The 72089-nt window shown below is 46.0% G+C and overlaps 2 pseudogenes; both read right to left on the bottom strand.

Annotated features, from left to right (window-relative positions):
* Positions 1-45931: 45931 nt before the first annotated feature.
* On the bottom strand, positions 45932-47941 carry LOC146857755 (28S ribosomal RNA; annotated as a pseudogene).
* A 1024-nt stretch (positions 47942-48965) lies between these two features.
* LOC146857754 (18S ribosomal RNA) lies at positions 48966-50375 on the bottom strand (annotated as a pseudogene).
* Between the last annotated feature and the right edge of the window lie 21714 nt (positions 50376-72089).

The raw sequence follows: 72089 nt of genomic DNA, 5'->3' as shown, positions 1-72089 counted from the left end.
GTAATTCCCATGTGCCGCCACCACTTTGGCCAAGAAAGGCAACTGGGAAATTGGTCGAAAATTGCCCGGTTCAGCAGCATCCAAAGAAGGTTTTTTTAACAAAGGGATGACTTTCGTGTGTTTCTACGCCCGTGGTACTGACGCAGTCAGCAAAGACAGTTTAGCCAGATCTAAACTCACATCCGAGATCAGAGGATAAAACTGGCGGAAGTGAGTGGGGGTCACTGGGTCAGCCGGGGAGCCCGATTTGATTTTTAGGCACAACGCCTCAAACTCCAAGCAGAGGCGTAGCTAGAGCTTGTGGCACCCCAGGCTATCCCTCAGATTGCTGCCCCTGAGGGGTGGGGGGGGTTGCTGGGGAAAAAGGATGGCAAGCACTTGAAAGAGGACCAAGAGACACGTAGTATTGCCGCTAATAGTCACCTCGATCATGCAAGTTATATGCACATACATGACACGGTCCAAGGCTACACAGTTGAATACACCAGTGACTGGCAGTACAAAAGAGAACACACAGACTGCATGATCTATCTGGGGACTCGCATGTGACATCCATCAGAGAGCTGCGTGAACAATTACCTGGTAATCCCCTCAGCACAATGCAAACATGCACATACATGACACTGTTCAGGGATCCATCATCTACAGCTGACATTAAATGACCATTCATTATGGTCCCCCCATTAAAGCAGTGCACTTTGTGATCTGCATGGTACATGTTCTTTGCAGCAGGCACATTAACCCTCTGTGCTACCTTTTCAGGAGTCAACCCTTCCACTAGACAAAACCCGGATCTCTCTCTAGGAAGAACATTAATCACCGAAGTTATCATGACATTTTTATTGTTTCTGAAAATTGCTGGAGGCCAGGAAGGAGGCAGCAAGTTTTTTTAAAACCATAATATACTTGCAAACACTATGCACCCACCCGAAATAGGTACCCAGTGCAGTCACACCGTTCGCACCGCCCTAACCTGCTCAAGGTTCATGTGACCTCAGTGACAGAGTCACAGTGACTGGATCACTGTTGCTCTAGGGTGTGCTGCTTCGTAGGCCTGCCCGCAAGACTGGAGATGAACTTCAGTATGGATTGTGGTGGACAGGCCTTTAAGGTTAACTCACAATTGACACCACTAGGGTACACCTGCTTGTACTAAGACATCAAGCCTCCTAAGGTCTAGTGGGGCCTTGTAAGGTCTAGCATGGGAATATGCTCCCTCAGTAGAGTGGTCTGGTGGACTGGTCATGAAGGCTGAACCCAGTTCCCCAGTTCCAAATTCAACAGCTCTGGCCATAGTGTCACATCCTCTCCCCCACTGAACACCATACTGCCCCACTGAGAGAAACTCTCACTGCCTTCAGCTACAACCTAATTGTGCCCGCTATAAACACTTTGATGTGGCTCAATTCAAATTATGCACTTGATAAGAGTAATATGCTGCCTAAACAAAAAAGTAAAAGCAGACACTCATAGGGAATGCAAGATTAAGTAAAGCATGTGAAATGTAAGCAGAAACAACATGGTTACCTTAACGATCTCTCACTCACTATTCAGAAATCGGCGAGTGGTTTTACCTGAAAAGTTAAGGACATGACTACAGGGCCCTGAAGGGAAACGTTTCAATGTCCATTGCTTATATCCCTAATAAACGTAAACAGTATTGTTTAAAAAGACCACATCCATAAAAAGAGCCATGGTACGCATTTTGTTTTCCAATCCACCCATCAACCAGGTATTGCAGTACCTCCAGGAATGGTGCACTTCCCCACCTGGGGACAACAATGCTGTTCAAAGAAAGACGAGAAAACAAAAGTAGAGCTTCACTACAAAGTCTGTAAAGTGAGGCTGATGTGTTTGGATGTGAATAAAACCAATCTGGCCACTTTGCAACCACTCTGTCTTGCTTTATTTAGTTATGTATTTATTTTTAATATTTAAACCCTTCTATTTCTCTCCATCCCGCTGCACTTTGGAATAGAAAAATGTCAGAAAAAGGGCTCTTCCCGCAAGAGTGGTTTTCTTTTTTGGATCCATTTCACAGGGAAGCAATTAAATGAAAGAAGGAAAGAGGTTGTGAACCGTTTCTTCAAGTTACGGTTTTCAGTAAGTGAGGAGCAAGACAGAAAGAGAGGGAATAATAGGAAGAGAGGGGGGGACAGCTGCCAGCACAAAAAAGAAGAGGACATTGCCTGAGTCCTATTCCTTCTCTGCCCGTCCACGAAAGCAAGCCGAGCCTTATCTGAATGCCCCCACCGCCCCCCCCACTACGCGCCACTGACTCCAAGGGCGTTAAGAGAGGAAGTGATACCAGGTTGTTACCCCCCAAAGCGTCGCCCCCTCTCAGGACCCCCTCCTCCATCAAGAGAGCTGCCTTTGGGAGAGCCAGATAAATCCGCTCCACCTTGTTGACAAAATACTGAGCTAGTTCATCACACTGATGGTTGGAGGCAATAGGAGAAGCCCTAATGGCTCCTACGCTCTTCATGCCATCCAACAAGGATGGTCTTGGCAGGATTAGAACTGCCCAGAATTTTGCTGGCCACAAACTCCGCCCGTGCTCTCCGAATGCCCTTATGATATTGCTTGAGGGCCATCCGATATTCAAGCTTTGCTGCTGCATCATACGAGCGTCTCCACACACGTTCCAGCTGCTTACAGCCCTTCTTATCTAAAGAAAGGGCATCATTAAACCATGGGTTTGATGGCCCACGTCCTTTCCTTCTCCATTTAGCTGGAATACAGTTATCCAGGCCAGCCGTCAGCCATTCATGGAAACACAAGTTAGCCACGTCCACATCTGAGAATAGCTGAGGCATATGCCCGGATAGCCAGGCAGAGAAAAGGTCTTGGTCCAACCTGTGCCATGGGCATTTAAAAACTTGAGCTGTGCAAGTTGGGTATGTCTTGTTCTGCAATTGCAAAGAGAAAGAGACCAGGAAGTGGTCAGTCCAAGCCTGTGGAATCGGGGGTCCATTTTTATCAGATAAAGATTAGAAAAAACGGGATCCAGCAAATGGCCGGCCGCATGGGTACCCTCGAGCACGTGTTGCTTCAGCTGGAAGGCCTCTAGATCTGCCAGGAAGCTGACGATCTCAGTTCTCTCACCGTTCTCTAAGTGGAGATTAAGATCCCCTAAGATAAAAACATTTGCTGCCTTACTGGCGAAGTGTCCCACTTTGCTCAAGAGGTCTTTCTTAAAACCGCTTGCCGGCCCGGGGGGCCTATAAATTAGACGGCCGGATAATGTAAAGTTGTGGGTTAGCCTGATTTTAAAGGAAGCGCATTCGCAACCCACTATGTTCTCCCTATCCAGGCTGACCATATGAGCCTCCTTAACTACCACTGCAACCCGCCTCCTCTACCCCCCTCACGATTCATAGTTTTCAACACGTAGCCTGACGGAATTGCCAACCAAGGCACTGGGAGCACTATATGAGGAGGAGTTACCTGAGAAGTCTCACCCCAAAGATTTCTGTGCCCCACTTACTACCTACCTGCTGTCTCGTCCAAACCTGCTGTAAATTTGTGGAAATGTCGCACTTTTCTCTTTTTTGCTATATCACCTATACTTCTGTGGGGAACTTTCCAACTACCTAAGTCACTGTTGTTACATAAATGTCCGCTGATGCCCCATTGGCGCCCGCTATCTATTAGTATGAGTGGATTTAATGGAGGAATTTGTCAGCTGCCATCATTACTACTGTTTTGTATATGCCTGTCTATTGCTACATCAGTTTTCTTTGAATGCACTATAATAATAACCTCGTTCTGCCTGAGGGGGGGTGTGTGGGGCGGGGGGGTGGAGGGTTCTTGTTCAATATCATTTGTATATATCAAATCTGCCTCTTTTCGATGTCATTGTAGTTGCTGAAACTAGCAAATACAGTTTAAAAAAAAAAATAAAGTCTTCGCAGAGAGCTCACTTCTTCCATACAAACAAGCCCCCTTAGTTGGTCAAGCCCCTACTCCAGACACTTAAGCTGCATTAGGTGGTCAAGTCCATACTACGCACAGCCTTTGCCTTGTGGACAGCACTTCAGAGACATCCAACTCCTTCCAGACATACAAGCCACATTAGGTGCTCCAGTTCCAACTTCGGAGAGCCTTCGCCCTGTGCATAGCGGATGAATAACATACTGTAATTTAAAACAATACTGATTCACAAAAATATTGGTAAAAAATATAGTTTACAAAAATATCGGCATCCTATACTTAATTAACAACAACACAAGTATCAATGACCAAAATAGCGGCATTAAAAATATCAGGTTCTACTAATATTGAGTTACAAATATAAATGAAAATATTGTTACCTATAAATATATAAAAATTCAAAAATATCAAAACACACACTATAAACTACCAAAATATCACCAAAAATAAAGCCAAATATTACAAACTAATATAAATCTCTTTTACTTCAAACATCAGATCTGATTAAACTCTACATAAATAACTAAATCATCTAACTACATTATTTAAAATGTATAATAATATAAACTTTAAACACAATTAAAATACATTTTGAACCATCAAATAATCAAGAAACAAAAAATACTTTTTACGGTTAATGTATTATGAGAAACCTTAATAAATAGAATTAAACATAAAAAATAAATCCAAAATAATGCAAAAAACTGAAATATATATTTTACATTAAAACTGAAACACTAATTAACTTTCACCATAAAAGGGGATTTTTTTTTAAAATAAACAAACACTAACCACAAAATTGACATTAATTAAAAATAAAGTGTAAAAAGAGTAAGACATTTCAACACTTAGCACACCAAAAACACTAAAGCTGCAAGACAACAGCACTCTGACGGATTGCCAACAGAATAGCAAAGAAAAAAAAAACAAGTATTAGCAAAGGCAATTGGTCTCACCTATGCAAGAGCTATTGGCTTTTCCAAAATGTTTTAGCCATGTTGAACAGCGTGGCTGCTGTTCAGCATGGCTAAAACTTAGTGGGGTAAAGGAGAGTGGCGTGGAGTGTTTTAGAGTGGAATAGAGTGGAGTGTTATGGAGCGGTGTAGATAGTCGTGAAGTGGCATATGGTTGAGTGGCGGGTAGTGTCATGGAGTGGCATAGAGTGGAATGGGGTAGAGTGGCGTAAAGTTGTAGAATGGAGTGGCATAGAGTGTTGTGGAATGGTGTAGAACAGAGTGGCGTGGCGCAGAGTGGAGTAGATTGTTGTAGAGTGGAATGGCATGGATTGGAGTAGAGTGTTGTACAGTGGAGTTGCCTAGAGTGGAGTGACATTGAAAGGAGTAGTGGAGTGCAGCAGAGTGGAGTAGTGTGTCGTAGAATAATGCGGATTAAGGTGACATGGAGTGGCATATAGGGAGTTGTGTAGAGTGGAGTAGTGTCATAGAGTAGCACAGAGTGGAGTAGAGAGTTGTAGGGTGAAGTGCATAGAGTGGAGTAGAGTTTAATGGAATAGAGCATCAAAATGTAGTTTTGTAGAGTTGAGTAGAGTGGCCTCGATTGAAGTGGCATAAGGTACAGTGTAGATCAGTGTAGAGTGCAGTGGCTTAGAGTGCATTGGTTTTGAGTAAAGAGGTGTAGAGGGCAATGGCGTAAAGTGCTGTGATGTAGAGTGGAATAGAGTGCAGAAGAGTAAAGGGGTGCAGAGTAGATTACAGTGGCGTAGAGTACAATGGCTTACAGTGGAGTAGGGCAGAGTAGAGTAGTGTAGGAGTATATTGTTTGAGTAGAGTGAAGTGGCGTAGAGTAGAGTGGTGAAAGGTAGAGTGGAGAAGCATAGAGTAGTGTGGCATAGAGTGCAGTGCCTGTTACAACGCGGGCCGTTGTCCGGCCACGACGCCTCCACCTACACACCGCAGGTCAGCCCATAGAGACTTTCACCTCCTGTCGGGCACACAGCAGTTCCTTGCGGCGGCCCACTGTTGTTTTTAGAGCAACCAGGGAGCCTCTTACGATGCTCACCTCTACACTGCCACGTGCCTAGGTTCAGCCCTATGTGCCTCCTATCGCACCTTGGGTATGCCACGGATCTATGCGGCTGCCCACTATCGTCTCTGCAGCGTCTCAGGTACACAGCGGTTCCAGTTTTGGAACCGCAGCTCCCTGCACGATGCTTTATGTTGACCTCACGTCTGGGTGGCAATCATTTCCATACAGATCTTCTTCCCATGATTCTGCAGCCGTTCCCAGAATGCCTTGGGAAAGGTTTTCTTGCACCTTTCTAAGATGGTGACTTTTCCTATCTTTTTCATTACTACTTCCCCATCCAAGATGGTGGTAGTTCATTTCTTATCGCATCACTTCCTGCCTCTGGGTATATAGGGTCCTGAATCTATCTTGTTCTTGCTTTGCAAAACTCCTCGCTCCTGCTGATGTGTCTCCTCAGTCCTGTTGGTGTATCTTCGCTCCTGTTGGCGCTTCCTGTTCCTGTTTGGATTTCCATTAGTTCCTTTTTTCCTGCTTGGACTTTCCAGTTTCTGGATTCGATTCCTCCTCGCTGGTTTATTTCCCTTCCTGGCTCCTGTTGTGTTCTTGTCATTCCTGGAGTCTCCTTTTTCTGCCAGAGGTTTTTCCCCTTCAGTGGTTTTCCTCTTGGGTACTTCTTCTGGAGGGCACTGTCTTCTCTGGCATTACATTGTTGGAAGCACCATGGGTAGCGGAAAGGGCTGCCCCTACCTCGGACAAACCAGAACCTTCAAGAACCGGAACCGGGAAACATCCTTGTGCAGTAGAGTTGGTAAGAAACGTTCCGAACCTGACAGTGGCGCGGAGTGCAGTGGTGCAGAATAGATTAGAATGGGGTAGGTAGCTGTTGTGCAGAGTAGAGTGGTGTTGAGTTCAGTGGTAGAGAGTGCAGTCTTGCAGAGTAGTGTGTTGTAAATTGTAGTGTTGTAGAGTACAGTGGAGAAGAGTAGACTGGTGCCGAGTAGAGTGCTGCCGAGAACAGGGGTGTAGAGTACAGTGGTGCAGAGTAGAATAGAGTGGCGTAAAGTGCAAGGACGTAGATTCTCAATTGTTTAAATTGGTGTAGCATGCAGTAGTGCAGAGAGTTGTAGAGTATAGTTGCGTAGAGTGCAGTGATGAAGAGTAGATTGGTGTAGAGCAGAGGTCTTCAAACTTTTGGAGGTTGAGCCCCCACATCTGAAGTTTTTTAAATGTCGGGCCCCCCCACCACCTGACAGAAATTTCTGGAATCTGGTACACCACATATTCGACCACCACCCGCATATCCCGGTCCACATACGGCAAATAATCTTCAACACAATAAGAGTGTTTAGTTAACTGCAGGTTTGTGAGTGGGTGTGGTTAAATGACAGAGGCTTATTACACAGCTCAAAACAAAATGTTCCAAGAGAAAATGTCCGCAAATTGCTTTTACTAGGATGCTTTGTTTTACACGCCATAGAATAATAACACCACCACCAACATTTATGTGACTGGTGTGCCTGTTTTTCACCACAGAGACGCTCAATCTGTGGATGGATTTTTGCTACTGCCATCCTCAGGTTGTGCTCCACATCCAGTCTGGAATTCTTTAATACTGCAAGGTAAGATTTTAGGGTGGAGTGCACACCCCCCTAAGATTGTGTTGCACCCCACATATTGAAGAACCCTGCCATAAGTGGAGGGCCACATGTAATCGGGGCAGTCGCTATGGGAGGGAACAAACCACCACAAGGCGGGACAAATAAAACAGATGTACCTATCACAAGCACTGATTAATGCACGGCAGGAAATGGAACCAATCAAAAGTGATGGACATGGTTGAAGGCATGCGCTGCCTAGGTTCGACCTAAAAAGGTATAACTTAACCGTGCAACCCATCCATCCTAAAACAAATTACTTACAATTGTGGTTTCATGTCCATAACTGATAGTCAGAAAAGACTACATTAACAGTCTCTAGTAGAAATAATAGTAAGTAATACTGACAATGATGAAAACGTGTTATCTTAAATCGTGCTAAAACTGTCTGAAGTAGAATGACCATGTAGATCAATGCCAGCTAATGGCATGCCATTAACAACCCCAGATGCTAAATGCTGGTGGTGGAGTGGAGACAGAATGCTGGTGGTGACAATAGAAAAGTGGCTCAGTCATTGCCAGTAAAAAAAAAACACCAAGCACTTAGCTGTAAGGCTCATCAATAGAAGAAGGGCAAGCGTTATCCCAGAGAAAGCAAGGTACCTGCTCTAGGCTACATCCTGGCACAAAGCAAGGAGAAGAATCCTCTGAATTGTGCACTGCATGAGAAACACACCAGGAGCAGGGCACGAGTGGGGGTACACACGGGTGGACGGTGTCCACCCACTATTTTCACAGGGTGAACACCGTCCACCCTGCCAAAGATTTGGCCCCGCTGAATAATGTGCTGAACTCGTTCCGGTGTAATTTCCAAACACCGGGACACTTTCAGCCGCGCCTGCACGTTGTCTGCTTTCCATCTGCAACAAGCAACAAAGTGCAGGTGGGGACGGGGCTTTGTTTTTAAGACTCCTGCTGGGCATATAATAAAGGCCGAATTAGAGGGGTCCCCAGGCCTTTTTTTGTGAGTCTCTTGGCTGGGAGCAGTCAGGAGCCTCACACCTAGATGCAAATGAAGCGGAGGGCAAACAAAGGTTAACACTTCACACATACACAGCTTTTCACTTTGTTCAGTCCATGTTAAGGAGATATGCATGCACTGTAAGAATGTCAGATGTGTTGGTCTTTCCCAGTATTTACACACAGCAAATTGCATTTATATAGAGCTTACTGCACCTGAGAAGGCGTTGAAATAATTTATGTACCACTATTTTTTCCAGTATCACCCTACTCATCCCAATGCAGAGAGTCAGAGAGCTTTACATCTACACGCGCATATTACATGTACAATACATTATATATGTTTGTAAATGAATGTACAGGATATGTTATATAAAACTGAGGAATTGCAAGGTGTAGAAGTCACATATCATCTTCCATAGCTCACTGTGCGATTATCCTCGCAATGCGCTAAAACGTACACAGGATAGACCTGCTAAACATATACGTAAGGACTTTAGATCTAATGTCACTTCTTGTGATGCCACTTCCTGTAAAGTCGTGGCTTGTGATGCCACATTCTATGATACCAATTCCTGTGATGCCATGCATGATATCACGCGCCGTGATGTCACTCGCATACTGCCTAACAAGGTTATTACCCCCACTTCTTTTTTAGGACTTGTGCCCTGACCAGATGCATTCAATATGTTACTTGGATACGAATGTACTCCTGTGTTGCTCGGATGCCACAAGTTTCCATTTTCCTCCTTACTTGAGGTTTCCTACACTGAAAGGACACTGATCCTCTCCTAACTGAATAACCGTGTCAGCTGGGTGTTGTGGGGGGGGGTTGTCACACCTTGGTGGAGGAACATGCATTACATCAGTTTGCAAGCTCACTGTATGACACTTTAATCTCAGGCCGGAACATGCTTAGATCATGAATGCAGGGGTGCAAAGAATGCAGAGTGCAGTATTCTCACTGTCACAGACCTCACTCTGTTAGACAAGTATTTTCTGAGGCACGCAACTCTTCCACTAAAATTCAAACTCTGTGAGACATAAGTTCCTGTTGCCCGCAGGCCGTAGCTTTTGAGGCTTCCATGTTTCTGGCACAGTCATTTGAAACACTTTCAAAGTTCCTCCATTCTATTTTCAACACTTTCAAAGTCTTCACAGTCACTGATGGAGGTGGCAGTTATGTTGCTACCCATGTTAGAAGTTCTTGCTATTGCAAATAACAATGGCGGTATTTGCACCAGCGCTATTCACACTGCTGCAGTGGTGTCCTTTTTTTATACAATAGTTTTGCTGTTTCTGTAATGTAATTGACAGACCATCGGTAAAATTCAAATAGCCCAAGTCGCAAATAACATCTGCCTCATTCCTAGTAAGAACAATTCTTAAAACTCGGCCTGCCTAGGAGCATGATAAAGGTATGAGTCAGTCATTATTCAGGAAAACACTAGATGGCAGCATTCCGCACTTTAATGTTAACTGAACTTGCACTGCTTTTCGTAGAAAGGAGACAAAAATTAAAAAGAGACAAAAATTATCATTAAATAATAAGAGTATGCACGTCGTGCCCCATCGTTTTCCCCTCCATCCCCTTCCAAACCCAACGAACTTCGAGAAATGGGCTACACTAAATGTATGCTCAAAGGCTGTAAATAACAGGGCAACATTCTTGTAAAAAAGCCCTTTTCACTTACCTGTTGACGATGTATAATGTTCCTGGCATCAACGATGCTGTCCCTCTCATCGGTGGAACGTTAGTGGTGATGTCCCTGTGTGCTCTTTGGATGCTGTGCTCCAATGGAAAAGCCCCATTTAAAAATGAAGAAGAAATGCAGGAAGAAAACGTACCTGTGACGTGGGAGTAGACAACAATGAAAGTGAGGTTTTATGGTGGAGTGCGCGCCCCACAGATTGAAGAACCCTGGTGTAGAGTGTAGTGGCCTTGAGTAAAGTGGTTTTGAGTGCATTGGCATAGAGTGCAGTATTGAAGAGTATAGTCGCAGAGAGTGGAGTGTTGTAGAGGGGATTTGTGCAGAGTAGAGTGGAGTAACCTAGACTGGAGTGGTGTAGAGTGCAGTGGCAAAGAGTGCTGTGGTGCATATTCAAGTGGATTAGTGTGCACTGGCATGGAGTAGAGTATTGCAGAGGAGAGTAGAGAGGCGTAAAGTGAAGTGGTGTAGAGTACAGTGTTATAGAGTGCAGTGGTGCACAGTAGACTAGAGTGGTGTAGAGTGGATTGGCATAGAGTGTAGTGAGTTTTAGTGCTTTGGTGTTGAGTGCAATAGAGTTGTGTAGAGCAGAGTGGTGCAGAGTAGAGTGCAGTGGTGCAGAGTAGAGTAGAATAACATAGATTTCAGTGGCAGAGGGTGCAGTGTTGCAGAGTAGAGTGCCGTAGAGTGCAGTGGTGGAGATTAGAGTAGCATTGTGTGCATTGGTGTAAAGTGCAGTGGCATAGAGTGGGGCAGAGTAAAGTGACATAGAGTGCAATGGCATAGAGTGTTGCAGAACAGAGTATAGCATAGTGGCTTAGAGTGCAGTGTGAAGATTAGATTGCTGTAGAGTGCAGTGACGTAGAGTGCATTGGTTCTGAGTAAAGTGGTGGAGTGCATTGGCTTCGAATTCAGTGGCTTAGAGTGCAGATGCGTAGAATACAGTGGCATAGAGTGGGGTTGCGTCGGGTAGATTGCTGTGGCATAGAGTGGAATAGAGTGGCGTAGAGTGCAGCGTAGATTAGAGTGAATTGGTGTGTAGACAGCAGTGGCGTAGAGTGGGGCGTTGCATAGTAGAGTGACGTAGAGTGCAGTGGCGAAGAATTCAATGGTGCCTAGTAGAGTAGTGTGGCGTAGAGTGCATTGGCGTAGAATAGAGAGGGGTAGAGTGAAGTAGATTAGAGTGGAGTGGTGCAGAGTAGAGTGCCGTCATGCAGTGTGGAGTGGCATAGTGTGGAGTGGTACAGAATAGAGTGCAGTGGTGTGGAGTGGTGCAGAGTAGGGTAGGGTAAAGTGGAGTATGCATGGTGTGGTAGCGTACTGCCTTTACAGACAACACATCTTCAATTGAAATTACCATTGCATTTGCAAAGACATACAGTTTAACTGATAAAAGTATACACCGCACAAACAATAATGAGTGGAAATGTAATTACCTAGTGTGCTGATTTGTTTTGTTAGTTTTGAAATATTTGGATCCACCAGACGTCAAAATTACCAGAAAATGTGCTTCATTTGTGCAACCTAAATCTGACATATTTTGAAATATCTGCACAGTTCATTTACATCCTTAAACTGAAATGAAATGAGGGATTTTAAAGCGCGACATAACCCGGAGGTATCTAGGCGCTGGATACACCAGAAGACAGTTATTTCCAGAACGATGTCACTAGTACAGCCAAGTCTTTAAGCACTTCCTAAATTGAAGCAGTTTATGTTAGTTTTTCAAGCAACTGGGCAAGGAGTTCCAAAGTTTATCAGTGGTATAGGAAAAATGTTTGCCTCCCCGTTTTACTTTTGAAATCTTGGGGATAGAAAGATTGCCACTGTTAGATGATCTCAGTGATCTGCCTGGGATGTAAGGTCTGAAGAGTTGTGACATTTTTCACGGTCCCTTGTCATGTGTGGCCTTAAATGCAATACACAAGGCCTTAAACTGGACGCGCTTAATGACGGGCAGCCAGTGTAGCTCTGCAAGAGCCTTGGAGGCTGAGTCGAAGCGAGTAAGCTCAAGCAGAACTCCGGCAGCGGCATTTTGCGTAGTGTGCAGTTTTTGTAGACTACGCTTGCTTGCACTGGTAAGAAGGGCGTTGCAGTGGTCCAGTCTTGAACCAATCAAGGCTGTGACCACTCAATCAATCAATCAATCAAACATTTGTAGAGCGCACTACATACCCGTGAGGGTCTCAAGGCGCTGGGGGCTGGGGGGGCCTACTGATTGAACAGCCAGGTCTAGAGTAGCCTTCTGAAGGTCAGCAGGTCTTGGGTCTGTCGTAGGCTCAGTGGGAGGGTGTTCCAGGTCTTGGCGGCGAGGTGGGAGAAGGACCTCCCACCGGTGGTTGTTCTTCGGATGCACGGGACGTGGCGAGTGCGAGGTCGGCGGAGCGGAGCTGGCGGTTGGGGATGTGAGGTAGGCTGGGCCGGTCTTGTGGAGTGCCTTGTGTGCGTGGATGAGGAGCTTGAAGGATATCCTCTTGTTGACGGGCAGCCAGTGCAGGTTTCTCAGGTGGGGGGTGATGTGGCCGTGGCGTGGTACGTTGAGGATCAGTCGTTCCGAGGCGTTTTGGATGCGTGGCAGTCGTTTGATGAGCTTGGTCGGGGCTCCCGCGTAGAGGGCATTTCCGTAGTCGAGTCTGCTGCTGCCGAGTGCCTGGGTGACTGTTCTTCTTGTATCTGTCGGGATCCACCTGTGGACCTTGCGGAGCAGGAGGAGGGTGTTGAAGCAGGAGGAGGAGACGGCGTTGACTTGCTTGGTCATGGAGAGCGTTGAGTCGAGGATGATTCCCAGATTGCGTCTGTGGTTGGTGGGTGTCGGGGCTGCCCCCAGTGCCATCGGCCACCAGGAGTCGTCCCAGGCTGAAGGGTTGGAGCCGAGGATAAGGACCTCCGTTTTGTTCATGTTCAGCTTCAGTCGGCTGGTCTTCATCCAGTCGGCGACGGCCTTCATTCCTTTGTGGAGGTTGGCTTTGGCGGTGATGGGGTCCTTGGTGAGGGAGAGGATCAGTTGAGTGTCGTCGGCGTAGGAGAATATGTTGAGGCCGTGCTGTCAGGCGACGTGTGCGAGCGGGGCCAAGTAAATGTTGAACAGTGTCGGTCTGAGGGAGGAACCCTGGGGTACGCCGCAGATGATCTCGGAGGCTTCGGATCGGAATGGGGGAGGCGGATGCTCTGGGTTCTGCCGGAGAGGAAGGAGGTGGTCCATTCCAGGGATTTGTCTCGGATCCCTACGGCGTGGAGGCGTGCGCGTAGTGTGTGGTGGCAGACGGTGTCGAAGGCGGCGGAGAGGTCCAGGAGGATGAGGGCTGCGGTCTCACCGTTGTCCAGCAGTGTCCTGATGTTGTCGGTGGTGGAGATGAGGGCGGTCTCGGTGCAGTGGTTGCTGCGGAACCCTGACTGGGAAGGGTCCAGGATTCTGTTTTCATCGAGGCATCGGGTTAGCTGTCTGTTGACGATCTTCTCGATGACCTTGGCCAGGAATGGGAGCAGCGAGATGGGCCAGAAGTTCTTGAGGTCTCTAGGGTCTGCCTTGGGTTTTTTGAGTAGAGCGTTGATCTCGGCGTGCTTCCAGCTCTCTGGGAAAGTCACGGTCTCGAGGGAGAGATTGATGACGTTGCGCAGGTGGGGTGCGATGGAGCTGCTGGCTTTGTTGAAGATGTGGTGCGGGAATGGGTTTGACGGGGAGCCGGAGTGGATTGTGCTCATGGTCTTGATGGTGTCTTCGATGCTCACGCTGGTCCAGGCTAGCAGGGGGTCGTGGTCGATGGTGTGCGGGGAGTCTGTTGTGTTGCTGTCTGTAGGGGCTGTCTGGGTGTTGAAGCGGTCGTGGATGTCTGCTATCTTGCGGTGGAAGAAAGTGGCGAGGGAGTCGCACAGGGCTTGCGACGGCGGAATGTTGTTAGTGTTGGAGCTGGGGTTGGAGAGTTCCTTTACAATGTTGAAGAGCTCCTTGCTATTGTGTGCGATGTTGTCGAGGCGGTCTTTGAAGGAGGTCCTCTTGGCAGTCCTGATGAGGTGATGATGGTTGCGGGTGGCGTCCTTGTGGGCTGCGTGGCTGTCCAGAGTTTGTTTGCTGTGCCATTTCTTCTCTAGTTTCCGGCAGGCTCGCTTGGAGGCTAGGAGTTCTGGGGTGAACCAGCTGGCCCTCTTGCTGGTGTCTCTGTGGGGGGTTTCTTCAGCGGTGCGAGGGGGTTGGTGCAGTCGTCGATCCTGCGTCTGAGGCTGTGTGCAGCGTCGTCGGAGTTGGAGGGATCAGTGGGTGGGCTGAGAGCGAGGTTTACGTGTAGTTTGTCTTCGGTGATTTTTCTCCAGCAGCAGTGAGGGATCTGTTGGGTGCAGTGGTGTGTGGTGGGTTTCTGGAAGGAGAAGTGGATGCAGCGGTGGTCGCTCCAGAGGAGTTCAGTGGTGTGGCTGAAGGCGACGTGGGGGCTTGTGGCCAGCGGAGTGGGTAGGCGTTGTGACGAGTTGCCTCAGTCCGAGGTTGGCGAGGTTATCGATTAGGGTTGCCGAGTTGCTGTCGTTGTTGTTCTCCAGGTGAAAGTTCAGGTCTCCGAGGATGATGTAGTCGGTGGAGGTCAAGGCGCGCGTGCTGATGAAGTCGGCGATGGAGTCGCTGAACTGGGGTCGGGGTCCTGGGGGTCTGTAGATGAGGGTGCCTCTGAGGGTGGAGTTGGGGTCTGTGTGGATCTGGAAATGCACTTGTTCGGCGGTGCTGAGGGTGTCGTCGGTGCTGGTCAAGACCCTGATGCTGTTCTTGTGGACAATGGCGATTCCTCCTCCGACTCCGTTGGTGCGGTCTCTGCGGGTGATCTTGTAGCCGTCTGGGATGGCTATGGCGATGTCGGGTGCGGAGGAGTCGTTCATCCAGGTCTCTGTCAGGAAGGCGACGTCCGGGGATGATGTGTCGAGCAGGTCCTAGAGCTTGACGGCGTGTTTCCGTGCGGAGCGGGTGTTCAGTAGGATGCCTCAGAGGTGGTTGAGGTCTTTCTTGGCGGAATGTTAGGCGGCTCTGAGGCTGGTGTAGCTGCAGTTCCGGCAGGTGAAGGGACCGTGTGTGTGTTTCGGGGCGGCATTGAAGCAGGTGTAGGTCCGTCCGGGGTTGAGAGCGTGGAGTGTTCTGGCATCGTAGCGGTGGTGGTCGTTGTGGCGGCTGCGGGGACCAGGGGTTCTGGCACTGGGCACGGACGGGCGCAGACGGGCTTGCCTTAGGTGCGCCTTAGGCGTGCTAGCGGCGCGGCCACGCAGCGGCCGCCATATATGGGGATGTGGGAGGGAGGAGCAGCTGGGAGGCGGGAGGCAGGGGCAGTGAATGGGCAGTGAGGGGGAAACAAAAGGTAAGAGGGCACAGAATGAAGGGGCAGCGAGGGGGAAACAGAAGGCAAAACAGCACAATCAGGGCACAAATTGGGGCACAAATCAGGGGCAGCGATGGGGAAACAGAGGCAAAACGAGCACAATCAGGGGCAGCGAGGGGGAAACAGAAGGCAAGCAAAACGGGCACAGATAAGAATGCAGGCAGTACAGGGAAGACAGACAGCAACAGAGATACAAACCTAAGGCCTAAGACTGGCCACCAGGGATGAGGCGCAGGTGGTAGCCTGCGGATGGAGGAGGGCCTCAACTTCTACAGCAGCGGCAGCGTCGGGACACACAGGCAGAGCTGTGTGGTGGGGGAGCCACCTACCAGCAAGGTCAAACAACTGTTTGCCTGAGCTCTAATGGGATGAACGGAAGTATTTTTTTCAGGATTTTAAGGATGAAAAAACAAGTTGCTGTGGTATGATTGATCTGGGATTCGAAGGAGAGCCTGGAGTTAAACAGAACTCCAAGGTTCTTAACCTTGTCAGCTGGTGTTGGGGGAAGGCCCATGTGACTTGGCCACCAGCAGTCTGACCATTCAATAGGTGTGTTGCCAAAAAGCCCAACTTCTGTTTTTGAAGTGTTAAGTTTTAGACAGTTTGTCTGCATCTACTTCCCTATGTGGCTCATACAGCTTTTGAACCGGGACGCAGTGTCTGTGGACGAGCTGTTAATTGACACTATGATTTGTGTGTGGGCCGCATAAGACACCAGTGTGAATCCAAAGGTTCCTATCAGTTTGGCCAGTGGGGTGACATAAAGATTAAAAAGAGTGGGGCTCAGCGACGAGCCCTGAGGCACTCCACAAGGGAGTGAGAAGTCTGGGTAGACAAATGGGTCAAGTGACACTGATTGTGTCCTGTTTGACAGGAAGGATCTGAGTAGGAGGAGTGCTTTGTCCCCGATTCCCAGCGAGGCAAGACATGCAACCAAAACATCGTGGTTGACAGTGTCGAATGATGCTGAGAGATCTAAAAGGATAAGGGCAGCGCTCTAACCTTAATCAAGGGTTAGCCTAAGTTCCTCCGTAGCTGTAATTAGGGCCAGTTTAGTATTGAGGTGGGCCCGAAAGCCAAATTGCGAGTGATCTAGGATATCAGTTTCCACGAGGAAGGCGGTCAATTCCTTATTTAGATATTTTTCTATAATTTTAGCCGGAAATGGTATCCTGGAGATCGGTCCTTCCTCAAGCCAGCAGTAGCCAGCATGATTGTCACATAAATCCTCTCACTTTGAAGTCATAGAAAGAAAAGTTAAAACGAAGCTCCCTGGAAGACAGGGCCTGCCATTTGACTGCACAGCACATGTGACAAGATTAGAACAAGATTTAAAGGCCTGTTTACAGAAATTCAATACTGATGGAAGAATGCAGTAAATAGACCTTGGGCAAGGCAAAGGATGAAATCAAGCTGGACAGCTTAAAACAAATAAAGCCAGCAAATAGAAAGCAAGCAAATGTGAGTTAAAAACCACAAAGCCAATGGTAGGCAATAGGCGAATGCATTCCCAGGGAAGCTTCCCAAATGTCCCCAAAATGTCATGAGATGGTAGACTTTGACCTTAAAACTACCTATAGAAGTAAGGTATAGTTTCTTACCAGTCTTGAACAGTCCCGCCCATCAGCAGGGACACCAGAGCACTTTTTCTAATATATCTTCTCAAGTGTAGAAGTTCGCCTTTCTTCAAGAAGGCCTTAAATAGTCACTTAAGAAAGTCATTATGCAGCCTATAGGTAACAGGATAACTCTTTCACAAACCCTTTTTTATTTGAGAGAAGGATGAAGAAGTGTAGGGCAGTGTACCTCATAGGCTGCCATTAACAGGGAAGAAAAAGGAGACTGTGCCTCTAAGAACTGTGTGACCTCCAATATCCCATCATCTCAGCCAGAGGCAGTTACCTCCGTTCTTTTTATAGGCTGTACAAGCTGAATAATAGCAGAGCATGAAAGTGTCTGTCTAATCCACTGGGGAAGAGTTGCTTATGACTATCATGGAAATACCCCCATGAAAGAACAGGAGTTACAGGTAAGAAATTATACCTTCTCTCGTAGGGGATTTCCATGTATAGTCATAAGCACTGACTAGAGTAGCAAGCCCATCCCCCCTGAAGCAGTGGAGTAGAAAGAAACAATAGCCAGATAGATAGCTAAGCAAAGAGATTTCTGAGGGAAACCTTGTCCCACTTGAGCACCCGTTCTAGCATCAAGACAGTAGTGCCTAATGAATGTATGGACTGACATCCAGGTAGCAGCTTTGCAAATATCTGCCAGGGGAATATTTCTCATCAAGGCAGTAGAGGCTGCCTTGCCCCTAGTGAAGTGTGCTTTGGGTTTGCCAGCAAGAGTCTTATTAGCTAGCTGATGGCAAAATAGGATGCAAGATACAATCTACCTGGAAACCGACTGTTTGGGGGTAGCCAGACCTGTTCGAATTGATAAACAGTTGTTATGATTTGCGAATAGATTTGGTTTTATCTTGTTAAAACTCTCTTTACAGTTATCGAGTGAAGGGATCTCTGCTGGAGTAGATGGCTTTTGAAAGAAAGTGGGTAAAGATATAGTCTGGTTTACGTGAAAATCAGAGATAACTTTAGGGAGGAACTCGAGATGGGTCCTCATCACTACTTTGGAAGAGTGGAAGACTGTGTATGGCTCATGAGCACAAAGGGCCTGTATCTCACAAACTCTACGATCAGATGTTATTGCCACAAGGAAAGCAGTTTTCCAAGTGAGATTTTAGGGAGATGCTTAATGTATGGGCCCAAAGGGTGGTAGTATCAGACGTGAAAAAAACACGTTGAGTTCCCATGGAGGAGAGGCGCGCCTAACAGGAGGAAAGACCATCATTAATCCCTCCAGGAAATCTTTGATGACAGGAGTCCTAAAGAAAGAGGTTTGTGAAGGCCCTGTTCCGTATGCCATGAGAGCAGCAAGGTGAACTTTGATGGAGGAGAATTGCAGGCCAGATTTAGCAAGGTGCAAAGGATATGGGAGCATAACATCCTCCTGGTAAGATGCAAGGTCCATCTGTCTGGATGAACACCAGATGCAAAATCTTCATCATTTGAAGGCATATGCAGACCGTGTGGATGGCCTTTTTGCCTCTTCAGAATCTCCATACATCCCTGAGGTAGTTTCTGGTACTATTTCGGGAGCCATGAAACCAAATTCAAGGAAGAGAGGTTGAGGTGTAACCAATGTTCCCTCTAATTTTTCTCCTCTGTGTGCAGCAGTGTAAGGTCTCTGTGCACTGCAGCCAAGGCTATGTGTGCCAGGAACCCAACCGCGCATGTGGGTGCAGCAACAAATATCAGTGCAGATTGTGTGAATATTTATGTTAATCGCAGCGCCAGTCATGCGCTGCAATTAACATGAATACTTTTTCAATGGCACACAATATGCCCCGCAAAGGGCCGGTCTTAGTTCTGGTGGTGCCCTATGTGACAATGTTTGTTGGCGCCCCCTAAAGGCTACATCCCCAAGTGATTCCCTCACTATTACCCTTTAACAGTGCCCCTCAAGTCTCCATTACCACTCTCTCTGAGATGCATTTAATTTGTTTTATAGCGCCACTCATACCAGTGTAGGGTGTACTTTACATTGCACACACATTAAACAGAGACAATCAGTCATAATTATGTAAATCAGAGTATAAGAAATGTTACATATGACAGAGAACTGCAAGGTGTAGAAGTGACTTGTCATTCATACTGGTAGGCAGTATAGTTTAAGTGTGCTTTGTCTGGAGAAGCACGCACTCTGAATTTAAAATGTAACACCATGGTTAGGGGTTTTCTTTAATAAGAGTCCCTTTTTACCCAAATGAACCCTTTTTGCAACATTAGGATAATGAATGGCTGGGGAAAAAATCATAACGCTCTAATCTATACCTTGCAGTAGACATGATGTTCTTTGGCAACAGGTAATAGTTTACTGTTTAATATTAGGATTTTAACTTATAAACTGCAAGTAACAAAATGACCTCTCTGACAAAAGTAGTAACCTGCTAACCAATTTGGGATCTGTATGGTACACATTCTTTGCAGCAGGCATATTAACCCTTTGCGCTACCTTAAAACTTCCACTAGAGAAAATTCCAATCTCTCTCCAGGAAGAACATTAATCACCAGAGTTATCTTGACATATTTATTATTTTCTGAAAACTTCTGGAGGCAAGGAACTTTACAACTGCTCCTTTTAAAACAGTAATCCACCTGCAAACGTTGCGCCCCATCAGAAGCTTTTTGCTGACAAATGCAAGTTTTACATTTTGGATAAATACATTCAAATCACATATAAGCTTCTCATTTTGAGGAATAATACATTATTTATGCCTCTTTTTTCCTCAAGTGCTCACATGTATATTAGCTTTAGTCTTGTAATGAATTGACTACTCCAATTTGCTCACATGTATAATTGCCTCACATGGACAGATTCTACCTGACATGGCTATGTGCAACCATCTCTGGCAGGGAAGGCCGCCATAATTGCACAAATGTCAGCAAAATGCAAAGGTCAGCCACCATTATTTCAGGGCCACCGTTAATCTGGTGGCTAACAACATAACTCCTATGATTTCAACAATATTTTAAGGATGACTATCATTATGCCAGGGAAAGCCATAATTCGGCCAACTATGCCACCCGCATGCAAAGAGTGACCATCCCCATGCCAGGCTAACACCTTAATGCGAAAGAGGCACACTATATCAAGGACAGTCATCATTATACCATAAGTGGGCGCTATTGTGCTATGCAAGAGGTGCCGTAGGTTAACCTAAATTCCAAGTCTTACAAGTTCCCAGTCTTCTCCTGAGAATGGGAGGTTGGGGGGCAGCCAAGCACAGCGAGGTCTGCCCCCCGGGCAGATTGGAAAGGGGGGTGGGGGGGAGTGGCCGGCGCGGCCATTTTGCATGATTTGGGCTACATTGGGAATAGCCCAAATGTAGCCCAATTTTGTAGATTATAGCCCAAGGGTTATTTAACGGTATTTCGCGCCTCCCCAGCCACCATTTTAGGTTTGGTGACCTGGTGGCTGGGAGCGCTTTGTAGGGCAGGTTTTGTGTCCCCACCCGCCCTCCCTAGTTTCTGGGGTTGAAGGGGGCGTTTTTTTGCTGTTTTAGCCTCTTTGGCTTTGGGAATTTTTTGGCAGGCGGCATTTGTTGGAACAGGTACATAGGGGGTAATTTGGTGTATTGTCGCTTGGAACAGGTGCAGGCGGGGTGGTTGACAGTTGGCCGGGATTGGCTGGAGTTTGTTGTTATATGTTTGGTAGTTTGTGAGCAGGAGCAGGGAAAGGGTAACCAGGTAGGATAAGTTTAGATTAGAGGTTGGTTAGTTACAGTAGCACAAAGGCAGTTAGGGATTACGGTCAGGGGAGTTTAGGATTTGGAAAGGCTAGATTGTGTAGGATTGGGTTATATTATGGTTATGGAATGTTATGTTGTATTTTGTGGGATGGGGGACCTGATGTGGGGATCGTAGGGGTGGGGGGAGGAACAAGGGGTCAGGAAATTCTTGTATAGTGAGGTGTTTAGTTTTGTAAGGCAGTGGCCAAGGGATGAAATTGTGATATGCACCTGTTTCAATAAAGCGGACTTTTTCACACATAATAAACTGGTCTCGTGTCAGCTCGCCCCCCCCCCCCCACCCCCCTTTATCTCCCAAGTAAAGCCACAGACGAAGGGGCACCCGGCAGAGCCAGACATTAGCCCTTACACATGAGTGTCGGCACTTGCTGGCACAAAGTGCACATGATCTGACCCGCTCACCAGAAGTAAAGGACATACACCACTGGTTAATATTATGTTAAATCGAGACTGAGCAACCCGGGAACAGTTCTGAATTCTTGTTCATAAATGTAGTTTTGTTACAAAATGTTTACTAAACAGCATTTTGCTGAAAGGAGTATTTTAAGTAAAATAAGTTATCATTGTTTATACAAATAATGAAAGCCCAGAATATAGGACTCTCTGCTTGCAAGAGTGTCTGCTTTCGTAGTACGGGAACGGTTGCTGGTGCAATCATTAACGAAAGACACCAATTCAAAATGGCGTTTAAATTTAAGAGATGAAAAGCAGGCAATCAAATGAAGCAGTTCTCATGTAGGTGCTTCATTGCACCAAGTGATCAAAGCGGCATGGTGCACTATTTGAGCATAGGTGCATCAAAGACCCAAATTCCTCTCTGTTTTATTTACAATGCATTTTGACATAGTGATGCTAGCGCACCACAAAAAAACAAAAAAAACCAAGCAGTTTTGGTAAATATAATTAGAGGTACCTGGTGTGCATTCAAGTTTGTACAATGTGCCGGCCTGAAGCTAGGGGCCTATTTGCACTCTTAAAACCCACATAAATAAATACACAGTGCATTAATCAGCCTGGTTGACTTCTTGAAGAGATTGGGCTGATTTCAAAATAATTCCAACTATTTTCCACTCGAAATCTATACAAATGCAACCAGGACTTGCAGTATTGATTTTTGGTTAATGTTGGAAATCTTGAAGATGGTGGCAAAATCAGTTACGTGCCCAGTGAGAACCGTTGGCCGAAACTGAGTAGGGCGGCCCTTACATCCTCCGCGCTGTTTCTGTGTTTTTCTAATTTAAGAGTAGCCAGCAGTCGGGTTGTTGGTCAGCTCATGCGTATGAATCCTGGGAATAATTGATGCCCGTGCGCTCTTCGCTATGCTGTCTAGCTGTAACATGCTAAATCTTCATATAGGTTTGGGCAGGGCTTTAAGTGGAATTAAACAACTGGAAGATCATTCAAAAGTGCGTGGCCTATGTAATAAAGGGTGCGGCTTAAAAACACATAAGCTAAAAAAATCTGTGCTTAGCATAGTGTTCATACCGACTGGTATTTTGCTGCTTCTGCCATTGCATCCAGATATATAATACAACAAGTAACATTACACCTACGACAAGCCAGGACTGTTGGATTTGTCAATGGTTCTTAGTTGCATATGATAAATAAGCACCAACTATGCCTTTGTTGTATAGAATGTTGCAAATGCTTCAGCTCTGACATGATGAGACTGAAAGAACTATAACAAGTCTCTTTGAAGTTACATCCAAGGCAGTGAAGGGTAGCACTGCCGCAGAGTCAAGATTTTTTTTTTCACTCTGAGAATGAGGGAAAAAATGGAGAGCCCGTAGGGACCCGTCTCTACACCTGCTGAGCACAGGCAGAACCCGGTCCACTTAAAGCCCTGAGTTTCGGGTCACTTTCTGTGTCTGTCCGCTCTCCCTCACAGCGAGTCACAGGAGTGAAAAAGTCAGTTGATAGCACAGGATGGCACATCAAAGCATGTTATGCTTGTAGTCAGGGCTTTAAGTGGGATGAAAAAACTAGGCGGGGGGGTCTCTCGTAGGGGCGTGGCCGATGTAATTAAGGGAGTGGCTTAAAACACTTAAGATAAAAATCTGTACTTGGAATAGTATGCTGCCCCTCTGGTATGTTGCTGCTTCTGTCCATTCGTCCAGATATATAACACAACAAGTAACATTACACCTAAACAAGCCAGGGCTACTGGCTTTGTCAATGATTGCAATTGCATAAGATAAATAAGCAACAACTATGACTTTGTTTTATATAATATTGAAAATGCTTCCATTCTTGTGGGTGAGGTTGTGGCTAAGGCTAGAGCTGCCAAACTTTCAGCTGAGAAAGCAGCTTCTGGCCTAACGTCGGCTCAACATCCTGTGATTCAAAACATGAATATTTCCTTGTGTAATGTAACTGGTGCTCATGCTTGCTCCAAGTTTGCGCTATATAAAAGTGAAAAATTAGTCTTTTGAAGTTACATCAAAAGCAGTGAGAGATGCAAAGTTAAGCTTTTTTTTCCTCCACCCTGAAGGTAAAAATGGAGACCCCGATGACCCGTCTCTGAACCTGCTTAAAGCCCTGCTTGTAGTCTTACTGGATTTCTTTTGTTAATAGAGTGCAGCACACAATCTGCCCCGCTCTATTAACAAAAGGAATACAGCAAGTCTACAAGTACGATGTGTGCTTTCAGGTGATTCTGAAAGCACACGTCATGCTTGTAGACTAGCTGCATTTCTTTTGTTAATAGAGATTGTGTGCTGCACTATCTGCGCCTCCCTATTATCAAAAGAAATGCAGCAAGTCTACAAGCCCAACGTGTGCTTTTAGAATCACCTGAAAGTACATGTTGTGCTTGTAGACTTGGTGCATTTCTTTTGTTAACAGGGAACAGCTGTGGGCAGATTTTGTGTCTTTGTGAAAGTAATCATGTTAAATGCAGCGCAGGACGTGCGCTGCGATTAACATGAATACTTTCACAAAGTCATACAATCTGCCCTGTAGCCGTGCTCTTTTAACAAAAGATATGCAGCAAGTGCAGGAGGCACTTGCTGCTGAACTTACCTGCCCCTGTGCGTGCTTCACACACTACACTGCGCGCTTGAGGTGAGATAGGTGCACGCGCACACCTTACAGGGAATAGTGGGTGTAACATTTGTCCTATGAATTTCGTCAAGAGGTCTGGGCTTCATGGTAGCCTGAGATGTGGATGGAGCGAATGGTGAAGAAGGTCTGGAAACCACAATTGTCTCGGCCACACTTGTGCGATGAGGATCATCTTGGCTGTCGTGGATGAAAGCTTGAGCAGGACTACCAGGATCAGAGGAATTGGCGGAAAAGCATAGAGAAATTTGTTGGACCAGTCGATCCATTGGGCATTACCCAATGAAGTGAAGTCGCGGCATTTTTTGTTTTCAGCTGTAGAGAAAAGGTCAGTAGAAGGTGTGCTCCACAAGCAGAAGATATCTTGCACAACATCTTTGTTCAACACCCACTTTTAGTTTTCGTCGAGAGCCCTGCTGAGCGCATCTGCTTGGACATTCTGACAGCTTGGAAAGTGAGTGGCTGTTACCTTCTGATTCCTGGCAAGGAGCAAGTGCCAGATTGTCTGGGCCTCCTGTGACAGGGCTCTAGACCTTGTTCCCCGCTGCTTGTTCAGGTAGTGCATGGTGGTTGTATTGTCCGTCTGAACAAGCAGGTTGTCAGTCGTGAACAAAGGGTGATACGCCTTGAGCACCAGATGAACTGCATGGCGTTAAAGGAGATTTATGTGGTATGTCCTCTCCGTCGTAGACCATGAGTCTTGCATTTGCAGGTGATCCACGTGGGCTCCCAATCTTGGCAGAGATGCATCCGTCACAATGGTCTGTGTTTCTTCCTGTTAGTGAAAAGGCATACCCTACAGGATGTTCGCAGAACACCACCACTTTAGTGACCTGATGGCATGAAGGGATAGAGTGATCCTGTCTTCCCATATTCCTGACAACTGGTCCTACTGGTCCTCCAGACACTACTGGAGATGGCGTATGTGAAGTCTGAGCGTTGGGAGTGCATGAAGCCATCGAACCGAGAAGTGAGGAGATTATGCAGACTGTTGGATGACACATTCGTTGGAGAGTGTGACATTTTTGTAGAATGGATAAGCGTTGTTCCTCTGAAGGGGACACCCTTGCGTGAAGTGTATCGATGGTGGCGTCTAAGTAGTGCAACTTCTGAACTGGTGTTGTGTGTACTAGAGAAAATTGATCTGAAAATCCAACCAATGGAGGAGATCACAAGTCCATTTGAAATGCAGTTGGGATTCTGGAAAGGTGGAATCCTTGATTAACCAGTCTACCAGCTAAGGGTAGGCAAAGAACCGGTGTTTTTGAAGATGTTCTGCCATCACAGCCCTGCACTTGGAGAACGTTCTGGGCGCTGACTTGAGACTAAACAGTTGAAGGGCATAACGGTAGTGGTCTTACCTCATGACCAATCTTAGGAACTTCGGATGCTTCCTTGCGACGGGAATATGAAAATAGACACCGTGCAGGTCGATGGAGCAAAGCCAGTCTCCCTGGTGAAGCTGAGGTTATATTTGGTGTAAAGCCAGCATCCTGAACTTCTCCTTTCGAATCTGCTTGTTGGCAATCCTGAGGTTGAGAATGGGCCTGAAGTTTTGTTTGTCCTTTTTTGGCACGAGGAAGTACTTGGAGTAAATGCCCTTTCCATGTTGACTGAGGGGGATAGGTTCCACTGTCTTCTTGTGACAGAGTGTTGACTTCTTTCTTTAGAAGGTTAAGGTGGGAGGTGACTGACTTTGGTGGAATGGACAGTCGTGGGGCAGTCAATCTGAGACAATACCCATTTTGTTACAATATTCAAGACCCAGGCGTCAGCTGTTATGTGCTGTCACTCTGCCAGGTAATACGAGATAATTCCCACTACCGGAGTGAGTAACGGAACAGGGGCAATGGAGGACTCCGGGCTTTTTACAGTATCTTCAAGTTTTATGTTTCCTTCGTTAGGGAAAGCTTTAAAACATGAATGTGCACAGTGACAGTCGTGTCTCTTCTGTGACGTGACGCATGTCTTCAGGGTTAAAGTTCCAACAAAGAACTAGAATACTGTCATAACAAGCGCTCGCCATGACGTTCGTTCGGCTTCCTCTGCCCTCCCACTTGGACAGCCTCGCCTGCCAAAAGGTTTCTTATCTTTATGGGGCCAAGTGTTTGGCCCCATAAAGATAAGAAACCTTTTGCGACGAAAGCAAAGCAGGCAAGGCCGTCCAAATGGGACGGCTCAGAAAGCCGAGCAAAGACATCACCGACACATCTTTTCCAATGGCTGGCCACCGTTTAGCATAAACGGTGAAGCCGGCCAATGGAAAAGAGGGGCGGGCTTAATGCCCCTTACAGAAAATCCCTCAAAACATTAAATCTCGCCGGGCGAGACTGCGCATACATGCAGCCTACGCCAGGCAAGACCTAAAAAACTAGTAGCACTTACTACGAACTACTAAAACAAAATTTAATTTAAAACAAACTACTACTCCCTACATAAAATAATAATTAACTTTGATGAAGCCATGATACAAACAGTACTTAAACTGTACCCACACACAGCAATTCAGGCTGTAAGTACCACTTTAATCAAAGCATTTGGATACATCTCCAACAATCTGACAGTTTGAGCAGGAAAGTGCCCTTTTGTATAATCAACCCACACACACTGCACTGGAGCCTGCTGCCCAGGTCCCTGTGCCCTCACCCTAAAACTGATACATGTGACTTGGTATCCCCACTTGCGAAGGACTTTAACCCCCTTATAAGTCGCTGCTAAATGATATCAAGGACATGGAAGTTAAAGGAGTAACCGGGGCCTGAAGCACTGTTTGCGCCATCCTGAGTGACCCAAGTAAACATATGACAGCAGTCCTGCCCTGCAGACTGCATTGACCTTTGCACCCATGTGTGCAAAGGTCAATGCACTATTTTTAATACATGCCAGTCACCCCTAAGGAAGGCCTCCTGAGCCCAGGAGGCAGGGTGCATTATATTTAAGATGAGGACATATATATATATACCTCTAGGTCGCCAGCTCTATTATGTGGAAATATGTAATGCTTGGTATCAAACAACATGCCATATCATCTCCCTGACACGATTCTCGTGTCCAGGACGATGTAGCATGCTTCCAAGTGGCTACCTTAGAGGTTGCTCACCTGGTTGCCCTAATCTTTCCTGTGCTCTGGATGCCAACATGGAGCTGCTGTCGCCAAGACAGGAATCTGACCCCCTGCCAGGAGGTGTGACCTCTGTCAGGAGTCCGAAACAATGGCTTGGACGGAAAGAAGTTTACACCTCCCTCCCTGACAGGATAGATAGTGAAGTGGCACATCAAGGCAGTGAGCTTCAAAGCTTTCACCGCCTGTGATATGCAACCAGTGCCTCCCGCATTAAGAAACAGCCTACTCCCAGGCACATTTGCACCCAGGTAGGTGGGAAAATGATGTAGTCAAGAGTTGTACACCCCCAGAAGGCTAGCCACACCTTTAGGGTGGGCTACCTGGTCTGTACAGCTAAGAAAGGTTTCTGCCAATTTTAAAAGTGGCAGAATAGAGGGTTATGGATGACAAAGGGGACACCCCCCCACCCCTGGATATGGTCACGTCAGGAGTAGATTAGCTGCTGAGGCTAGTAGCCCATTGGCGACTTGCACCCATGCCCTTGATGCCCCTAAATCTAGAATTTAAGGGCTATCCCTGGCACCAGAACCTCAGTTCTGATCTGACTTGCAACAGAGAACACAGAAGAAACCCGAGTCTGCGACAACAGGAGTTGCACAAATCAAAAGCATGACACTCTGCACCTGTGGCAACCTTCCTGGAACTGCATGACTGCAACTCATCCCAGACCAAAGACTGGTTCCCCCAGACAGAGGGACTCTTTTGAGAGCCGAAGGCATCTCCAGATTCCCTTGGACTGGAGACAGGAGTCCCCTGCAGTCTGGAGGTATAAACAGCATACCGGAACCAAAGAATAGCTGGCCATCAGGCACTCCGAGGAATGTCCCACAAGTAGACTATCCAGTGCATTGTGAGAAATGTAGTCCGCGATCCTTTTGTCAAGGAATTGGGGAAGTTTGTGGCCACATTCACCTCATTGGACAAGGCCCTGTCCAACATCAAGAGGGTCTTTCAGCCACGTTTCTCCCAAGGGGCCGGTCGCGGTAGGGGCCGCGCGACCAGCCGTGGCGGCCAGGAGAACCCGGGTAGGGGACAAGGCTCCGGCCGAGGACAATACCACACCTCAGCCAACTTCAACAACTTTTATCCCACGAGGGGACAGCGTTTCAGTGGCCACGGCAACTTCAAAGGCAATGCCGGCGGCAGTGGACCTAGCGGTAAGTGTCATTTCTGCAGACCAGGTTTGCGTCGGAGGCCGATTAGCGGCCTTCCAGGACGCTTGGGCGCAGATCGCAACAGATGCTTGGGTGCTACAAACCATACGGGGGTTTCATATTGAATTTTACAATCAACCCCGTCAGGATAGGTTTCTGCAACCCATCGCCTTCTCCGATGCAGACGTTCAACTAGTGGACGGAGAGGGGGCCGAATTGCTCCAGAAAAGGGCTATTTGCCGCACAGGCTTGCACCCCAACGGGTTTCTCAGCAACATTTTGTGGGAGGACAAAACCGATGGGTAATCAACCTCAAAGAGTTCAACGGGTGGTTGGTTTACCGGCAGTTCAAGATGGAGGGTATTCTCCTCCTCCGGGATGTCCTTCTTCAGGGCAACTGGTTGGTCCGGCTGTACCTCAAGGATGCCTACCTGGTAGTTCCAATCCATCATCCTCATCGGAGGTTCCTCCAGTTCTACTGGAAAAATCTGATTTACAAGTTCACTGCCCTTCCGTTCAGACTTTCTTCGGCACCTTGGTGTTTCACGAAGGTGCTCCATCCGGCGGTGGAGTTCCTAAGAAGCCAAGGGATCTGAATGATTGTCTATTTCGATGACATTTTGCGAATGGCGCAGTGTCCCACAAAATTGATGCAGCAACTCCGGCAGGTGGTTTCCCTCCTACAGGGGTTAGGTTTTGTCATCAACGAAGGCAAATCAGTCCTCGCTCTGGCTCAGAGTGCAGTGTTCCTCGGGTTTGTCGTGAATTCAGTCCACTCATCCTTAAGTCTGCCATCCCGGAAGATGGCAAAAATTCGACATGTGCTGAAGCAAACTATTTCCAAGACTCATTCTTCTCTCCGGCAGATCACCAGGGTTGTGGGCCTCCTGTCCTCATCCTTCCCGGGTCCCCTTCATTACCGGGCTCTACAACGCCTCAAAGCACACCATCTCAGGAGAGGCCTATCATGCAATCAGATGGTTCCCCTATCAGAGGAAGTCAAAAGGTAATGTCATGGTGGCTGACGCACATGGAAGCCTGGAATGGCCGAGCGATATTTGGGTCGATTCCGGACCTAGAAATAGAATCCGACGCAAGCAGGTCAGGGTGGGGCACCCGTTACGGGGAGTTCTCCACCGGAGGCGTCTGGTCGTTAGATGAGCAGCCGTTACACATCAATTGCTTGGAACTCCTGGCGGGATCGTTCGCAGTCCGCTGCTGGACCAGAGACAAGGTACGGTCATGTGTCCTACTAAAGATGGACAATGTCTCGGGGGTCCACTACGTCAACCATCTCGGAGGTCCTCGTTCCCGCGCCCTAGCGAACATGGCAAAAGAGTTTTGGGACTATTGCCTAGCCCATCACGTTTCAGTGACAGCGGAATATCTGCCGGGTCAAGCCAACCAGGTAGCGCACTGGCACTCCAGGTATCTGACAGATTCCAGCCAGTGGAAGCTGGACAGTCAGGTCTTTCAGTGGTTGAGGGGCCTATGGGGTCCGTTCTCTGTGGATCTGTTTGCATGTCGCCTAGACCACCAGCTCCCGCACTTTTTCAGCTGGTGACCGGATCCTCTTGCGGAAGCGACAGATGCGTTCCTCCAAAACTGGAGTCGGGAGAAGGGTTATGCCTTTCCTCCCTTTTCGATGGTGTTGAGGTCGGTGGCTCAAACCCGCTGTCAGGCACCGGAGGTGGTGATGGTGACCCCCAAGTGGGGTTTGCAGTTCTTCTGGAACTTTCTTGGGATTTTCCAATCCTACTCCCCCTGTTTCCTCATCTCCTGCTTAATCCGAAGGAAAAGCTTCACCCTCTCCTCACCCAGGGCTCTCTCCGCCTCATGGCATGGTGGCTTTCCGGTGGCGCTGGTCGCTCCCGGGACTTTCAGGACTGGCTGAGACCCTCCTGTCAAAGGCCTGGGCACACAGTACCTCGAAACGCTATCGCTCAGCCTGGACCAAGTGGATGCGCTGGTGTCTTCGACGGGGTCTGGATCCCATGGTCGCAGGCGTCGTTCCGGTTCTTAACTTCTTAGCAGAACTGGCAACAGACGGCCTGGCGTACCGTTCTATTAACGCGGTGCGTTCCGCCATCTCGGCGGCTCATTGCCCAATCGACAGCGCCCCTACTGGGGGACATCCTTTTGTCTGTAAGCTCCTGTGTGGCATTCGTCTCTCATTGCCTCCCGAACCGCGGTATTCTGTCATGTGGGAAGTCAATTTGGTTCTGAATCTATTCCTCTCTTGGCAGCCCAACGAGTACCTTTCTTTGAAAGAACTTTCAGCCAAGTTGGCCATGCTGCTATGCCTGGTTTCTTGTCGCAGAGTGTTAGACGTCTGGGCGCTGGATGTCTCAGCAAGAGTTTTTTCCCCAGAGGGGGTTACTTTTACAGTCCTCTTTTACTAAGTCCTCTTCATGAACAATTTCATCCAGCCTTTCTAGATGTTCCCAAACTGTGTGTGGTAAACTGCCTCAAAACATATGAGGATATGACTCTTGAATTTCGCCCTCCGGGCGAGCAACAGCTTCTTATTGCTTTAAGCAAGCCGCATAAAGCAGTCTCCTCACCCACGATAGCTAGGTGGGTGAGGTAGATCATGCAAGAGGCGGGTATTGACACAAAGCAGTTCGGTGCTCACTCAGCCAGGGGCGCAATGGCTTCTAAAGCTTTTGCCCTGGGAGCACGCTTGGAGGACTTGATGCGCGACATGGATTGGTCATCGGATTCCACCTTTAAGCGGTTTTATTTCAAACCGGTTGTGGACATTGCTCAGTTGGTGGTAAGTAAGCTTTGAACTAGCATAATCGGAGCCTCCGGTCCTGACATAAAATCGAAATGTGCCTAACATAGTAACGGTAAGTTTCAAATCTATTAAGGACACGGAGGCGAGGATTATCCCTCCCAGAGCATGAGACTCTGCGACCCCCCCATACCTACATAAGTAACCAGGTTTTAAGGTTTTCATGGACATAGAATGTCTTGTCACTTGTATTACTTAATCTTGCCTCTGCCATGATGTTGGAGTTTAATTTCGGGATAGGGATCTCGAGTGATCTCACGTGGGTTTTTTTCTTATATTGCAGGAAATGACGGGTCCAAACAAGACCAGTAACGTTCAGGCGTGACTCGCGCGAAGAAAGTGGAGGGTCAGACAAGATGGAGGAGCTTTCTATCAGTCATGGACATTGTGGAAGGACTTGGTTTCAGCACTACCCTATGGACTTATGGGAGTCGATGTTTATAAAGTGAACTTTGGCTGTTTTTTCTAGTTGAAAGAGATAGTTTTTTCACTATTTTGTTGAAAAAAAGTCATTTTATTGTTTTTCTGGCTGCTGTGTGTTGTTTATAGAAAATAAAACGAAGGAAGAAAAGCATAATCCTCGCCTCCGTGTCCTTAATAGAATTGAAACTCACCGTTACTATGTTAGGCAAATTTCGATTCTGAGTAAAAAAACACTGGAGAGAGCTAAGCAAGTCATCCATCCCTGGATTACACCTAGGTGTCTAGTTTTCCAAAATGTAGGATTTGCTAAGTTTCACTAGGTGCCGGCTGAGCTAGGGTCCAAAACCTACACCTACCCACATTGAAAAAAAGGGTCAGTTTTCAGTGATAATATTTGATGCATCCATGTTGCGTTTTGGACCGTTTCCTATTGTGAGGATTAGACCTTCCCACACAAGTTAGGTACCATTGTTATAAGGAGATTTAGGGGAATGCCGGGTCAACAGAAGCTTGTGTCTCTTCACAGATTCCAGAACTATCCATCACAAAGATGATCTACTCACTTTGGAAAAAAGGGTCAGTTTTGAGTGTAAAAATGTGATGTATCCATGTTCTGTATTGAGCCGTTTCCTCTTGCGGGTACTAGGCCTATCCATACACGTGAAACACCATTTTTATTGGGAGACTTGCGGGAATGCCGGGTGGATGCAAGTTTGTGGCTCCCCACAGATTCCAGAATTTTCCATCATAGAAATGTGAAGAAAATTAGTTTGTTTAGTCAAAGTTTGAGATTTGCAAGAGATTCTAGGTAAAACAAACATGGTGAGAGCCACACAGTCACCCCATCCTGGATACCACTAGGTGTCTAGTTTAAATAAATGTACAGGTTTGCTAGATGTCTGTAGGTGCCGGCTGAGCTAGGGTCCAAAATTTACAGCTACCCACGTTAAAAAAGAATTCAGTTTTCAGTGAAAAAACGTGATGCGTCCATGTTGCATTTCGGGTCATTTCCTGTTGCTGGCACTAGGCCTACACATACAAGTGGTGCCCCACAGATTCCCAAACTTTTTCTCACGGAAATGTGAGGAAAATTTTAAAAACGTTGTCAAAGTTTGCTGCTCATGTAGCTCAACCCCACCCTCCACCTACAGTGCAATAATAAGATGCATGACAGGTCAGTACTTTGAGCACCAGTTCTGTGCCCTCTCATGCCCCTCTCATCCCATGAACTGTTGAATTTCATCATCCATCAATTGTATCAAAGATCGGACAGGTTCCAGCACGATGCATCTATAAACAGCCCACTACTGCCAACATTTGGGGTGTTTCTGTGGACAACCCCTTGCCTTGTATACAGCCATCACCAGGCCCATACAGTGATCCATCTCATTCTTCCAGACCGCATGTAACAGGGGCGGGGGTCTCAGCCTCCCTTGCCCTCGCTATAGTCCACTTCGCAAGTCAGTCCCAGAAACATCAGCAACAGCTTGTATCTATTGCCACCCAAGTTGTCAGTGATATGTAGGAGACTATGTTTCAGGTCCATTGGACTCAATCAGGACAAGACCCCGCCTAAGTAAGAAGTCACCCCACGCCAGAACCGGTCCAGTGTAGAGCAACCCCAACCTCCATGAAGAAATGTGCCATTTGCCGCTTGACAACAGAGATAGGTCGGGAGGCAATCGCCCCATTCGCCAGAGACAATAGCTAGTGAATTACACCCTATGAAGGTATTTGAGCTGGATTAGCCGAGGTCTGGCTGTAATGGCCACTTCCCAAGGTGCCCCTATAGCCTGAGTCTAATCCTCATTCTCCAGTAGCCCAACATCAGCCTCCCACGCCCTCCTGAGAGCAAGTTATGTATCCGGACGGTTGGGGATATGGATCTGACATATCTTGGCTATCTTGTGGTCTCCCAGGTCACCCATAATAAGCTTATCCTCCAGTGGGTTAAATTCAGTGCGATCAGACAGGGCTGTAATGTATGGGGTCAGTGCATGGCGGAGTTGAAGGTAGCAATGAAATTGGCTACGATGGAGTTGGTGCTCCACCTGTATGGTTTGAAATGACTTAAGAGCCAATCTGCTTATGACGTCGCCTATGGTAGGAATCCCCATATGGTCCCACTGAAAAAGACTTCGAGCACCACCACCTGGGCAGCAGAGGGTTGTCCATTCCGTCAGCCTCCCCCACCATCCCATCTGATGAAGAGATTGTCTCCACTAATTTAATACCACCACAGTCACCAGAGGGAGATCACCAACATTACCCCCGCCGTATAAATAGGAAACAAGAGGGGTGTCCCCCATAACCCACTTCTCGGGCGCAATGACGGGATCACTCCGGAGGTCATACCACTAGTCATTGATGACCAGAAATTGTGACTCACAGTAATATGATTCAATATCTGCCCTAGCGTTACCCTCACAGACAGTGGCAAGGCCAATCAAACCTTAATATCCTCCCTCAAGCAAGTTAAAACAGGTTCTAAGTTACAGGACCATATTAGTGCTGCATCAGGAGATACATAGACACGCAGGTATTTGAACCCACTCGAGGCAATCTTCAACCCCGTCGCCCAACTGAAGTCTCGGGAGCAGCTCCCTACTGTGAATACCGTAGATTTCGATGTTTTAACTAGGGGTGGGCGGAATTTGCGGAATTAACCTTCGCAAATTATCGCGAGAATGTTTAAAATTATCGCAAACAAGCAGAAATATCGCGAAGATGCGGAAGTTTTTTTCCGGCATGTTCGCGCGATTTTCTGCATGGTTGCGGGTCGCCAACTTACCCATGTGGCTGCTTGCGGGCGCGGCCATCTTGTTTTGAGTTGTTCTCGCGGTGCATGATCGCGAGAAGAAAGACGTGATCGCGCGACGCATGACGTCACTGCGGGCGCGAACTGTCGCGAGACAGCGCAAATGGCTAAAAACAATACAACATCTCATGGAGAACGCGACCGGATCAAGAAAACTTGTCGGCGAACGCAGGGAATCAGGTAAGGCGATCGCGCGCGCGCGAGAATGTATCATTTTACAGCGCGAGCAAGAAACAAATTATCGCCAAGCTGCGGAAACCGGAATTTTTGACATCTTCGCGCTCTCCGCGGAACGCAAAAATGTCAAATTATCGCAATTTCCGCGAACGGAACGAAATTTTTGCCCAGGCCTAGTTTTAACGTATAGGCCTGTGGTTTCACCAAAAATGGCATGCACATAATTTGCAGGTTGCGAGGCCCCAAGATCTCAGGGACAGTTAGTAAGAAGAGATAAGGCTACTCTGTTGGAGAGTTCCTCCTTCACTCAAAGCTGTGTTCCTGAGCGTTCATCCTCACCCACACTGCCAGAGGCTCCATATCAAGAGCAAACAGAATGGGAGACAGGGGACAACCCTGCCTTGTACCCGGCTGTATTAGAAAAGGATCCAATCTGGCACCGGTCACCTGCACCATCGCAGTTAGGTCAGTGTAGACTGTAGAGGATTCAAACGTAGGATAAAATACTAGGGTCAAAATGTTAGCGATGGAGACATAGGAACAAATATTCCCAACTTACGGAGTCAAATGTCTTGTCGATATCAGCAAGGAGAACTGCCGCCGGCCTCTCCAGCCTATTTTTATCATCAAGGCACTGTATGGTCACCAAATGTTATGAAGGGTGGCACGATGAGGCATAAAGCCATCCTGGTCCAGATGTAGCATATAAGGGATTAAGCACACCAGTCTATTCGCCAGCTCTTTTGCTCAAATCTTACCCTTTAAATTCAGGAGGGAAATCAGGCGATATGAGAAGTATTCATCTGTCGGCTGACCAGGCTTGAGGAATATCACTGTCTCCACATGTTGCCAATCAGGCGATAGGGCGCACCAATGGCTGCTGAATAGATCGCCCCAGTGGATGCTCCTGGAGCGTAGGCATGTAGGCCTTTAAGAATTCACAAGCAAACCTGTTAGTGCACAGGGCTTTTCCGGTCCACAGCTCTACCAAAGCTGATGAGAGTTCCTCCCCAGTGATCGCACCCTCCAACATTTCCCGATTCAAAGAGGGTGCGAAGGGGAAGGGCATCCATGAAGTTGACAATCTGTTCCCAAGATAAGGCCTCCTTCTGAGTATATAGAGCTTCAAAATGAGCAGCAAAGCTACTAGCCACATTCCTGGGATCGGTTAGCAGAGTGCTTGACGGTTCTCGAATGAGAGGGATAGAAAAGAAATAGTGGGTAGACTGGCAATCTATGTAGCATTTTAAATACGGCTCTGAGACGCCTGCTGAGACTGTTTAGCTTCTCCCAGCAGAGTCGGATTTTTTTTGGGTCAACGTTTGAGGTTTGCAGGGGATTTTGGGTAAAAAAAAAAGCCTGGTGAGAGCTTCGCAAGTCACATCAACCTGGATACCACTAGGTGTCTAGTTTAACATTATTTACAGGTTTGCTAGGTTTCCCTAGGTGCAGACTGAGCTAAGCTAGTGTCCCTAATCTAGAGCTACACACATTGGGTAAAAAGGGTCAGTTTCCAGTGGAAAAATGTGATGCGTCCATGTTGCATTTTGTGCCGTTTCTTGTTGCGAGCACTAGGCCTACACACATAAGTGAGGTACCATTTTTATTGGAAGACTAGTGGGAGCATAGAATAGTAGAATATTTGTTATTAAAAATTGGATTTTGCTGCATGTGTGCCTTTCAAATGTAAGCCAGTGTATAGGAAAGGAGATATTTTGAAAAATACCCTCTAAATCATACACGAGTACAGAAACCCACCAGCTCAGTAATGGACAAATAACCACTGCTTCTAAACTCCATATTTTGTGCACACTTCAGAAATAAATAGGTTTCCTTGATACCCATTTTTCACTCTACATATTTCACCATATGAATTAGTCTATACTTGGAAAAACCATTTTACAGTGCACCTCAGTTGTTGGCTCTGTTTACCTTCTGTTCTTGGAGAATCTACAAACCCTATATATCCTTGCAATCAGAAGTATCTAGTGGACATAATGACATATTGCTTTTGTAAATTGGCCATTGTAACAAAAAGAATTACAGATTGAAATGTTGTCACAAATGGCCGTTTTTTCCTACTCATTTTCAATATTTCTTTATTTCAACAGTTGTGGTAAAACCTTGAGGGATCTACACATGTGACCCCTTGCAGAATTCTGAATTTTGTCTACTTTTCAGACATCTATAGTTTTTCTGGATCACCCATGGGTTTCACGCTGGTTTCCACCACAAACTGGAAGTATGTTGAGAGCGCAAAAAATAGCAAAAGTGGACTACCTCTTTAAAAAAAGGCCAAAACTGTGGTCCAAAATTAGATTTTTGGATTCAGTTCTGCATGTTCCTGAAATCTGGGAAGATGGTGACTTTAGTACAGCAAACTGTTCATTGATGCCATTGTAAGGAAACAAAACCAATCACTTTTTTCCTATTTTTCTATATTTTGCATATTTTCTCGGTCCCCTACAGGAGAATGCATAAACCCTGGGTAGCTTTAGAATTCCCTGGATAGTGGGGAAAAAGGGGGGTAATTTGGTGTGGCTACTTTACGTGCAAAAAAGTTATGGAGCCTTAAGCGCAAAGCACCCCAAACAGCCAAAAAAGGGGTCAGCACTGGGGGGAAAAGGGCCAGCAACTAAGAGGTTAACAAACCCTAGCGTCAACAATAACATAAACCTTCAACAAATTCTAATACTAGGTTTCAATGTCCCCTGATACATTATCAAACACTAGAACTTAGTAACATCATTTAAATCCATTAATTTAATTATCTAAATCAGTGGTGCACTTTACATTTCGGGCCCTTTCCTGTCGTAAGCGCTAGGCCCACCCACACAAATATGCTACTTTTTTTATCGAGAGATGTAGGGGAACATTGGGTGGTAGGACATTTGTGGCTCCCTTCGGATTCCAGAATGTTCCCTCCCAAAAATGTGAGGAAAATTTGCATTTCTAGCCAAAAATTGAGGTTTGCAAGAGCTTCTTGGGTATCTAGTTTTCAGAAGTCTGTGGGTTTGGTAGGTTTCCCTAGATGCTGGCTGAACTGGGGCCCAAAATCCACAGCTACCAAATTGCAATAAAAGGTTTGTTTGTAAGTGGAAAAATCTGATCTGTCTATGTGTTTTGGGCCCCTTTCCTGTCACAGGCGCTAGGCCCACCCACACAAGTGAAATGCCATTTTTATCAGGAGACACAGCGGTAACGATTTGTGGTAGGACATTTGTGGCTTCCTGTAGATTCCAGAATGTTCCCTCCCAAAAATGAGTTTGTAACCAAAGTTTGAGGCTTGCAAGAACTTCTTGGTAAAGAAATCTTGGTGAGAGGCATACAAGTCACACCTCGCGTGTCTTGATTTCAGAAATTTCTGGGTATGGTAGTTAGCGGTGGGTGACAGCCAAGCTATGGGACAAAATCCGCAGCTACCCACATCGAAAAAAAAAAGCATGAATTCTATTGGGTGAAATATGTCTCCCGGTCAGGTTTGGGTGTTTTCTTTTGCAGGCGTTAGGCCCAACCATAACAGTGAGGTACCATGTTTATCGGGAGATATGTGGAACACAGAATAGTACATTTGTTATTACCAATCTGATTTCTCTGCATTTGTGACTGTCAAATGCAGCTATGGCAGTACCCCTCACCTTTTGCCCCTCGAGAACAGTGTCTGCCAGGTTGAGCAAAGATCGGGCTGACAGACACTGTTCATTTTTAGGTCCGGCACCAGGAGCTAGACATGCGCTAAATGTGCAGGCTCATGGCTGCCTGAGATGAACTTTGCTGGGCTGAGATTGTCACAGCTCCTGCAGGTGTGACCTCAGCTAAGCAAAGGTCCTTGAGGCCCTTCCCGTCGGTGACGAGTGGCTGCTTCACTCATTACTTCGGACTTTGGCACATTAGTTTTAAACCCTGAAGCACTCAGGGTTGATTTTTCAATTAGTGACACTTCATCACTGAGTAGGGCGGGGGTCAGCAGTCTCACTGACCCCATCCCACTCTGTGACCTGTATGTATGTGTGTATGTGTGTGTGTTTCCTGTCCGTCCACTCCCTCGTAAAATTACCAGCCGCCACTGTCCAAATGTAAGCCAGTGAGTAAAAAAGAAGACATTTTGCAAAATGCCCTCTGAATCACAGTAGTACTGGTAATCTGAAATTCAAAGTTTTATATATAACCACTATTCCTAAACTCAGTATCTTGTATACATTTGAGAAGTAAATAGGTTTCCTTCATACTCATGTAAACTTATGTTAATTCGAATTACTGAATAGTCTATACACAATTAAAAATCATTGTAAAGGGTAGCTCAATTGTTAGCTCTGGGTATCACGTGTTCTTGGAAAATTATGATTTTAGCACAGCAGATCTTTCGTTTATGCAAATTTTAGAAAAAAATATACTTTCTTGTGCAGCACGTTTTCCCTTAAATTTAGACATATTTGCCTATTTTCTTAGTCCCTCAAGGGGAATCCAAAAACCTTTGGTACCTTTAGAATCCAGCAATCAAATTTGATGTGGATACCTTATGTGGATAAAAAAGTAATAGAGGTCTAAGTGCAAAGTATCCCAAATAGCCAAAATAGGCCCCAGCACTGGGATGGGAAAGCCTCAGTGGTTAAGGGGTTAAAGTGTCCATTACGGTAGTAAAACACACATTTTTCTTAAAGGGGTTGCCATTTGCATTCCTAGAACAGTTAGAGCCATACTGTTACATTGTGGCTACATTCCCTGATAATCTGTGGTGAAATCATGAAATTTCACAATGTAACAGTTTATGGTTGTGGTTTGTGGTTCAGCGCTCAGCCAGGGTCTCGGGGCGTGGGCATGTTCTCCACGCAGGCTGTAATGCAGGTTGCATGGAGAATATGCGAAGTGCGCATGACCGTTTGGCCGGCCCCAGAGTGCCAGCCAAACAGTAATTGCGCAGTTAGAAGGGTGAGGCCACTCCTCCACGTACTGCTCTGTGAGCAGAGCAGCCCCGCCCCGTCACACTAAGCTGGCACAGCAGGGTTAAATAAAATGATAATAACATAACATATGATTTTCTTTTTTCTTTTCTTTCACTGCTTCAAAGCAGTGGGGCGACTCTCCTCCAGCTTAGCAGAGGAGCCGCCACTGGTCTGGAAATTCTCTGAGATACAATAGATTGTTCACTTGGTTAATTCCTATGGTTGTACACAGTTTTGGTATACTTAAGCCACCTTTTGATCTTTTAGAGCACAACAGACCACTGCATGTGTAAGCAAGTATAAGTATAGTTCTTCTTATATTTCTTTATTGTCTGGTCTAATTCATCAAGAGGCTTTGCTTATGTCTGCCATTTCCAGTTTGAGTGACAGCTTAGGAACTAGGTACTGACCTAGTATTTCAGCCTTTTGCATGGACTTGAATAGTAGACAGTCGAGTTTTTTTTTGTTGCCTATTCTGTTATTACCTCATTTATTTAGCTGTTTGTAAAATTCAAGTTTCAATGAAGATGAGGAAACTCCAAAAGGTAAAAGTAGTTGTGAAGTGTATTCCAGCAAAGTGATCCCATCCATCCAGCAAGAAATGTCAGGTGCAACTCCATTAACAGCACTGTCATCACTACACCAGGTTCTATCACCATGGTGCACTTTCAAGCATAAGCAACATGACTGCAATGTGAGCAACATTAAAGAAACTAGTGAATTTAGTAAAACAAAGTGAATGTAAGGATATTATACACCTTCCCCCTATATACAGAACAAAGAAAATATAAACATATATAAAAATAAAACCAAATATGAACAAAGTGAAATAAACAAAAGCCGGCGCACATACTGTCCAAGAATGAAATCTTTCGTTTCTCCATAAACGTGAGGAAAATAAATATGAACTTCACGCAGCGTTACGCACATAAGCTACGTTGTGTGACGTGACGAGATGACGACGGTGGTTGAGGGAGATGAACTCAAATACGATGACAATGAAACAAAGCGTGGAACCTTCACGCGTCCTAAATACAGGTAGGCTGAACCACGCAAATGGTTGGGAATGCAGTTGGAGTTTGAGTAATGCAACAGCATGCGCTTGTGGATTTCGAAAGAAGCCAGGCCTCTCTACTCAATGTAAACAAGAGGCAATAAATTCAAAATTGCAAAACGGGCAGAGCGGATGGTATCTTTAAGCTTAGGCGAATTCCTTACAGTTTTCTTGCCCAATATCCAAAAACAGCTGAGAACCGATGTAAGGTAGACTTAGGCAGTTACTTATAAACGCTGACAACTTGTGGAAAGGGGAGAGCAGACAACTTTCAAATACAGCTCCTAGTCTCCAAGTAAGAGGAAACACTTCCCCAGTTATTCAGTCTCTGAGCATGTCAATAGCAGAATCACATTTAAAACGCTGTGCAAGAGAAACTATGATAGCTCACTAATAATGAAATGTCCATGAGTTATCAAACGCTGTGAGAGCCTAGCAATGCTAATTCACTAATTTTGATAAAGTCCATGAATTATCAACGCCAAGGTAGAGCCCGCACCGAAATCTCCCAACCTCTATGAATTTCAAAATTGAGAGGCGAGATGTGCGGCGGATGCTCTAAAGTAGAAGCTCATTAAAGTGATAAATGGTACTCACATAAAGATGAAGAATACCAGTCTTTTGATAATCCAGTCCCGAAAAGTCCTTAAATGTTGTTTGATGTTGGGATCACGATGGTGTTGTGTGAGTATAGACCGCAGTTCGTCGCCAGTGTAAAATTCAAGTTTCAATGAAGATGAGGAAACTCCAAAGGGTAAAAGTAGTTGTGAAGTTTATTCCAGCAAAGTGATCCCATCCATCCAGCAAGAAATGTCAGGTGCAACTCCATTAACAGCACTGTCATCACTACACCAGGTTCTATCACCATGGTGCACTTTCAAGCATAAGCAACATGACTGCAATGTGAGCAACATTAAAGAAACTAGTGAATTTAGTAAAACAAAGTGAATGTAAGGATATTACACTGTTTTTAGTATAACCTGTGTAAGGATCAAAGTTCAAACCAAGGTAACTCTCACTGTCAGCTGGAGGTATTTTGTCAATGTTTTATTTTTCAAATTACCATGGTGTGCAATTATTTGCCAGAATTCTTTCTTTGTAATGGCTTATGAAAAACCCATTGGTCTTTTTGACATTAAGTTTTAGACCTGTTGTCTTGCTGTATTTTTTATTGAGCTTCAAGTTTTTACTGATGCTTTTCCATGTTTTAAGGATTACTGCTATGTCGTCTGCAAAGGCTAAAGTGGTTAATTGTTCAGTAAGAGCATCTGAGCCCAATGTAAAGCCCTTGCTGTTTTTCTGTAGATCCGATATCAGAGGGTCCATGGCAATATTGAACAACAATGGGGTTAGTGAGTCACCTTGTTTGACCCTAGACTTCATTATTATTTCTGATGTAGATCATTTCTTCCTTTGAAATTTGTAGACGAATCTGTGTATGTCTCTTATTAGATCTCAGCTATATGACAGTACTCTTTGTCTTTCAAGACTTCATATGATGTCATAATGACTGACAGAGTTTAATGCTTTAGGAATGTCTTTGAACACCACTGCAAGTCGGTGTTTATTTTTACGTGCCATTTTATGATATTCTGCAGATAATTTTTTTATATATGCATTAACATTTAAAATATTTCTAGCTCAAGTTTACAGAACATTATGTGCTGGTCGACTCTTTTACGATATAATGTATCAAAATGCAGGCTATCATGCTCTTTGAGATTTCTTTTCTTTTTTTTAGTGTTTAGGTGTTTCTTTCAGGTTTATAATAATAGCATACTTATGCGCAGTGACATCGATTTCGCAATAATTTGTATAAATTTGATTGAATTCTGATTCTGGCGTTTTAGCATTAGTATATATGCTAATGCCATCTCGTGTTCTTTCTTCAGATATTTGCACATATATGCACTGCTGACTCATGATGGATACCAGTTACATTTAGGTAACTTTAATTTGCGTGTCATTTTCGATTTAAGTCCACATGTGGGACTTATGGCATCATGTGACTGTTATCAGATATATAGTGGGTGTATAAACAGTCTGGAATTATCCAAATTATGGGAACGGGCCCATTGTGTGTTATTATTTGGGGTCCAAATATGAACTTAATGGGATGCCACACTATTGTGTCTCTATATATGAATGTCTTGTTTTATAACTTGGCGGCATCATATTCTTTTGTCCTATACATTTGAGCCAACATACTAAAGTATATTATCTTTCTTTTAATATAGACCCATATTGTATGGGACCACATACAGGTTCTACCTGAACTGTGGAGTATTGTTTTCTTAAAGATTGTTCCTGGTGAGTGATATTAAAACCGTTATGGTATATTTTCTTTGTTCTTATTATTCACAAAAGGTTGTCCTTTGTTTACACGGGTGTAATATTTAATTGGCTGGTTGTCTGCTTCAACCAAATGGTATTACTTTAACTTGAGTTGGGTGCACACATCTCAAATAGGAAGGATAAATTGAATATGATCTGATTAGTAAGATCTTTTAAGATGGAGAATTCGATTTGGGTTTTATTTTCCAATATCACTAATTTCTTTGTGGTTCTCTGCTTCACCCTCTCTTCTTTTTCTTCTTTGGTTGCACAGTTCGAATCTGTGTTTCCCGTCACTGGGTGTAAATTCGCTGAGCCTTTTTTCTGAGCATCTTGTTTTCTCTTTTTGATGGTTTTAATGTTAGATATATTGAAAATCTTTTCTGACATTTTTGTACAAAGAATTACTTGATTACAATTTATATGGCATATTGATTGAACAGAACCTTTATTATTTTTGTAGCCCTGAGGAAGTCGCTGGGCCATTTACCCAAGACAAAACACGTGTTGGCTACAACTTGGCTACAACGTCTATACCTATCTGTTACCATGAACTATTGTGTAATGATCATAAGGAGAATTTTTGAGAAATAAGAGAAGAAAGAAGAATATCTCTTGACTATATGGACTGAAATCTCTTTGGACTGATACATCAATATTATTTGTTTGAATACTTATTTGTCTTTTGCTCAGGAACGATATTCTGTTTTAGTGCCTATCCTCTGTATACTTGCAGTAACGGAGGATTACTGGGACGTAGGTGGCCGTTTCCTTTCTGTTTCCTTGAGCACTTCTTAGATATTTGTCCGTTCTTCACATAAAATCATTGGTTTTGCGCAAGATTTACCTAGCCACGATTCGAAACTTTATTAATTATTTATTATTCTGCAGAGATGTTGGGTTTTTGAGACATACTCTGTTCTGTTTTACAAATGTTTTCAGTCTTTTGGTCAGGATTTTTGGTAGTAACTTCATGAAGGTTGTATCCATTTTAATTGGTCTCCAATAGCTTATTTGTTCAGTTTGTTTACGGATATAGTCTTGGGAATTAATATCAATCGGTTCTTTTTGATACATTCTATGACTCTTCTCATCTCTAATAAAGCTGGCCAATCGAGTATTCTGGGCACCAAATGTGGTTCTTTCTCGTTAACATTGAACAGATCTGTTAAGCCAGCATTATCAGGACCCATTGCTTTGTTTAGGTTGGATTCCTCAAATGCATCTTTTATTTCAACAACTGTGATTTCTTTACACAGATGGCCATAGCACCAATCTTCTGGGACTAGGTCAATCGGGACAATTTCTGTTTTTTCTTGTTTTTGTTTTCAATAATGTCTTTGTAATATTGATAAATATCATAAGCACTGATCTGGCAAGTGGCATCTTCTGTCCCAATCAGGAAATATTCTGTCAATTTTATTTTTATCTTTCTTGAACATTGACCGAAAGTCTTTGAGGCTTCCCTTTAATCGTGCATATCTTTTCTTATGATTTTCATTGAGCTTTCAAGTTTTCTTATCTTTCTTGGATATGTTACTTTGGGCTAAAACAGCTAGGTTCTCACCATGAACAGTGCTCATAGGCTCAGCACTATTTTTGTTAGATGTGTCACTTTGATTTGTGTTGGCTTATTTTGGATGGATTTCACTGGTATTGTCTGTGATGTAAATCACAGTTTCTTCCATCAAGTCCATAAAAGTTTCATGATGTAAAGGATTTTGTGACTATTTTTGCACTTCTGATAACTGTTTATCCAGCTCTCAAACGTCTGTGATATTAGGAGCTCTTTTTCTGTTTTAAAGTCTTAATGCCTTTCTTTTACTGTTCTCTCTGATATTTCCAGTTCATTATTAAAGTTACTTTCAATATTAGTGGATGTTTGATGCATAAGAGTTTTTTGCTTTTCTCTCTTATATCTCGTCTTTTCTCTGTAACTGCTTTCTGTTTTTATTATCGAAGGGCAGAACCATAAGTACTTTTATATTCTGTTTGTTTTCATATACGTTTTTCAATTCAGTTAGCAAAAATATTTCATCTTTTGACCACAATTTTGATAGTTTCCTGCTTGCTAGAACCGACAGTCTTGTGTGCTGCGACATTCCGATTTGTAGCTCTCCTTTCTTTTTTCTACTTTTGCACTTGGCATAGTGATATGCAATGTTATAAAACTCAGTTTCGTGACACACAATGTTATGAAACTCAGTTTCTATCTCACATATTGAAGAATACATTTGTAGATAGAATTCTTTGTGTTTGTTGGAGACAAGTTTTGTATGTTCTTTAAAACTTCTGATTTTGTCACCACTAAGATCCCAAATTTATTTTTTATTGGGATAATTCCAATATGTGGATTTCTTGATAAAGTCACTTTTCTACTCACAGGGTTCGTCAGTGACCTGATAAATGTCTGACAGTTTTTCCAGTCTATAGTGTCTAGAACTCTTTGTAACTGATGAAGCTTTAAATTCCATGCTTTTGTAGAGGTGATAAAGTGTGATTTAACTTTTTGTTATTTATTGTCTATTTGGAGTTGGGTGTAAAGTTCACAAAATCAGTAAAGAGATTAGTGGTATAGAGATAGCTACCAGCAAGACAACTCGAATGTAAATGACACTATGACGGAGAAGAGGATAAGTGAATCCGAGTTACTCTCATCTCTCCTCCCGTTTGCCCATGCTTCATTGAATTTTATTCACTATGAAATTCAGAGCACTGGGCAGAAATTACATTGTGTCAACACCTGGCTCAGGCCTACGTGATTCTCTGTTTTAATTATCCAGAAGGATTCCCCTAAATTGATCTACTTCTAAGCCAGCTACTGGGCACTAGCTGAGGCAGAATGCCAACCCTGGGGAGGGATAAGGGTATAGGAGACCACTGTAGCTGGGAAGATGCACAGGAAAAGCCAGGATGACGTCTAGAGTCACCGCTGCCCCAGAGGGTGATGCCTCATTCAGGCACAGCCCATGCTCAGCCCCACTTTGCACCCCAGATTGACTGGCCCAGCCCTTACAGATAATTATTATCCTGAAGTTACAGATCTCACTTGTCGACCTCCCTTACCTACGCTGTTACAATATGCCAGAGGTTCTTCACCTTGGGTAGCTGCTGCGGATATGAGTATGGCCGAGAGCTAGATTTGCACCATCTCCCCTGTATTTTCAAGGACCAGTGAGAGCTCACTGGCTGCCACCATAACTACAACGCTTTCCAAGGCTCAGGCACCTCTCTTGAGGTGAATCCATTTCAGGGTACCCTGCCCTTTGCACAACAAATAAACTGTCCTCCGGGTTCCCGCCTGCTGCTCCAGTTTAGTTTGCGTTACAGCATTGGATTTCTCAAGGGCAACTGTCTCTGCCAATCCAGATTCGGGCATCTGAACCAGTCTTCCTTTCGATTGGTCGAGGACAACTGAGGTATTGTGCGTCAGTACTGAACAGTGCTCCCCCATCTCTCAGTACAGAGTGACTCATGTTCAACTGAAGTACTCATTTGAATATTTGCTACTACCACCAAGATCTGCACCTGTTGCAGTTCCACTTGGGCTCTCGCCCTGGGCTTCCGTGTGCAATGCAAAGGCCCTTCTACTCATCCGGGATTAGCCTTCACGGTTCTCAGCCTCAGCCGGGTATGGGCCTGACCCTCGAATGCCATCCATTTTTAGGGCTTGTTGATCTGGCAGGTGAGTTGTTACATAGTCCTTTGTGGATTCATACTTCCATGGCCACTGCCCTGCTATCTATATCAACCCTCCTTTTTGGTGTCTGATGAACTTTTGCATCGCTTTAACCCCGGTTCTGCTAACCAAAAGAGGCCCACCAAGCACTCTCATCCAATGCCCGGCTCCATGCCAGCAAGCCAGGATTCTTATCCATTTAAAATTTGAGAATAGGTTGAGATCGTTTTGGCCCCAAGACCCCTAATCCTTTGCCTTACCCGATAAAGGGAAACTTCGGCGGGAACCAGCTACTAGGTGAATAGATTATTCTATAGCCAGGTTAGAGGATCAATTTGCATGTCAGGACTGCTACAGACCTGCACCAGTTTGCTCTGGCTATGCCCTGCCCAAGCATAATTCACCATCTTTCAAGCCCTAGCACGCACGGTCATGCTCCTCCTTCCCGACAGAGCAGGCAAGACAGGTCAGTAGTGTGCCCACTGCAAGGCCATCTCAGGATCCCACCTCAGCCGGCACACACCGGCCTTCACCTTCATTGAGACACATGATTTCACTCAGTCATCTGATTCACGCATTTGATAGACGTCTTGGTCCATGTTTAAAGACAGGTCAGCTGGGAACCAACATTGCTATAGACCCCTGGCCCCCAGCGTGTGCCTCTCCATCTGGGAGCACAAAGTAGTCAGGGTGCACTGAGCACAGTCCACCGCAGTTGACAGTTAAGCCGGGAGCAGGGGACCCAGTCTCCCTTCCCTAACCCAGCACACTCTGAGAGGGCCCGGGACAGTTGCCAGGAGAAGGCATGGAGCAGTTAATCTCCCTTGGCCTTGTGAACATGGCGAAGCTGTTGCCAGAGGGCTGTAACTCTCTCTGCCTGAAGCCAAGAGCCTAAGCCTTTCCAGTCGACTCTGAGATGGTCGCGGCACACAGCCAGGGAGAATTATGCCCTGTGGGGGCCAGGTTCACTCAGGCAGCAGTCAGGTTTGCCCACCCCTCACGGCTACCGACCTTCTCACCATGTTGAATCCTTCAGGCAAACTGCAAGGACCCCACTGGTTTACCCTTTGACGGTTTCATGCTCTCTTGAACACACTATTTAAAGTTCTTCTCAAATTTCCCTCACTGTACTTTGGGCTGCATTCCCAAGCAACCCAACTCTGAGAAGGCAGGATCCTGGCATGCCAGGGCCACTACTGGCCTAGCACAGTCAGCAGGGTGAGCCTTGAACAGAAGGATTTTGGCCCCCACCCCTCGAGTGATGTCGGGGATTCTGTCTTCTGTACGCCACACTTCCCACACCTGCCGCTAGGTGGGGATTCAGTGCTGGGCTCTTCCCCTTCGTTCACCAATACTAAGAAAATCCTGGCTAGTTTCTTTGCTCCACTTAGTAATATCCTTCAATTCAGTTGGTCCCCATATCTGATCTGAGGTCATACTCAGATGCTGAAGCTGGTAGGAGCCAGACCATTCGCTGGACTGCAGAGATAAGGTCATGGCAGCGCATCCTTTCCCGAATTAGAGCCTGAAGGCCCGTGTCAAAACCGAAGCCTTGAAGTTGACGCCCAAGTTGGTGTGGCAGCCATGGAACACCGCAGCCAATCGCTCTGGGTTTTTTAATGCCCAGGGCAGACCAGTCACCCACAGCAGCAGATACAGGCAGCTTCATCACTGACACTTCCAGACGCCAAGGTGGGACCGCATTAATCTTCAAACCCAGTCTGGCCACACAGGACTGGGCAATCAGGTACCTGGCAACATAGGAGCATCGCCCCATCTGCATGTCAGATGTCCACCACCTGCCAGGATCATGGCCCGGCCTCGGGAGCATTCCCCCTGCCCAGGTGGAATGGACGAGAGGAGCCATATCCCCCCACACCCTGTTAAAGCAACTAACAAGATGCCTGCTGAGGGTGCACACATGGAAGCCTGAGCGGACGTCTCCAGCTTCCTCTCCACTCCCTCATCAAAACAGGTTGCACTGGCTTCCAGGGGCACGTAGTTTGCGTCAAGAGGAGTCGGGGTTTCCTTTGGCTCCAGCTCTTTCTCATCCAGGTTGCCCTGCCACAAGAGACGGGATGCTCCTTAGTTGCACGATACCTCGGCTAGCTGGGATCGGGCATGGGAGGACCCACAAGTCAGGCCCATTGATGGGGGACACAGAGATAAGGTTTTTCCTGGGTGAGCATAAGCTCCATCTTGGGAGGGCTTTCTGTCACATTGCGCCCCTACTGGAGTGGCCAGTGTGTCGCCCGCCTTGGTCCCTTGCATATCAGTCAGGTTCTCCTGAGTGCAAGAGCCCATCCACACCATTTCCTCGCCCAAGCACCCTTTGGCCACAGACAGCTCTGCTAGCTAGGGTGCGCGAGGGGTGTGCCGGGCCCCATGCCTTGGTACAGAGATTTTGAGCTGGTGCTTGTTTGGGCTGCTCCACCATTAATGATCCTTCCGCAGGTTCACCTATAGAAGCATTGTTGCAACTTTTAATTATTCTAGATAGTAAAGTTTGATCATTTTCTCCTCGCTCCCACGGGCTGTTACCGATCCTGGTAGGACCAATCTAGGACCACTAAACCATACAATCGGTAATAGTGACGTGCGGTGTTTACAGAGGGCAGTGACTTAATAAAGTCAAGCGTATGACCTGCGCTTACTGGGAATGCCTTGCTCATGGGAAATAATTGCAATCCTTATCACAAACAGGGTTCAGCGGGTTAACCACACCTGTCAGCAAAGGGTAGATACGCTGATCTGTTCAGTGTATCGCGTATGCAGCCTCAGATGTCTAAGGCCATCACAGATCTGTTATTGCTCAATCTCAAGTGGCTAAACACCACTTGCCCCTCTAAGAAGTTAAGCACTGACAGCTGGGGGTCACATAACTAGTTACCATGGAGGAGTCTCATTTGTTATTGGAATTAACAAGACAAAGCGCTCCACCATCTGAGAACGGCCATGTGCCACCACCCACAGAATCTAGAAAGAGCTATCAAACCAGTCCATTTGTGCCCGAACTGTGTCAGGTTTCCCTCGTTTAGACAAATTAAGCCCCAGGCTCCACTCCTGGTGGTGTCTTTCAAACAGTTCCTTTAAGTTTCAGCTTTGCAACCATACTAGCACCAAAAGACTTTGGTACCCCGGAAGCTGTCTGGCAGGCCTTGGTCATACAATCAACAGATCGCTAGTCGGCATTGTTTATGATTGGAACTACAATGATATCAGATAGTCTTTGACCCTCCAACTTTAATACCTGATTAATGAAAACATTCTTGGCAAATGCTTTTGCGTTGTTTTGTCTTGCACTGGTCCAAGAATTCCACCTTTAGTGGCATAATATGAATGCCCCAGTCATCCTAGTTAATTAAAGCATCAACTCCAAAAACCAACAAAATAGAAACAGAGACCTATTCATTATTCCTAGCTTAAGTATTCAGGCATCCAACCTGTTTTGATCACTAACTCAAGAGCATCAAGGGGATGCAGCGAGGCAGAGCATGGTACAGGCAGTAGCTGACCTTGCTGTGTATCCCCCAACTCAATCCCAAAAACCATCTACAAGCTTTTTTAACTTTAGCAACTTTAATATACGCTATTGGATCTAGGCTTACTGCAGCTGCTGGCACCAGATTTGCTCTCCATTAGATCCATGTTAAATAAAGGACCTTAAGTGCCTCCAAAGAATCCTGTACTGTTCTTTTTTGTCACTACCTTCCTGAGTCAAGAGTCCGTATTTTGAATGACTCCCCATTAGCTGTGGTCTCATGGTAGGCACAGAAACTACCATCGATTGATAGGCAGACATCGCAATCTAGAAGGTAGGCTAGGCGCTGGCCAAGATGGCCACGTAACACAGAGCTCTCATTCACCTGCTCCTTTTTCAATACTAAACTGCAACACTAAACTGCAGATTGGGTTCACGGGTGCTACCCACCTTGGGGAATCCACTTTTACACGACTTGTGCAGCAGCATGGACCTATGATTCCGATTCCACTTGGACGAGTTCTGGGGCCATGCACGGCCTAAGCACCAACGGCTGTGCTGCCAGATAACCCCCTGACTACTGCTGGACCAATGTGGGGGTATACTAACCCCAAAGACAGCTAACAGCCCACGTTGCACCCTCTCTGGGTTTCAATGGCCATGTGATGGCCAAGATGATCTGTTGCGCCCCCTGCATTTCCAGATGTGGACATAACTCAATCCTACCAAAAGCTAATGGGACAACTCTCACATGGTGATGGTGATGGGGATGGCCGTGGGTCCCTGAACTGCTTGGCATTTGCATTTTTCCCTGCCAAGGTGGCGCTCTGGTGATGGCTCTAACGTGTTAGTAACTCCCCCGAAGCACCTGCTGAGGCACTCCCTGGAACTGGAAGCTGCAGTGATTTGGAGTTTCGCATATTGCACTGAGATTTTTGCTGAGCCCTGCGGGGAACCCCTCTTGATAGCACAGCGGCCATCTAAATGGCAGTCCCCACATACCCTTTTGGGAGACAGACTGAAGGCTTGCAGGCCCCCCCCCTTAGCTAGCAGACCTAGGTGTGCATTATACAGCACCTGCTATGGAGGAATCGGACCTCAGACAAGGCAAGTTGCCTTTTGAACAGAAACAACAGATGAGGCTGTGATCCCAGCCGGCCTCTCCAGTGCTACTGCATAACAGAAATAGCAGTGATAGCGACATAAAGGCAAGCCTGCTTGAAATTAGATTTCGCTTTGTGTTAAAAGATAAAAAAAGGACCAGTTGTTTGCACAGATGGACCTCATGGCTTGACAAACATGGTGAATGCCTAAAAATGGCTGCAACTAGGCTCTCAATGCTGGAAGATGAGAGCCCCATCATCAAAGACGCAGTACAATGACAATGGTCAAAAACAAGGGTTTAGAATTTAGGTCGCACCGGAACAATATACGTACCATTGGCCTCGCCAAGACCACAGCCATGGGTAAGCCTGCCTCGCCAAGACCACAGCCATGGGTAAGCCTGAACCCTTCATCAAATCCTCTTTTTCTGAGTTCCTGAGCAAGGAGGGCTTATCTAAACTTTTTTTGTTAGGGAAAGGGCACACAGATCCTTAGGATCCCGTCCTTGGGTGGGGGCACTTACTAGACTAATAATTGCCAGATTATCGAGGTAACGAGATGTGGCACTTTGCCTTGCACATGAGAAGGGCTCTTTATCCTACGAGAGCTCTACTATCTCCATCTATCCTGACCTCAACACCAGCCACCCTGGAGGCTCGAAGAGAATTTGTGGATTTAAAAAAGATACTGTGAGCTAAAAACACTAAGTATGCCATATTCTACCCGACTCGTCTCTGGATACAACTAGCGAACCAAACACATTTTTACCAACCCAAAAGAGGCATTAAAGTTTGCTAAAAACCCTGGCAACATATGGCAGAAGGGTGTGGGCCTACCTAGTCACTGGACCGTGACGCCTCCGCCACTTCTGGACAAAGCCCTAATAGAGATTCACTTCAGACAACTCAACCTGAATGGATTTATGGACCAAATTGTACTCTTAACAGTACTGCTTCCTGTAGTAACTGCCCATCTTGGGCAATGTCTTAGCCTACTAGCTGTACGCACTGCGTCCTTTGTTTATTCCTAGGTCCTTTTACTCTGCCTCTTGAACGTCCACTGCCCAGGTAACGCCACTATTATTGATCATGGACTCAAAGTACACTTTATCAGACATGGAGCGGGAGGTGATTGCCACTAGATCCCATCCTTGAGCAATGTTCTTTTTTTTTCATGTGAGATGTTTTTTAGGTTAAATTGTGCTACACTGATAGTTGGGGAACTTAGTGTGGGTGGGGGGAGGTAGGGGTGGTGTTCTGGTTATGTTATTGTTAATTGACACAGACACATCCACTATGCATGTGTTAACAGTGGTTGCTAAGCATCGCCTCTTACTAGTCACACTCTGTAGCACTACTGACATGCAGGATTACAGCCCTTACGCGGAACACTCTTGGACTTGGCAATCCTAAAAAAGAAATGCCAAATCCTTACATGTATGGATGGGCACAATGCGGAAATAGGATTCCTACAGGAGACACACCTGGGGTCAACCGCCATTAACCCGTATGCCCAAGCGTGGAGACAATCTGCATACTATGCGTCCTACAGTACATATGCTTGAGGGGTAGCTATACTTCTTAAGAAATTATTACATTTCCATCTGATTTATCTCCACAAAATCCCTGAAGGCAGATACATCTATTTGGAGGGTTTAATTAATGCGATACAGGTCAGGACTAATTCTTATGCTCCCAATGCCAATACTGCCAAATTTTTTGAAACATTGCTCACATTATGCAGATGTGCTGCCTGTACTATACAGTGGGTTGGAGATTTCAATCGGACTTTGAACCCCGCAGCTGATAGCACACACCCTATGTGGTTAGACCACCCAAAAGCTGCTAAGGTGCTCAGACACTCGCTCAACATGGATGGCTTACATGTAGAGAGTAAAATTTGGGGTAGACAGGGTTTACTCCTATTACTCAACAGTACACAATTCCCACTCTCCTCTCAGGAGTTCCTCCCAAGGATCACAGAGCTCAAGCCCCTACCCTATACACTCTATGACCACTCTTCCATAGTATGCGTATTGGAGCAACCTGGAGGTACTCCTATTTATTGTCTCTGGTGTTTCCCAAGGGGAACTCTAAAAAATGCGGCTTTGTCAAAAGATTTATGGTAGGTCATCAATGATTTCTTTGAGATCAACACCTGCTCAGTCCCCCGCTTTGCCATAGTAAGGGAGAGCTTCAAAGTATAAATTAGTGGCTTAACATTGAGTAAAGGTATTGGAGTTTTAAAATCAATACGGCCCCAGTTAACCCGTTTGGAGGCAGATGTGGCAAGACTAGAAAAGACATATGCCCCAACCAGTGACCCACATCTCCTCTTTTTATTAGGGGATGCCACCAGGAAATGCAGGGATCTCCTGGACGGTGACATTGGTTTCCTAGCTAAAGATGCGATGGTCAAATAATATATGGAGAGGGCCCCCCACCAACAGAGCCATACGGTGGCCTGGCTAGTGAAGAATATGCATTCATTTACTTACATTAGATACAGAGGAAATGGTTGGGAGCCGGGCAGAGGTTCCCTGCTTGTATACTGGTAAATTAAATATCTCAGGCACTGTTATACATCACTACTTAGAAGATATTGCGCTGGCTTGGATAGAGGGTGTCCCAATTGAGTTCCTACTTAAATCCAACACGACAAATGAAATAACTGAGGCAATTCATGGACTTGCAGGGGAATGTCCACAGGCAGTGAAGGCCTTACGGCCTAATTTTGTGAAGCACACAAATCACTCCTGGCCATATATAGCTATTGAAAAGTTGTTGAGTGGTGAGCTCCCTCTGACTACTAGGGAGGTGTTTTTTCCCGAATCTCCTGAAGCCAGGCAAAGATGACCAGTGCTCTCAGTCATATAGGCAATTGCTGCTTCTCAATATAGACCATAAGATCTCAGCGTGGGTCATTGCAAACAGGCTGGCATCCTTGATTTCTGGATTGATACTGCCTGAGCAATAGAGGTTTATACTGGGCAGGGCCATATATAACAACCTACATTCTTTGAAGTTATGCCGTAAATTCTACCAGAAATAAATGCCATAGAGGTCCTCTTTGACGCTGAAAAGGTGTCTGATTCTCTTGAATGGCTGTTCATGTTCACAGTACTCTGAAAGATCGGACTACCATTTCAAATATTGAACCTTATTTAGATACTATACACCAACCCAACGGCACGTATCCGCACCAATTACTGCCTTTCTGAACCATTTCAAATATACAGAGGTATACAACAGGGATGACCGCTTTTCCCCTCCTATTTGCTTTAGCCACAGAACCTCTGGCAACCCGTCTCTGCACTCATCACTTACATAGAGGACTGACATTTCCAAGCAAGTCTTGTTATCACTAAATGCAGACAACATGCTCTGTGGTAAAGACCCAGACACACACACATCACTCATGGCTGAAATAACAGGATATAGCAGTGTCTGGGGTCCACATAAACTGGTTCAAGCCAGAAATATTCCCACTAACAGACGCCACCAGTAAACCAGGCTTGACGTTCCAATTGCGCTGGCACGAGGGCTTGACGCGTTTCTTGGGGATCACGCTAAACAGGAACAAATCACAAATTATACTGGACAACGGTGGCCTGGCCTTGGCCAAACTGCAGGACCAAGTGGAGAGATAGATTACATTACCTCTTTCCATGCCAGGACGTGTAGTTCTAATAAAAATGATAGTTCTGCCAAACTTTCTATACCTCTTTCATAAAATACCCAATTCCATCAAAACAAACCTTCTGTTACCAACTTCAGTTCCTTCTCATCAGGTTGATTTGGGTAGGCAGTAACCAGAGGCTCAAGCGGGAGACATTAACACTGCCCTTTGATCAGGGAGTCTTTGCTCTCCCAGATATGGAACGATCTTTCCATGCTGCACATTCCAGCTCCATTGCTTTCGAATATGCCCCTGAGCGTGGGTTACCTCACACCCCCATTGAAACAGATCAGGTGCTGTCTGGGGACCTTTGGATGGCCATAGCTATCAAACCCTTTAAACTGGTACAATCCATCCAAACTGTTCGCTCTGGACCCTATGGCACTATGTGATTTGAGATGGATTCACACAACCCTTTTTTCCACATATCCCTCTCCTAAACAACCCCTTCCGGCTCCCAACATTAGATAGAAGCCTACTGGGTAGACTGCAGAATGCCGGACTGACAAGTGTGGGGCGGCTGTTTAGAGCCGGGAGGTTCCTCACCCTCGACCAGTTTAGCGGGGTCCAGACCGTCTCACCCCTGGATACCTTTGATTATATGCATTTGCACCATACAGCCAAGTCTACCTGCCAAGATTTCCCTAACAAACCCCTAGGCTTCCCACCTCTTCTCCAACTGATCCAAAAAAAGAGGGCAACGCTGCTGGGTTTCTATATTTTACATACTAGAGATTCACCCATACACGGACCATAGAACTCTGGGAAAATGGCAGCAAAATGTAAACTGTGATAATACTTTAGATGATTGAAATATTGCTGTGTAAGACCAAACTGATTTCCATTAATTATAGACCCAAACTCCTTCATTTTAAATTCCTCCACTGATTATTTTGCTCCATATCCTACATGCACAAAATAGATGGTGAAAGCCGTCACACTGCACTAGATGCTCATGTGACCCCGCAGGCTTCTTCCATCTGGCTTGGAAGTGTTTGTCTGTCATGTCCTACTGGGAGGGAGTCTTCCAAATCTTTGAAGAGACAGTTGAGGCCCCAATAGAACCCACTCACCTACTTGCATTATTGGGATTCACTAAAAACCACCCACACCCAACCAGTAGGCAGTTAGGCGCTCTTCTACTCCTGGCCAAGAAATGTTTAGCTTATTGCTTGATTCTGGGCTGAGGGGCGCAGCTCTTTCCCATGAATGAGCAGTATGCTACGCTGAGCTACAACCACCCCAGTCCCGCCCATGATAATTGGGACCCACTGCAGTCATACATAAGCTTGAGACCCCCTACGTTGGCTCCACCATAAACTGCCACACCCTCCTAGGGCTTCATACTCTGCACTCTTGGGATAATTTGTTCATGATGTCTCTATTAAATTTATAGTACGGAGTCCTCCTTATCTACTAGTTTTGCACCATTGATTTGTCAACACGATATCTTGTCAACACTACATTGCTGAATATTGTTACTATTCCATGGATGTTTGCAATGATCTTGAAAACTGCTTTAATGTGCTTGTAGTCTCTACTGTCTAAAAAAAAAAGAAAAAACATCCAAATGTATTGTTGCCAACATGGTGACGTGATCGACCTGAGGCTATCTAGAGTCACAGAAACAGCGAGAGAGCTGGATTGGTCTTGGTCTGATAAATGCATGCATCCCAGGATGTCAGCATGATTGGCATGTCTTAGCTCTAGCATTACTATAGTTATCCAAGTAACAGATGGACCAATCAAAGGAACCAGAACTAATTTAATGAGCCATTTGCAGTTTCACTGTCCTGTCTACTTACATATGCATGGCTTAATCTGTGAGACATGTTTATGCTACTGGAAGGACCAACCAGCTAGCCACACCTACAGGATGGGAGGAGCTGCCATGTGCTCGCCCCAGAGTGACCCCTGCATGCTTCGGCAGCCTGCTGCGGGAAGCACCTGCTTGCCTGCACGTGCACCAGTGCGCCCAGCCTGCTTGGCAACGACTGAAAGGAGAAGTGGGCCCAGTTGCAGTCTAAGACTTAGGAGTGCCAGACTGGATGGCGGGGAGAACCCGCTGCCGCTGAATAGTTGTTCCAAACTGCTGCATAAATGAGCTGGGTGAAGGTGACAGTGTGGTGCATGGGGGCCAGGTGGCTCCATGATTAGTGCCATCCTACCTCATCCACTCTGGCCGGAAAACTATGGTGGCATGGGAATGCAAGCTGCCAGACTGGCCTTTGCTTTGCAGGGTGGGGAGGGCCTCCATGTAAGGCAGACCCACGAGGTCTGGGGGCATGCACCTCCTCCTGAGCCAGCTGCAGCTCTGACCCTGGGTCCGGTCTCCGCATCTTAACGCAGACAAGTAGGTGAGACTTTTAGAATGGATCCCAAGCCAGGGATTGCCACTTTTGGGCCAGCTAGAGATCTGACCTGGGCCCAGCAGAGCTTCACTGCCCGGGTACAGGAGGCCTTCCTGGGCCTGTGGGACCACATCCTGGGCTCCAACTGACACAGCAGGCCAAAGAATGGAGCCCAGGGCTGGTGGCTTTTGTCCTCTGGACCAGCTGGAGTTCTGAGCCAGATCCAGTCAGAGATTGGGCAGCCATGGGAGACATCGCCAGGTCTGTGGGACCCTGTCCTGGGCACTTTGAGACACAGCGGGGAAGGGAGTCCAGGGTCCGGAGCCTCAATCCCCTAGGCCTTCAAGACCTCTGAACCAGGACCGTTAAGAGCTTCCTAATCCGGGCAGCTGAGGACACCCGGGGCCTCCAGGTCCTCCTCCCTGGCTCCAAGTGAGACAGTGGACCGAAGTGAGCCCCGGACCAGTTGGAGCCTGGTTAGAGCTTCTTCACCCAACCAAGCAGGAGAGCCCACAGAATCCCATCCTGGCCACTTTGTGACACAGCAGCCTGCAGAACAGAGCCCAGAACTGGGGCTTCTTCCCCAGCACCAACCAGACCTCAGACTTGGGGTCTGGTCACAGCTTCTTCACCTGGCCAAGCAGGGGGAGCCCTCTCTAAGACCTGCAGGGCCCTGTTCCCGGGCACTTTGTGAAACAGCAGGCCTGCACACAGCATGACACTGGGTCCTCACATTTGGCCCACCAGAGCACAACCCTTTTCGTAATCTGTACACACCCAGCGACGGGGGGACATTCGAGAGAATGCATCCAACTTCCTGAAGCCCTTACTAGGCTTGAAGCTTCTAGGGCAACTCCCAATTCTGAACATTGAGTCATGTGAAGGGAATGATTGGTTTTGTTTATTTACTTTAAGAACATATCATCGCCATTCACGTTGGCATGACACACTTTGCACCGTGTAGGCGTGGTAAATGACCCCCAATAATAATTTCGCACAGCTCTGGTGAAAGGGTGTTCTCCCTGGAAGAGACAAGAAACAGAAATAAGGAAGCAATGGAATTTCCGAAAAAAGAATGCCCCTTGGAACCGAATGTTATTCTGCAAAGTCAAGCCAATGACCTTGCGAACGATCAACATAAAATGACGTTTGGATCCGTATGGGGAAGGCACCAGGAAGAGCAGAGTGAAATGACATGGTAAATCACGTACACAAAGTTTAAAGAGCAACTCTAAAAGCAAGATTAGGAGGTTATAACGCTGGAGAGAACGCACTGCACAGAACCGACCAACACACACAGCAATATGCTGCTGACAGCTTGACAAGAGTGTATGTGTTGCGTCAAAAGCAACAGATAACTGAGGCATCATGAAAGCAAGAATACCCTGCCTTCAAGAGACATTTGATACTACTCTACCAAGATCTCTCCGCTATTACTATGCGGAAAGTAGAGAACTTCAATTGGTGGTGTTCATTTTTTTCAATGTAGAACACGGGTGAAGTCTTTGGCAGGGACAACATCAGACACAATGACCAGAAGTCAAGAAGATCAGATTGCTGTCATAAAACAGGTGAGAGTGAGGTGGGGCAGAGCCCTAGTATGCGGCTATCGTGCACTACTCCTCTAAGGAACACGAGGAGGAAACAAACAGTACAGACTGCTGATTCCATGGTCAGAAAACAAGAATCTGTTCCCAAACAACTGGCGCAGAGAGCTAGCATGCAAAGAAAAGAACACGATGCAGACCTTGACCCACCTGAAGACAGCCACAACTGAGCATCATCCTGTGTGAAGGATCAGCTGGGTCAGCCATGAAGCCGGTGAAATGTGGCTGCCCGCTGCGCACGTAGTGGGCCCTGTAAGATGGCGGTCCCTCTCCCCACGCCCTTTCACAAGGACCCCCTCACCTGGGAGTCCCTTGTACGTCCGGCGCCTCTGTGGCGTCATTTCCTGTGTGCAGTGGGCTGGAGACAGGTACTTATACATGGCCCAACCACTGACCACCCTCTTTGTCCCCCGCTAGACATGCAGTCCAGGCACGCAGCGAGATGAGCAGAGGCAACCAGTTTCTTTTTGTTGTTGTTTGAGGTGAGCATTCTTGGCGTTTTCCGTTCTCGGGTTAAGTATGAGCAACCCGGGGCTTGCCTGGATACGCTCCACCCCTAAAAAGGCATGAGTAAAAGTGATGGACTAGGGGTCCATGGTATATAAGGGAGATAACCTCCACATAAAAGGTAACGCCGATTGGGTTGGCCACAGTGCAGTTTGGCTCATCAGGCGAGTAGGGCAGCTTAGGTTGGTTACCGTTGCCTGCCCTTAGATCACCCGTAAGTTAACCCACCAAGTTGGCATACTCCTTGTATGTAATAAACCTACAACAAACTGTTTTCCCAACAAAAACTGTTTATTTTGCGCTGCGCAACTATTTACTGCCTAGCGGGGGAGGGGTTGCCAATATCGGCACTATGAATCTAAATAAAGATGGGGGAGGGGGGAGGCGTGGTGAGCAAGATGGAAACAATGGTGTGAGGGAGAGAGAACTGGAGAACCAGTTTCTGCGTCCAGCAATGGACCTAGAGCTGGTGACTTAGAGAAACTTCTGTATTGAGCTGGGGAGTTCAGTGGGTTGGGGTAATGCTGGAAGTTGTGGGACTCTAAGTGGAGACATACAACTGTTCCCTTAAACTATACACTAGAGCAAGGTTTCCCAAACTGTGGGCCACGAGCAGATTTTGGTGGGAGAAAGAAAAGTCCAATGAATTATGTGACAGTTCTGCTGGGGTATTAGGAAAGGAAAGGCGGTAGGTAGGGTGTCATTTTCTAACATTATAAAATGTAAATGCCTGTAAATGAACTGTACACATTCAGCAATTAGGAAAGCAGAAACGAAGCATATTTTTTTGTGATTGTGACATGTTATGAAAAAAAGATTTAAATAAAATCAAAACAAATCAAGACTCTTTACTCGGTGATGCACGGATGATACAGATCACTGAAATCTGATCTCCACACAGTATCATTTGTGTACAACACAGTTTTATCTCCTCAGACAGAGAGGGTGAATGGCTTTTAGTGAATAGTCAATTGAGGCAACAGCCGGTGGCACTTACAGCTTACCACTTACATATCAACAGCCGGCGGCACTTACAGCTTACCACTTACATATACGGTCCTGACCAAGGACAGGATGGCTTTCAGAGGCAGAAGATGCAGAACCTCTCACGCTAGCAATGGCCATTTTATTCTGGGAGGGGATTCGAATCTGTCAATAGATGGGCACAGAGACCGATTAGGTCACAAATCCGGGGGCAATATCTTAATTTCCAAAGAGTGGAAAATTTGGATTGATCGATGCATGGTGGCATGTACACCCAGATGGAATTTATTTCTCACATTTCTGCACAGCAATGAAGTCTTACTATAGAATAGACAGGATACTAATGGACCTCACATGGGTTTTAGCCCTTAAACCTGCATGTCATGGCTCTATAGTATTGTTAGACCATGCGCCACCTGTAAAATAAGATAGGGAGAATCACAGCAAAGCAAACATCACAATCAATGCAGTGCTTTGAATGGGCAGGCACTGTCGGTACTGAGTACCTGAACTTCTTTAATTTGAAGGGGCGAGTACCTGCACTTCTTAGCACTTCTGCAATACATTCCAGTGGATGAGTACTGACACCTCTCTGGGGCAAACAGGCACTCTAAATATAGAGTACCCACACTTCTATATTTCCATGTAAGCACTGAATTGAGGCCTTGATTAAGCCCTCTTGAAAGAGAGCCTCACTAAACTTACAAGGTCCATGTGAGGACATTAGGATGTGAAGACGCACGATTGGGCAAGGCAAGGATGCTGAGAGGTGCCAGAGCTCCTGAGTAGGCGTGGGCGGATGTCGCAGAGTTCGCAACCCAAAAAGTCAGCTGCGCTACGGGGAGTTTCGCAAGTGGAAGAGTACACTACGTCACGCTGTTCGTGTTGATTTTTAGCACCAGGTGTTTGTCCCACACTGTACAATCAGCACAAACAGTAGTGCAAGAGGGCAGAGGGCACTGCTTCTTTCTGCCGCTCGAGTAGATGTTCTACTCGAGCTGCAGCTTCCTCAATGCGAATGGAAGGTTTCTCAACCTGAGTCGTAGGGACCATTTGCGACTGCCCCCGTTGAGAAATCTCGCCGGGAGGTGGTCTGGAGCAAGATTTTCTGCGCTCTGGCTTGCCAACTTAACGTTGGCGAGCACGAGTGAGGAAAAAAACTCAGCTCCATACCTAAACATTGGCGAGCGTGAAAAAAACTCAGCACCGTTGAGTTTTTCAGAACTCCACGCACAGCTCTGCAAACTCCGCAAGCGGAGCAGAATTTCACTGCCAAGCCTACTCCTGAGCAAGTAGTGTGCGCGGAGCTGGACCGGTGTTGACGTTCGGGACAGAGGCACCACCAAAACTGGTGAGAGTGCCGAGAGAGAGCTTGGGGGAGCACACGTGAGTTTTACTGCACTCTCTTACTGCTGCGTTTGGACTAGAGAGTGCGACCACAAGTGGGTGCTGAGCTCCGTGCATCACGCACAGATCTGCCCCGTTTGCGGCTTTTGTTTTCTCATCCTTTTGTTCCCCTGGTCCCTGACCCTGCCCCAACCCCCTCCATTTTGTTGCTTTGCTGGTTGGTTTGGGTGCCGGCAGATTCTCTGGCTCCTGACATTGGCTTGTGAACACTTGGACTTCTTGTCCCTGTATTCTTAGTTACTCGGTTACTCCTGGCTACTATTGGTTACCTGGCTACTTGTTCACGACCCCCACCCTTTTTATTTGCCTCACGTCAATGCCTATGTGTGTTGTCTGTGCTTGCTGTGGAGTGGAGCTCGAGCCTGAGCTTGCACATGTAGAGGCCAGGGGTGATAGGTTCATTAAACACCGATTTTTTGGAATTTGAGCCAGTTGCCAGTTATCTTTGATAGTGGACTTTGATGGGCCCTGGTAGCCCACAAACAAGGGGGGCACTGAGCGCTGTGCATCGCAAAAAACAGGGTAAAACTAGGGAGAGCAGTGGGTTACAGCCCTCTGCATGAGGTAGTGCTTTGTGTTTGCGGATGCCGCCCGGCTAGTTTCAGGTGTGGCTTATAGACCGGAAGAGCTCCCCTCCCCTGTTATACCGGGTTCAGCATGTGTGTTCTTGCAAATTCACAGGAGGAGAGGAGGCGTGTGTGGTGGAGTTTCTACCACGAAAAACAGTGAGCCCGTGTCCCCCAAAAGTGGCACAGCTAGATCTGGGTGCAGTTTGTGGCCCAGTTTAGGGTGATTCTGCTTTGTTCCCTTCTCTCAGGTCTGCATGCACCTTGCCTTCTCCTGTGTTCTCCCTTCAGCTAGGAGACTGAGATTGAGATTACCAGCTGTAGGAAGCTGGCTCTGTACATACTATACTAAAGTAAAGTATAGTGTGCACAGAGTACAGTGAAACCCCAAAGGTAGGCAGAGGTAAAAGTAGATAATACCTCACTCTCTATTTGTGGTAGTGTGGGCGAGCAGTAAGCCTTTATCAGAGGGTAGTGTTAATCATTTATTGTACACACTCAAGCAAGAAATGATGTCACACACTTGAAGCCTGAACTCAGACCAATTTTGTTTGTATAAAAATATTATTTAGTTATTTTATTTCTAGAACCAAGCCAGGCCTGGTGCAAGTAAGTGAAATAATAATTTTCAAGATTTATGCAGTGAATTACAGTTGAATGTAGATTCAAATACAGTTGGTTGGATTACAGGTAAATCAACAGTCAAAATTACTTTTCAGTTACTTTGTAGATTACTGTACGCATTACTTCTTGTATTACTTTGTAAGTTACTTTTGCTAATTAGTGTGATATGCCTAGATATCACACTTGGACATTTCCTAGTTTTTATCCATTTGCAGTTTTTCAAGGTTTCATACAAACCAACTCCACACTTAGAAGAGCTTTCAAAGAAAAGCAGTCAATGCAATCCTACGGGAGGAAATGAAGTTATCGGTTTACAGGTAAGTACTTATTTGTAGGAGTTGGGTTTCTAGGTTTGATACCAGGGTTCCCCCAGGGTCGAGGATGCACTCTCAAAACACACTCAGCGGCACTACGGTTGGTGGCTGCTCATGAGCAGGCCACAAGGTTGTTGGAGCAAAGCTCAGGTCAAAGAGGGATCCGATTTAGCACACAAAGTGCACCCACAGGGGCGGCTGGGTGCAGGGTGCTGGTTTATCGTCGGGTGCCCTGTTGATTTACATGGGGATTCTCCGGTTGCAACAAACACTGCAGGTTCAGGGGCGAAGATTTCCCGGGGCGACCACCGGTTGGAGAGGTAAGAGTGGTGCAGACTAGGGGTTTTTGCCGGAGCCGGAGTTTGTGGGTGAGGAAATCCGGTGCTCACGGCAGACAAAGTCTTGGTTTGGGAAGGTAGAGCGGGTCCTCTGGGTTTTTGGGTGCTGCTGGCTGCAGGACACACCGGAATTTTACTGGAGCAGGTCAAAGACGTGACAGGCCGCTAGGGGTGGGTCCATGGCAGTTGGTGTCCTCCTCTTCTTCAGCACGTCTCTTCGGTCCTTCTTCTTCTTGTTTCTTCATGTTTGAGGAAGCAAGGTTCAGGGTTGCCCCTAAATATTAGATTTAGGGGTGTAACAGGTAGGTAGAGGTCGGGACCAATGGGTCCCTTCCTTGGGGTGGGAACACCCCCTATTATGCCACCATCCAATGGGAGGGGGCCATGGGCCTCCCTCTGGTTGGCTGGGTCCCCCCATTTGCAAGATGGCGGGGACTGAGAGTTGTTCCTTGCCTCACCTCCCCCACCTGAGGGGTGGGGTTGGCAAAGGTGGACACACCTCTCCTCCTAATTTGGTTTCCCCGCCGATTCTCCTGCCCAAATTGGGGTGAACAAAGCAAAATGGGGTGAATGTATGACATTGTTCTGTATTCTGTCCATCAACTGTTGTTTTTGCATTTGTCACCCCGAGTGGGACGGGTATGCCCAGACGTGGGTCCTGTGATCTCCATGCCACTGGAATCAAGCTATCCTGGCTGAAGAGGGTTGAAACCCCCAAGCCGGTCCTAGGATGCTTGTTTCCAGTCCAGGGAGGACCTGGCTTGGCAGTTCGGGCTGGACTGTTCCCATGAGGCACAGGGTCAAGACTGATTTGCATATGGCTGTGTTCAAACTGTGATGGCATGGTGAGCAAAAAAACGATGGATTTAGGCCCAGATCTCTGTACTGGGGTGAATGTATAACATTGTTCTGCATCTTGTCCATCAACTGCTGTTTTTGCATTTGTCACCCCGAGTGGGACGGGTATGCCCAGACATGGGTCCCGCGCTCTCCATGCCACTGGAATCAAGCTATCCTGGCTGAAGAGGGGTGAAGCCCCGACACCAGTCCTAGGATGCTTATTTCCAGTCCAGGGAGGACCTGGCTTGGCAGTTCGGGCTGGACTGTTCCCATGAGGCACAGGGTCAAGACTGATTTGCATATGGCTGGGTTCAAACTGGAATGGCATGGTGAGCAAAAAAGCGATGGATTTAGGACCAGATCTCTGTACTTGGGTCAATGTATGACATTGTTCTGCATTCTGTCCATCAACTGTTGTTTTTGCAAATTGGGGGTCAGAACCAGTGGAGGCCAGTTGCTGGGAGCAGTGAATGGCTGGGGTAGCGCACAAAGGCAGCAAGCCTTTGAAGCTTCCCATTCATGGACCCTGCCATCCAGTGGGAGGAGGCTTGGCACCTCGTCCCAGGATGTGCATTGTTTCATGACCCCAAGAGCGGCAGACTCTCGCCCCAGGGATCCAGAAACATTTCTCGTGTTGGCAGCTGGTGAGCAGCCACTCAGTCAGGACACTAGAGTTAGGTCGTTTTTCAGGGGGCATCTCTAAGATGCACCCTGAGTGCATTGTTCATTAAATCCCACACGGGCGTCAGTGTGGGTTTAATGTGATGTTTGATACCAAACTTACCAGGTTTCAGTAAAGCCATTATGGTGCTGTATGGTTTCTAATGGCAAACTCCCAGCACCATATACTCTTTATGGCATTACTGCACTTACAATGTCTAAGAATTGAGTTAGACACTGTAGGAGTACAGGACTCCTGCACCTGTACCCTCACCACTGGTATAGTGCACCCAGCTAGAGGGTTGGCTTACCTATGCCAGGGCAGTGGATTGTAGACATGGCATACAGGGATGTGTGCCATGTCGACTCCACTTTGTTCTGCAATGGCAGTGTGTGAGTGTAAAGGTACAGGGCCTCTAAGGGTGGCACAATAGGTGCTGCAGTCCTTAGAGGATTTCTCTGGTTACAGTGCCCTTGGTACCTCTGGTACCTTTTACAAGGGACTTACATGTGGCCAGAAGAGTTGCCAATTGGTTTTTGCAACAGTGCAGTTTAGGTATAGAATATAGGCCCTGGGTTCCTGGTTGGCAGGAACCCAGGGCACACTCAGTCAAAGTACATCAACAGTTTGGCAAAAGGTGGGGGCGACCATGCAAAAAAGGGGCCCTTTGCTACCTAAGCTGAGGCTGTTCCAGCACTGTTTGCTGGAGATATTGTAGTGCCACTGTAGTGAGCGCAGTTGATGCAAATTTCCACGTACTTTAGTACTACTGAGCGGACTTTTGCTCCCAAGACTGACTGTGCAAGGAGACCTTTCTGCCAGTAATAGCAGTTTCAAAGAGATTGGGTGCTAGTTCTTGAAGAGCTTCGGAGTGTACTTGTGAGTACGATGACACTGAAGAAATTACGCTCTGGGCATGTAATTCTTTCTTCCCAGAATCAAATACCGAAAGTAAAGAAATCCATTTGTGGCATCAGAATCTCCGAGCAGCATTTTTTATAAAACTCACTCCTCTATCTCTAGCTTCTTTCTGAAAATGCCTAAAGTCGATTCTCAGGAAGTAGGAGAAGCTTCTAGTTCCTGTTTCCTTGTGCTTCCACATCTGGTTATGCCTTCATCACCCCTGATTCGTGGATGTCTAAAGGAGGCTAGTGAGGATTTTGAGACCATGAAGGTAAACAGAGTACAAGAGGGTCTGGTCATTAAGCCTCCAACATGGTCTTCTGAGGAGCTGTCTGCAGCTGACCCTTTAGTACTCTCTAACTCCTCCCATAATGTTATTGAAGATTGTATCTTAATCTTACCCCAGGAGGGATGCCACAGTGGGAGTGGGGAGGGGGGTTATGTACAGCCTCATAAGTGTCTCCAAGAAGTGAAAATTGTGCAGAGGTATAAATGTCTCTGATAAGTGAAAAGTGTGATGAATCTGCTCTAGTTGTTAGCAAAGAGGTCGCGTTTGGTGAAGATTTTACTCTGCCTGATATTAACCTTGCTTTTTGTGTCCAGTGTAACAGAATGTTCATCACCATTTTTAAGGCCTCTATCAATTAAATACAACATACATTCTGCCATGGAGGCTCGTAAATGTGTAATGCTTCTCTTGAACAAAATTATCTGTAATAAGATCTATCAAGTCTTTAGAACCTTTTAAAACATTTATTAGGGCCTTGGTGCATTATGGGTGGATTATTATTGTACAATGGGTGTTGTACCAATAGGGTTCAAACTTTCGTTATATTTATACCTTTTATGTTGTTAGGTATTATTTTCTAATTCATGTTGTACTATGCAAAAATGTATCTTTTTTTAAGGCTTGTTAATGAATGGACCAAATGCCTTGATGGATTGAGCTTAAAAAGAGCTACTTCTGGTCTGGTTTTCTAGACATGCAATAATTGTATATTGTATTTTGCTGTAAGTATGATGCTACTTTTGACAGTTGCATTTATAAGATTGTAGTATGTATTACTTGCACATCTTATGTTGTACTATGCACGCTGTCACTTTACAAAGGCTAGAAAATGAATGCACTGATTAAGTTCTTATATGCAGCAATTGTTTCCCTTATGCCTCACTATGCACACTGCCACCATCCAGGCTGGAAATAAGTGAAATGTTTGAGTTGGTTGGCTGAGTGCTCAAAGTGCTACTTTGGGCTCATAGTGTGAAATGTAATATTTACATATTCTACATTGCATTATGCATGATGTCACTTTTAAAAGGTTGTATTTATATGGTTCTAGTATGCAATATTTGTATATCTTTTGTGGTGCTATGCACGTTGTCACTTTATAAAGGTCAGTAAATGATGCTCCTAAAGGGATTTATGTAATAGATTGTCACATGTTATGTGGACCACCGTTGGAGTTCCGTTTCATAATAAACTAAACTCGAAACTTGAAAGAGAGTAGCAAAATGAGCAGTCCTAGGGCAAATGATATAGTTATTCCTACACTCTGGGATTGTGAGCTCTCAACACTGTGGGAAACACTGGAAGCAGAGGTGAGGGGAGCCTGCATGGCAGAAGAAGCCACATTGCCGAGAATTAGGGGAGGCATGCAACTAACCAAAAAGAAGGAACTTCGAGCTGGAAAAACACCACAAGGCGATGGGCTCATAAAAGATATGGCTTAAGGCACTAAAGGGGAGAGGGAAACGGTTACTACTGAACCTTAATAAAGTCAAACATATTTTAGTTTAATGCAAACAAAAGTTTTATGAAGGGGCAACAAAGTAGGGAGATTTTTAGCAGACAGGCTAAAAAGGTATGAAAACAAAGGAGAAATATATATCCTGTTCAAATACTCCTATGTTAGGCAGCGTTATCAGCCACACGTGTAATCCTGAATGTATCAGCCATGTCATCTAATATGCATGTCCTTTCATCCCAGCTGGAAGCTCCCTGTGACACTAAATATGCTTTCACATTTCCACGGCTCTAGCAGGCCTGTAAGCAGTAGGGTTCAGCTGTACCTTTCACGTTTTCAGTGTGACTTTGTTTTCAAACTTGGCATGGGAAGCTGGCTTTTTTTTATTTTAGTGAGGAGGCTAATATTTTGCATGTGAATTATACCTTCTCCTAAATGAAGCGTAAAATTGGCTTGAGGGTAAAACCCTGACACCTGCACATTAGATATGTTTTAGCTCAATAAAACGTGTGTCACATGATCGAGCTTCATTGACTTATAGAAAGATAACGTACACATACTAGGTTGAATTTGTATCAATGTTCCCTCTTGAGGCAACTGACCATTTCCTGGCGAAAGCCCTGCTCGGTTCGAATGACACTTGTCTGATCATTTGCTTCGCTGCTTGTTATTTTGTGTTAAGTGCTAAATGGAATTTAGGCTTCCTCACGTTTTGCATTTTATTTTTTAATAAGGGAGGTAGGCCCAGTTGTTTGTAGTGAGCCTCAACCCCCTCGGGTGCAGCGGACATGCTAGATTTAGCCCCATCACTGGCACTCGGTGCTAAGGACGTGCCCAGCACGTCCTAACCCGCCCCCTCCCCCCCCCCACCACCACCACCCATGAGGGAAACGCTGGCACTCCACCTGCGGGCACCCCACCAGGGATGGCAGCAGAAGCTGCCAACTCTGACCCCTCCTCAGTTGATCTAATGATGCCAGCATCAAAAGAAGCCTGGGAGGCGCTGGAAGCAAGTTGCTTCCAGAGGTGAGGAAGGAGATAAGTTTTTCCTCCGGGGAGGGATAGGAAGGACAGAGAGGCAACAGGGAAAAAGAAAGAGTTTTTCCTTTACGCTGCGGTCTGTCCGCAGTGCATTCTCTTGCTGTGGGATCGCAGTTGGGACTGTGATCACGCTGCAGGAAGGCACCCATTATATACCAGAGATGTTATTTTAATTTATTTACATGTTGTGGAGCTGTCCATTGCTCAGAAGACTCATTTAGTTACATGTGGAGGAGTCGCCCCATGGGCAATGGTTGCTGCCCATTATTTGGCAAAGGTTTATTAATTTATTTTTAAAGTTTTATATAGCACAAACGTGATCCACGAGGGTATCAGAGCGCTTTACAGTATACAGTACAAGAACATAGATGGATGAGAAGGTATACACGCATTCAAATGTGTCAATTTGTACAGCAGAGATATAAAATATATGGATGACAAACATAGAGGACCGGGAATCTGCAGGACGTCGTGCAATATACAGTTATTGAACATTAGGTGATTGTGCTAGCAAACAGAGATAAAAGCCAGCTAAGCTTTACACTACATACAGTTATTGAGCATTAAGGGCTGTGGTATTAATCTTACATAAAATTGTCTCATTTATTCCACCGGAGGTAGGCAATGGTAAGCGAGTCTTATAGACGACTCAGTGACAGCCTAGAATTAAGACAGGACGAGAATTTGTTCATTAGTAGTATTTTTACTTCTTTTTTGAATGCGGTAAAGGAAGAGATTCCACGCTCTATTGGAGGTAAGGAGTTCCAAATCTTTGGAGCAATCCCTGAGAAAGCTCTGCAGCCAGTTCTCTTCTTATGGAAGGATTGAGGTTTCAGAAGGAAAGTACTTGCACTTCGTAGTTGTCTGCAACCTCCAGATCTTTCCAGCTTTAGAGCCAAGTAACTGGGTGTATTGTTATGAATTGCTTTATGTGTCATGCAGGCCACTTTTAGGTGAATTCTTGCCTTGTAAGGCAACCAGTTCGGGGGTTTCAAGGTCGGGGAGATGTGACTGCTTCTTTTGGTTCCTGCTACCAGTCTAGCAGCAGCATTCAGTGATGCCCTCAGCGGAGCCAGTTTGTATTTTGGGAGACCACAGAGAGTGGTCCTTCCGTAGTCTAATCTTGGCAGCACTAGGGATTGTACTGCCGTTTTTAGATCAGCCTGAGGGAGGAAAGGTTTGAGTTTCCTTAGTATACTCAACTTGTGATTAGCTCCCTTGGTGGCATTAGAGATGTGCGAATGCATATTCAGATGTTTGTCTATGGTGATTCCTAGGGATTTTGCTGAGTCAATGATGCAGGGAACACAGTCAAAGGAGGTTAGGTGTTTTAGCCATAAGTCTAACTTCGGTGGGTGGCTCGGTGGCGAGATGAGGATGAATTCCATTTTTTTGGTATTCAATATGAGGTGGTTGCTAGTGAGCCAGCTTTGGTTGTTCAGTAGAATAGTGTTGAGGGCAATGAAGTCTTCTGGTGTGGAGATTTGCAGATACAGCTGGGTGTCAAACGCGTACAGGTGATATAGAATGTTCGCTGATTTCAGTGCGTTCCCCAAAGGCTCCATTAGGAGGTTGAAAAGAATGGGCGATAGGGCTGATCCCTGAGGGACACCCAGGGTGACCAAAGAGGATTGCGAGAGTGAATTCCTCATCTTGATTCTTTGAGATCTGTTATTCAAGAAGGAGGAGAACCATTGAAACACTGTGCCCGAGAGGCCCATCCTTCATTCCAATAGGGACAGGAGGTTGTCATGCTTGACCGTATCGAAGGCGGAGGACAGGTCAAGGAGTATCAATAGGCATGACTCATTGCGGTCAAGCATTTTTAGTATGTCATCCATAATGTGTGTGAGTGCAGATTCTGTGCTGTGACCTTGGCAGAAGCCGGATTGGTGACTGTCTAAGAGGTTGTAGTTCTCAATATGGTTGCATATTTGAATTTGTACACATTTCTCCAATAGTTTTGCCAAAATGGGGATGTTGGATAAAGGACGGTAGTTGTTGAGATCAGATGGAGTGCCATCAGCTTTCTTTAGTATAAGTGTGACCTGCCCTATTTTAAGGCAGTCCGGAATGTCACCTTGACTCAGGGAGGCGTTTACAATTTTTGCCCATAGCGGTAGGATATATGTTTTTAAGATTTTGAACAAGGCAGGGTGTCAGAGAAATGATTGGAGGGGTTGATTAGTTGAAGAGTGTTGTTGATTATTTGTTGAGAGATTGGCGAGAAGGTGGGCCATGAGGCATTGTTTTTTGTGACTTCCCCTAGGTTATTTAAGTGTACTTTGAATAGAGCGTCACATTTAGAATCTTGGACCATAGATTGCGGAAGCGCCATCTTGAATTGGATGTCTAGCTCGATGGTCTTAGTTTTTTCGTGGAAGAAATTGGCCAGCACATCACAGGTAGGTGTGGCCAGGTCGGTTAGTTCCCTAGAGTTTGTCGTATTGCATGATTGTTGCTTGACGATTTCAAAGAGTTTCTTTGGCCTGTTGATAGCTTGGTTCAGCTGGGTTCTGAAAAAGTCTGCCTTTGCCTTAAGAATCTTCCTATTGTATGAATTCCTTAACCTTCTAAGATGCTCAAGGTTATCAGTGGTAGGAGCAGATTTCCATAGATGCTCTGCAGCTCTTAGATGCCGACGCTCCGAGTTCAGGGCCTCATTGAACCAGGGTTTGGAAATTTTGGAGGAGACGTTTTTTTCTTGGAGGGGCGCTGTAGAGTCCAGGATTTCAAGTAAAGTGGAATTGTAGAAGGATGTGAGGTCATGTACATCAGTCATGTCCGTCATGAGGGTCAGGGTGGAGTTGCAACGGTTTACCAAGGTGATGGGGTTGATATTTTGTAAGTTCCTTTTCTATTGTCTTGTTTTTGAGGATTGGCCCCTTTTTTGAGTGACTTCGATATTGATGGAGAAGAGGATGCAATAATGATCAGACCAATAGCATGGGGTGATGGATACTAGTAGGACGATGTTTGTTTTTGCAATGATGAGGTCCAATGTCTCTCCCTTGTTATGAGTTGGGCTGTCACAGAATTGAGAAAGATCCTGTTCTGACAGAAACTCTTTAAGACAGCCTACAATATGATCTTTTTCGTTGTTCCAATGGAGGTTAAAGTCACCCAGGAAAATATGAGGTACTTGTGAGTTGGCATTGGATGCCGTGATCTCCATTATCTCATGATACAAGTCATGTTATCGCCTGGGGGTGGTAGAATATGTGAAGCTTGCTGGCAATGCGCTTAGAATCAGAGATATTAATACAAAGGTAATCACAGGAGGATAGCCCGATGGAATCCGCTTGCTTGACTGATATTGAGTTACGATAAATGCAGGCTACCCCACCCCCTATTTTCCTGATTCTGTTCAGTAAGTCGAGGATGGGCGAGGAGGAATTATTAAGCCAAGT

The sequence above is a fragment of the Triturus cristatus genome, chromosome 3_2, assembly GCF_964204655.1.
Source record: "Triturus cristatus chromosome 3_2, aTriCri1.1, whole genome shotgun sequence".
NCBI classification, from domain to species: Eukaryota; Metazoa; Chordata; class Amphibia; order Caudata; family Salamandridae; genus Triturus; species Triturus cristatus.
The sequence above is the reverse complement of the archived record's forward strand: the minus strand, read 5'-3'. Positions and strand labels throughout refer to the sequence as shown.